Source organism: Podarcis muralis, chromosome 5, assembly GCF_964188315.1.
Source record: "Podarcis muralis chromosome 5, rPodMur119.hap1.1, whole genome shotgun sequence".
NCBI lineage: Eukaryota > Metazoa > Chordata > Lepidosauria > Squamata > Lacertidae > Podarcis > Podarcis muralis.
The window spans coordinates 100,612,124-100,683,175 of record NC_135659.1 but is presented as its reverse complement, the minus strand read 5'-3'; the positions used below and the strand labels follow the sequence as shown (position 1 = coordinate 100,683,175).

General features: G+C 48.3%; 2 protein-coding genes across 2 annotated transcripts in view; one reads left to right on the top strand and one right to left on the bottom strand.

Moving 5' to 3' along the window:
* LOC114599875 (WAP four-disulfide core domain protein 18-like) overlaps positions 1-2,894 on the bottom strand; it is a 13,309-nt gene extending 10,415 nt beyond the window's left edge. The window contains exons 1-2 of the mRNA XM_028735670.2: positions 2,793-2,894; positions 1,337-1,471 (exon numbers count right to left, since the gene is read on the bottom strand). Coding sequence (XP_028591503.2) covers positions 1,337-1,471; positions 2,793-2,886 — 229 coding nt within the window. The 5' untranslated portion in view covers positions 2,887-2,894. The remainder of the gene's footprint in view (positions 1-1,336; positions 1,472-2,792) is intronic.
* An 18,954-nt stretch (positions 2,895-21,848) lies between these two features.
* On the top strand, positions 21,849-42,631 carry LOC114599961 (uncharacterized). The gene is made up of 7 exons (XM_077929529.1): positions 21,849-21,942; positions 23,956-24,090; positions 38,834-38,968; positions 40,139-40,273; positions 40,707-40,856; positions 41,382-41,513; positions 42,624-42,631. Exons 1-7 carry the CDS (start codon positions 21,864-21,866, stop codon positions 42,629-42,631), a joined length of 774 nt encoding a protein of 257 aa, XP_077785655.1. The 5' UTR covers positions 21,849-21,863.
* Positions 42,632-71,052: the final 28,421 nt, after the last annotated feature.

The following is a 71,052-nucleotide window of genomic DNA, read 5'->3' as shown; positions in this document are numbered from 1 at the left end:
AATCATCCATGTCGCAGCCCTTCAGATATTTGAAGGGCTGTCTCACTTGAACAATTGTTTGACGTGTGTGTCAGGGGCTCAGGAGCAGAGGCACAGGGGAGAGAGAGGAAATGGAGAGCGAAGGGGAAGAATCTGAGGGCAGCGGAGGGGAGAATGACAGTGACCCGAGAGATTCCATGAGCCTCTCCAGTGAATCAGAAGATTCCCAGAAGGGGGCGCCGATGGCCAGGGCAAGGGGGGGTCCCAGGGGGGACACACCAGAAGCAGGGGGCCAGCGGAGACTCCCAAAGCAGTAGCTGGAAATCAGGACCAGCTTCCCCACCAGAGCGTAGTGGGGGGGAAGAGCCCCATAGGTCAGAGTCAGCGTCTCCTCCGGGAAGCAGGGAGGAGGAGTCAGGCCCAGCTAGCACCCCCGAAGAGGGAAGCAGCGACAGGAGCAGTATAACGGTCAGAAGGAAGGTGGCAGGCTGGGCGCGCACGCCAAGTTCAAATGTACAGGCGCGCGGGACAGCAGAAAGCCCGGATTGGGAACCAGGTCCTAAAGCCCGCCGGAGGGAGGGGGAAGACTCAGGGGACTCAGCGTCAGAAGAGTCTAGGAAGGGCAAGACTTTGGCGGACAAGCGGACCCAGAGGAGGAGGGAACAGAGGAAAAGGTGGAGCAAGGCTAGGGTCTTAAACTGGTGTCTGGGGGGAGGAGACTCAGACGGAGCTTCGGCGGTCTAGGGTTTAAGACGTAGAGCTGCGCGCCGTGGCTGTAAAAGAGAAACTGAACTTCAATAAAGACTATTTTATATAACAACGGACTGGCGTTGGTCCTCTGTGAGCTGGGACCTGAGGCAGCTCTGACAGTATGCAATTGCTTTGTGCCTTTTTTTAAGATACACTTGACCTTCTGATACAATTGTAATGATTGTAGCATTTGTTAATTTCCATTGTTAACTACTGTGAGCTTGTATGAGCTCAGCATTGTTGCCGGAATAGAAGTGGAATAGAAATATTACTGGTAAATAACTTGGTGATTAAAAAAGATCATTAGTGGGGAGTTTTCTCAGAGACGAGGGCTACACTTATCTCAGGAGCGCTTGAAAGCCTTTGTGCCAGAAGCACATTGAAGTCCTGGGGAATTTATAAAGCTAAGGATCTTAACAGCTGCTGAATGGCTGGATTCTGACCTCTCAGTTCTTGCTCAGCTCCTCAGGAAAGAGTGGACAAGCCAATAGGTCCCAGCTCTTTCCCATACACCGCACCTCCCTCTGATATAGGGGACATCCTACCGAAGGTGAGACTGTTGCACTCCAAAACCCCAGTCTGCTTCTGAAGGGAAAGGACTTCTTACCGTTTAGTGGAGTTTGGCAAGTGTGGCCACAGTTGTTGCTGCAGCACTTCTTGTCCCTAGGACATGAATCATCTCCAGAACATTCCTCCACACATGTTCCATCACCATCCGGTGTGGGGCAGTATCCTGGCTTCCCTGGAACAGAACAACCACATGACTTCCCAGCAGTGGAGTGGGGGTCTTTTAAGTCAGCTTACTCTGGGCTCCAGGCTCTCTTATAGATTTGTAGAGTTGGAAGGGATCTCCCAGGGTCATCAAGTCCAAGCCACAGCTCAAGAATCCCTGCAGGTGACCATCCAACCTCTGTCTAAAGCCCTCCAAGGAATGAGAGTCCACCACCTCATGAGGGAGCCTGTTCTACTATCAAACAGCTGTTATCATCAGAAAGGTCTTCCTGATGTTAAGTCATCATCTTCTTTCTTGTAATTGTAATTCATTGGCTTGGGTCCTACTCTCCGGAGCAGCAGAAAACAACCTGGCTCCATCTTCCATGTGACGGCCCTTCAGGCATTTGAAGAGGGCTGTCATGTCACCTCTTAGTCTTCTCTCCTCCAGTCAAAATATACCCAACTCCCTCAACTGTTCCTCACAAGGCTTGGCTCCCAGACCCTTGATCACCTCTGTTGCCCTCCTCTGCACACCTTCCAGCTTTTTAATATCCTTCTTAAACTGTGGCACCCAGAACTGGACATGGTTATATAATAATATAACACAAAGGGCTGGGCTGGGCAGGTGGGGGATGCAGCTGTCTTTTAGCAGCACACCAAGATCACAGCATTCCAGAATTGGAACCCCCAAGGGTCATCTAGTCCAACCCCCTGCGACACAGGAATCCCAGCTAAAGAATCCCTGACAGGTGGCCATCCATTACCGTATTTTTCGCCCTATAGGACGCACTTTTTCCCCTCCAAAAATGAAGGGGAAATGTGTGTGCGTCCTATGGGGCGAATGCAGGCTTTCGCTGAAGCCTGGAGAGCGAGAGGGGTCGGTGCGCACCGACCCCTCTCACTCTCCAGGCTTCAGGAGAGCCCCAGCGCCAGCCCCACAAGGTCGGGGGACAGAGGGAGGCGGAATGCCGCCATCCCACTGTCTCTCGAAGTGGTTTGGAGGCTGACGGCGGGAAGACCCCGCCGCCAGCCCCGCAAGCTCCGGGGACAGCTGGGAGACGCAGCGCGTCTTCCTGCTGTCCCCGGACCTGATCTGAAGGCGGGCTGCAGTGAGAAGAGCGCTTCTCCCCGCTGCTGGCCCCACAAGCGCCTGGGGGGAAAATAATTTTTTTTTCTTTATTTCCCCCCCAAGAAACTTGATGCGTCCTATGGGCCGGTGCGTTCTATGGGGCGAAAAATACGGTACTACGTATAAACCTCAAGTGAAGGAGAGTCCACCACCTTCCAAGGGAGCCCCTGCCTTTGATTAACCGGCAGTTTGAAGGCCCCTTCCTGGCAGTGCTGCTTACCTTCTGACTCACAGTCTGGTGTCTGAGAACCTGCCAGTGTCAGCTCAGCACAAAGGATGAGGACCCCCACAAAGACCACGAGGGCAGACTTCATGGTGCAGCTTGAAGAGAGGTGTGAGTGCCAAGACCCAGCCCCTTGGGGATATATAAGCCCTCCTTGAAGAAGAGGTTGGCTTTGGAACCAGAGCCAAAAATTAGCAGGTGATGCAACGATGAGACGACAGTTTGGGTGACCTTTTCACACAAAAAAAGGGGGTTTTGGCAGGAAATGAAGACATTGCCTCCGGAGATTGGTTCATACCTGTTTGGGACCATTTTTGGCAACTTTTTCCAGTCAAAACTGGATCTTCCTGGTTCTGCTGGCTTCTGGCAGGAGTCAACCCCGGGACATGGGAAAACCCCACAGCCCTGAACTGGCTTGGCAGAAGGGGGCTTGCGTACCAGGTGGAGGGGAGCGTTGCTGGTGATTCTCAATGGGCAGCCCTTTGTCCCCTGAGTAAAAAAAAATAAAACGGCAAATGTGTTACCGCTAGCAAAAGTGGAGCTGAGAGCTTTAAAATATTATTACAATCAATATCAATATCTGACTCCAGCCCGTCTGCTTGAAGTCCGGGGAGGGTTAACCACCAGTAGGGGGAGTCCTGCTGATGCACATCAACTAGGAACTCCCCCGGGGTCACCACTAGGGGGCGTGCCTTGGGCCCTAACCTCCTTAGGCTTCGGACAGGGCCCCTGGAATCCTTTATTGGACTACCCTTCAGTAAGTGGGGCAAGTGATGGCGCTACCTCCCCTCTTCCATCTACAGAACAATACTGAACAATATTGGCCTAACCACCAATACCCAGACAGTTGTGAGGATTTGCTACGAGGTAGGCAAAAACCAAGTGGCCGGTTCCAATTTGCCAAGTGGAAAAATTCAACGGCAACCAACGAAGGTCCATAGCAAGGTCCAAGAACAAAAACCTTATAGAGTGGGAGGGTGGGAAACAGGAACAGCTGGCGGACCGGCAAAGAGGGTGATCCCCTGCTGCGCCTGTGTTAAATAGGGCAGGCCACACCCTCAGAGCCAGCTGATTGGATGGCCAGGGGGTGAGGCAGCTGGGGATTCCTGCAACCCCACCTCCTCTGCAGGGCGGAAGTGGCTCTGTTGAACAGCTGCATGAAACTGTGGGGAGATCTGGAACATGGTATTGGCAGCCTGAGAACGAAAGCAGTCTTTCCCCCCTCCTCCTTCACATATCCCAAGAAGGCCACAGAGAGACAGAAGGTGTGCTGAGATAACTGAGATCACATGCAGAAGCATCACTGGTCATTCCCCAAGTTGATGAAGTTCATTTGACAGCAACAAGTAGACCAAGCTTTAGGGTTATTGGCCAAGTCCTGTGGAACTCTCTGCCACTAGAGATTCAACAGGCGCCTTCTTTTTTTTTTAAGCATTTATTAATTTTCCAATAAAAACATCCAATTAACATATCAAATCAGATCCAATAAAAATAAAAAACTAAAATAAAAAAAGGTCCAATTGTCTTCCAAATTGTAATAATTTTGTTTTGACTTCCCACGGTCTGAATTTCGAAGCGCATTCAACATCACAGTCCTGCCTCTCATCATCCGCAATGTTATTCATAATTCCATGTCCGATTTTTCCCTTCCACATTTTGACTCTGGTTCTACGATCCTCATTCATGTCAGAAAAGCAATACTTTTTTTTCTTCCTATGGAGTGCAGATTTGTCCGTATATTGTACTCCTTCAGCTGTTTTTTCATCGCACCACTTCATTTAATTGCATCCAATTTCAAAGTTCTGTCCAGCTCTTTGAGAGTTGTTATTTTGGCAGCTCCCAGATCGTTAATCTTTCCCGTCCAGGTGTTATCAAAGAAACAGAGAGAAATTTCCTTCTGTAACCTCCTTGTTGATTTATCTTAAACAGACTGTTTGCAATGTAGCCATATCTCAGACAGTTAGCAATTGGCCTTTGGAATCCTCCCAGTCCCCCCTCCGGGCCCTAGAGGGGGGCTGCCAGACATCCATTTAGCCCTCTCTCTCGCAATAAAAACAAACATCTTTTTGCAAACAGTTGTATATGTAATATTGTTTCCAGTCTTTATAACCAACCATCCGTTAGCTCCTGTTTCTCTTAATCAGGGAAGTATTTCAGATATTCAATAACGACGTGGTGGGAGACGCCATTTTGTCCTTTGTCCTTTGTTTTCGTCTTTAACAGACATTTCCGGTCTTAGAAGAGAAGTGGCTGCGAGTAGATCCCAATTATATATGAAAGTCCATCTGAACTCACTTTTTGAAGAGCAATTTAAGTTCTTAATGAGACTTGGCATGCATTACGGATTGTTGATGTTAAGGATAAAAGAATGTTTTTTTTTACATACCAAGCCCCTCCACATTCCAAATGTCATGATGAGGATCTCTTTGAAGTTTGATCTTTTGCACCAGAGACTGTACATAGGTAAAGGTAAAGGTAAAGGTACCCCTACCCGTACGGGCCAGTCTTGACAGACTCTAGGGTTGTGCGCCCATCTCACTTAAGAGGCCGGGGGCCAGCGCTGTCCAGAGACACTTCCGGGTCACGTGGCCAGCGTGACAAGCTGCATCTGGCGAGCCAGAGCAGCACACGGAAACGCCGTTTACCTTCCCGCCAGTAAGCGGTCCCTATTTATCTACTTGCACCCAGGGATGCTTTCGAACTGCTAGGTTGGCAGGCGCTGGGACCGAACAACGGGAGCGCACCCCGACGCGGGGATTCGAACCGCCAACCTTTCGATCGGCAAGCCCTAGGCGCTGAGGCTTTTACCCACAGCGCCACCCGTGTCCCTGAGACTGTACATACTGCAGTTTTTTTCCAGCTTCTTCAATTCAGAGCGTGTCTGTTTGTTTTCCAAATCTTTATATTTTCCCAAACAGATGCGTCCGGCTATGGGGTGGCGTCGCAGGAGTGTCAGCCGTCCCTAGCTCCGTGACCCAGTGCCCCTGCCGTCTGCCACATCGGCAATCTGGGGCAGACTGCAGGTCGTTGAGACAGTCCTCCCCTGCCCTGGGGAGGCTGCCAGGGCTAATTACCCCCATATCAGCCCTGAATTATCGGAACGGCTGAAGTCCGATTGTGTGGGATCAGCCATTTTCCACCGCCGGAAACAGGAAGTCAACAGGCGCCTTCTGTGCCAGTTTGCCTGCTGAAAATTTTGCTATTCCACCAGGCCTATGCAAGCAATTAAGAATAAATTGTTCCACAATGTTAATCAATGTCTGCTTTTAACTTTTTTATTGTATGGGTTTGTGTTTTTATTGCTGTAAACCACACACACACACACACACACACACACACACAAACACACCTGTGGTGTACAAATATCTAAATGAATGAATGAATAACCGTTGCTTGAAAGCAGCCAAGGACCAGATCACAGAGGCTGCCAAACTGGAAATGGATCTAGGCAATAAGGCGGACACTTTGTCAGAGAATTAGCCAATCTGAGGCTAAATTTACAACCAGTCTTGGGTGGAGCTGCATTTTGTCATCTGAGTCCGACCTGAGCCTTGGAAGTGATGCTGGATGTGGGTGCTCAGCTGGGAACTGCGGCCAGAAGTCTTATCGCAGAACATCTGCTGCTGTGCCAGCTGCTGTAAGCTGTTCCTGGAAAAGGCAAGCTGGCAAGCTGGCACATGCCTCAGCCACATCCAGAGGAGGTTCTGGCTACTACTATAATTATTAGGACGCAGGTGGTGCTGTGGGTTAAACCACAGAGCCTAGGGCTTGCCAATCAGAAGGTTGGCGGTTCGAATCCCTGCGACGGGGTGAGCTCCCGTTGCTCAGTCCCAGCTCCTGCCCACCTAGCAGTTCAAAAGCACATCAAAGTGCAAGTAGATAAATAGGTACCGCTCCGGCAGGAAGGTAAACGGCGTTTCCATGCACTGCTCTGGTTCGCCAGAAGCGGCTTAGTCATGCTGGCCACAAGACCCGGAAGCTGTACACCGGCTCCCTCGGCCAATAAAGCAAGATGATCACCACAACGCCAGAGTCGGTCACGGTCAGGGGTACTTTTACCATTATTATTATTATTATTATTATTATTATTATTATTATTATTATTATTTACCCTCCCTTTCTCCCTGATGGGACTCAAGGCAGCTTAAAGATAATAATAATAACCACTAAAAGCATAGAATAAAACACAAATTAAAAACAACAATTAAACATTGTGTGCATGTGTGTATCTCAACCGTGTTGTTTGGAAGGGCGGCCCTGAGCTGTCTCTCCCGCTGCTCTGGGGAAACAGCACCTAGACAGACTAGGAGGGAATGGTCTGGACAGACAATGCTTGGCTGCCTTCTCAGCACAATATCCTTCCCGGTATCATCATTATCTTCCTACTTGCTCTTGTGCAAACACGGTTCCCCGCCCTGCAAGTATTTCTTTCTTTCATTCTTGGAAAGACCACGTCATGCAAGCTCATCCCAGAAGCAGACATTAGTTGATGCTCAGAGCCCTGGGTCTCTGGGGTATCTATATTCCTTTTGAATTAGCCCCACGCCAAGCTCAGCTTACCAATTAAAACAGAAAGCAAGAGAAACTCTTAAAGGTATTGTTCCACCTGCAGTTCTGGTTCCATCAATGTGACCACTGGAACACGCTCCATCAGGACTTGGGCTGCTGCGCTTTGCATCCATTGAACTGGCTCCCTTCTTGTCCTGCGGGCAGGTGAAGACTTTCCAACTGGCTTTCGGGAAGTGCTGTTTTAATGAAAGGGCTGGTGTGGTGCTGTTTTTATTGTAATTATTTGTTTGGCCTTAATAAATGACACACACACACACACACACACACACACACAGTTTAATTGTTGTTTTAAATTTGTGTTTTATTCTATGCTTTTAGTGGTTATTATTATTATCTTTAAGCTGCCTGGAGTCCCATCAGGGAGAAAGAGGTGGTAAGGTAATAGTAGTAGTAGTAGTAGTAGTAGTAGTAGTAGTAGTAGTAGTCGTAGTAAAGGTAAAGGTACCCCTGACCATTAGGTCCAGTCACGGATTACTCTGGGGTTGTGGCACTCATCTTGCTTTGTTGGCCGAGGGAGCCGGCGTTTGTCCACAGACTGCTTTTCTGGGTCATGTGGCCAGCATGACTAAGCCGCTTCTGGCGAACCAGAGCAGTGCATGGAAATGCCGTTTACCTTCCTGCCAGAGTGGTACCTATTTATCTACTTGTACTTTGAGGTGCTTTCGAACTGCTAGGTTGGCAGGAGCAGGGACCAAGCAACGGGAGCTCACCCCGTCGCGGGGATTCGAACCGCCGACCTTCTGATTGGCAAGCCCTAGGCTCTGTGGTTTAACCCACAGCGCCACCTGCATCCCTCCATGTGGTTAGGACTCCTCATATTCACACTGCTCCCACCTGAGTCTTCCACCTCAGGGCCCCACAATGCTGTCACTTTGGACTCTGTGTGGAACAGGAATCAGCTCTTGGCTGCTGAACAACCAGAGGAAGAGGCCCCAGGAGTTCTGGTCACCCTCCCTGCCCAGAACTGCAGGGGGGTCCTGCGCACACAGCTGCTGCTGTCCTGTGTCCAGTTGATTTCAAAAGAGGAAGGTGGGCACGAAAGCAGCAACGCACTCCAGGAGAGAGACCACAAAGGACCTAGGTCCCAGAGGCGAGACACAGCAAGCCCTGCTTCGTTAGTCAAATATTTGGGAACTAGGGATGGAAGTCAAGAGAGGGGTGCATTATTTGACTTACAAGATCCCGTTACACCCAGCCTGCTTTAAATCAATGGCCTTAGTTCTCCTGCTTCTACCCCCCAACGGACAGTGACCCTTCGCCCTTCACCCAGTGCATTTCTCCTCCTAACTCTGCCCCATTGCGAAGCTGTCCTCTGGTTGTATGTGTGATCCGTTGGGTTTCCACAGCCCTCAGCCAGAGGCTCTTCCTCCCTCCCTCCTGCCAACACCCTTTTGGAAAGATATAAGCAAGCAAGACTCAAGAACAAGACACTCTGGTATGCAGGCACAGGGATCATTTTATTGCAGGCAGGGAAGAAAGCTGGATCGGGCCCATTGGGTCAAGAGGGAGCTGTGTCTATCGTTGCCTTGACTCCTTGGGTGCTGGGTTCACCTCTCCAAAACTGTAGAAGTTGCAGGGATTTCAGGCTGTGCATCACTGTCGTCAGTTTGCTGCGGGAGTAAAAGAGTGTTCAGGCATCCAAGAACCCTAGAGAGATCGGTACTCATCACCCTAGCTAAGCAGACGACAAGGGTTTCCCTTACCTGGAGATGGAGCCTGGGACCAAGGTGCTATGGCCCCATCCCCCTGTTCCCATGTCATAATTACGGACCATCTCTTAGCTGTCAGTTCAGAGGCAACAGGCATCCCTCCTTGAGCAAAACTTGGACAATTTGTGCAGAACTGCTGTCTTCAGCCCACCTAGTTCCTTTCCTGACTCCATTCAAGGTGCCTTCATTAATGTCAAAAGCCCTAAATAGCTTAGGCACCAACTATCTGAGAGAGCCAGTGTGGTGTAGTGGTTAAGAGCGACCGGGTTCGCGTCTCCGCTCCTGCACATGCAGCTGCTGGGTGACCTTGGGCCAGTCACACTTCTCTGAAGTCTCTCAGCCCCACTCACCTCACAGAGTCTTTGTTGTGGGGGAGGACTCCTTCGGGTAGTGATAAAGCGGGATATCAAATCCAAATCCAAATCCAAGCTTCTCCATACTTGCAGACTCTCTTGGGAGTAAACATCAGCGGGCAGTTCCTCCACCCTGACAAAGTCATCTGTGGGGCAGCCCCTAGGTTGGGGAACTCCCTTCCCACAGAGGTGTGTCTGACACCCTCATTATGTTGTTCCCACCTGATAGATATCTACATCTTTGGGGGACCAACTCTATTCCTGAGACTGCAATTTGTTTTAACTGCAGTTTCAAACTGCAACACACACTGGGAGCCCATAGTGAAGGGAAAGGGGGGGGGCAATAAATAACAATAAATTATCCACAATTTAGCATCTTACTTGGGTTTTCGCAGACCATGGAGCAAAATTTTGAGCAGCATTTCTGGATGGAAGGACAATCATAATCTGTATCACACCACTTAATGCAAGGTGGCTTCACTACTGCAGCATAGAAAGGGCAATTCCCAGGCTTCCCTGAAACAAAGAACATCATTATGGCTCAGAGACAACATTTGAAAAGCCTTTATTCATCCCAGCCTTTATAGGATGAGCACAGCCCAGATGAATAAGTTTCCTCCTGTTTTTCTCCTCCCTCTAAGCACAGAGTTGAACATCTGGGTTGCAACTGGATCAGTCTTTGCTGGGGCTGGCTAACTTATCCCACAGTGGCCATGCCCATCCCTTGATGGGGATGTGTAGTGTGGTGGAGTGGTTAAGAGTGGTAGACTCGTAATCTGGGGAACCGGGTTCGCGTCTCCGCTCCTCCACATGCAGCTGCTGGGTGACCTTGGACCAGTCACACTTCTCTGAAGTCTCTCAGCCCCACACACCTCACAGAGTGTTTGTTGTGGGGGAGGAAGGGAAAGGAGAATGTTAGCTGCTTTGAGACTCCTTTGGGTAGTGATAAAGCAGGATATCAAATCCAAACTCCTCCTCCTCCTCTTCTTCTTCTTCTTCTTCTTCTTCTTCTTCTTCTTCTTCTTCTTCTTGATGCCAAGTTCTTTCCAGCTATGGACTGGGCACCAGAGACCTCTTTTCTGCACCTGCTTAACTCCTGGGCTGCAGCTTTAAGGGCCACCTTTAGTTGCTTGTGTGTGTTGGGGAGGGGCCTCCATCTCCATCCTCCCCTCCCCTCCTCAGCTGTCACCCCACGTCTCTTCCTTCCTCCCATCCATAAGAACTCTCTGGTTTCCTACAGGAGATGGCAACGCATTGAAGGATTCACTGTGGAGCCACCTACAACATTCCCAGGTATAGCGGTGCCTCTGCTCCTCTGAAGAGTCTGGACTCTACACTTGGAAGGGTTTGGGGGTGTGGGATGAAGGGGGTCCCACTTGGAGGCCCACACAAAGCAGCATCAGAAGGATTGGTCCCTATGGGGTCACATACCTTGGGCTGAGGCAGAGGGCATCATGGCACAGAGAGCGAAGAGCCCCACGAGGAAGAAGACGAGGCCACCAGACTTCATGGTGAGGCAGAGCAGAGTGCTCTCTAGCCTGTAGCCGGGTGCTTTATAAGGCCACATCCTCAGGGGAGTCCTGCCCAGATTTAATTGGCTGTAGGAAGGTGAGGCCATCATTGCACAAGAAATGATGAGAAGCATGTATTGCACAGGTTGTGGTCCCTGTACAAGGGAAGATCAAAGAGGTTGTTTTGCAATATATTCCCCATTCAGAGACACAACAGCACATGTCCCACTCAGAGGCTTCCCTGGTGCTTCTGGTTGGCCACAGTGAGGATGGAATGATGGTGCAGCAGCAGGGTCTTTGGGGGCTCCTCTTGCCTCCTCATGCTCTCTTCCAAGCGCAACCAGCAGACCACTTCACTGTGCACTCTTTCTGGGCCCTCCAACCACCTTCAGCCATGTTCTAAGAACCACAGGCTTGCAAAAAGAAAAACCAACCACCAACCCCTTAACCGTTTGAACTGGAAGATGGAGAAAGCATTTGGAATACCATGCGCAGTTCTGACCACCTTCCCTCGATAGGATATTTTTCCTGAAAAGGTTCAGAAAAGGGCAACCAAAACTAGGAAAGGGATGGAGCCCAAGCCCTACAAAGAAAAGTTAATAATAATAATAATAATAATAATAATAATAATAATAATAATAATAAATAAATAAATAAATAAATTAAGGTCTGTATAGTTAAAACTATGGTTTTCCCAGTAGTGATGTATGGAAGTGAGAGCTGGACCATAAAGAAGGCTGATCGCTGAAGAATTGATGCTTTTGAATTCTGGTGCTGGAGGAGACTCTTGAGAGTCCCATGGACTGCAAGAAGATCAAACGCATCCATTCTTAAGGAAATCAGCCCTGAGTGCTCACTGGAAGGACAGATCCTGAAGCTGAGGCTCCAAGACTTTGGCCACCTCATGAGAAGAGAAGACTCCCTGGAAAAGACCCTGATGTTGGGAAAGATGGAGGGCACAAGGAGAAGGGGAAGACAGAGGACGAGATGGTGGGACAGTGTTCTCGAAGCTACCAGCATGAGTTTGACCAAACTGCGGGAGGCAGTGGAAGACAGGAGTGCCTGGCCTGCTCTGGTCCAGGGGGAGACGAAGAGGCGGACACGACAAAACGACTAAACGACTAAACAACAACAACAACAATAATGAATTGTTATTTGTATCCCACCCTCCCCGGCCGAGGCTGGGCTCAGAGCAGCTAACATCATAAAAACAACGCAATAAGCATAAAAACAGACATCAGTTAATTAAAATACATCTTAAAATTAATTCAGACAAGTTAAAATCTGGGCAGGTGGCAATTATCAGGGTGGAACTGAGAGTGGTTAATACTCTCCAGGACCAACTGTTGGCGGACCACTGAGCATACAAAGACCTGTGAGAGAGTTGGGGGCCTCCTTTGGGCTTGTTTTATACAAAGGAAAGTAAGTCAAACTGCATCCTGCCCAAAGGCCTAGCGGAACAGCTCCATCTTGCAGGCCCTGTGGAAAGATGTCAAATCCCGCAGTGCCCTGGTCTCTTGGGGGGGAGTGTTCCTCCAGGCCAGGGCCAGGGCCGAAAAGGCCCTGGCTCTAGACGAGGCCAGTCTAATTTCCCTAGGGCCTGGGATGTTCAAGGTGTTGTTGTCAGCAGACTGTAAGCACTGGCGGATTAAGGGGGGGCAAGGGGAGTGCACCGCTTCTGGCAGCGTGATCCTGGGGGGTGCCATCAGGGCTGTTCCCCCGCAGGCAGCGCATCACAGCCCCAGGACGCGTGCCACACACCCCAGGACGCGCCCAAGCTCAGTCACTGACCATGAGGTCTTCTGTGGGACATACCAGGTTAGGCGATTCCGTAGGTACCAGGGTCCTAGGCTGTATAGGGCTTTAAAGGTCAAAAACGCCATCTTAAACCTGACCCTGTACTCCACCGGGAGCCAGTGCAGCTGGCAAGCAAAACTAGGAAAGGGATGGAGCCCAAGCCCTACAAAGAAAAGTTGCAACATTTGGGATTTCTTTAGTTTAGAGAAAATACAAGTAAGTTAACAGGATAGTTCATAAAATGATGTGTGGCATGGAGAAATACGGTAAAGTTTTTCTGGCAACACTCATAACATCATGGACCTCCATGGACATCCAATGTCTAACTGGAAATGGTTGGATTCGAAGATGGAAGGAAGTCCTTCTTGATGCAGCTTTATAAACTGTGGAATTTGCTGCTTCAGGAGACAGTTGGTGCCACTAACTTGGATGGTTTTAAAAGAGGGCTAGACCAATTCATGGAGGGCCACTGATGGCTTCTAGCCAGGATGGCTATGCTTTGCCTGCATAGTTGGGCACAGAAATGCTTCTGAATCCCAGTTCCTGGAAACCAGGAGCAGGCAGAGGACTCCTGTGCTTCTATTCTGCTTGAGGGCTTCCCACCGTGCTTGGAATGCATGCCATTGTTTTTACCACAGCCACATTGTTTTTGCATTTTTAGTAAGTTTTTATTGTGTTTTTATCATTGATGTTCTGCCCTGGGATCTCTGATAAAGTATGCTATAATCATCATCATCATCAGCTATCTCAAAGGTGGGGGCTCAGGGTGACCACAACCATCAACTCTGACTGGTACAATTGCAGTTCCTCCTCTGTGAAGCCACCATGTTTCCTGGTCCAGACAGGCTCCCTCCCATCACTTTGCAAGCCCTATATGATTGAGTGTTATGTCAACGGTGAAGACAGACCTGGCGTCAAGATGCAACTATGAGGAACAGCACAGCTGCTGGCCTAGCTGTCATGGAACTGCAAAGGCACAGGAGCCCAAGTAGAACTAGGATCTTGGCCACCCCATCAGGTGACTCTTTGGGCTTCCCACTGGGACTTCTGCTTGGCCACTGTGAGAACAGGCTGCTGGACTAGATGGGCCAAGCCTTGGGTCTGATCCAGCCACAGGACTCTTCATGTGTTCTCACATTTTGTGCTGGGGCAAAATAGATAAATCTCATTTTTTTGACCCTAAAATATGCAGTGCAGCCCTGAAAAGGTGCCTTCTGCCAAGTCTTGCTGGCCAATTGAAGAAACAGCTGAGACCACAGCCTTTGAAACAAACAACGTAGAAAAAATAATTAAATCTCAGAAGGATCTTTTAGCAGTGCCTACACGTTGTAACGCGGGGATGCAGGTGGCGCTGTGGGTAAAAGCCTCAGCGCCTAGGGCTTGCCGATCGAAAGGTCGGAGGTCCCCCCTGCCAACCTAGCAGTTCGAAAGCACCCCCGGGTGCAGGTAGATAAATAGGGACCGCTTACTGGCGGGAAGGTAAACGGCGTTCCGTGTGCTGTGCTGGCTCGCCAGATGCAGCTTTGTCATGCTGGCCACGTGACCCGGAAGTGTCTCCGGACAGCGCTGGCTCCCGGCCTCTTGAGTGAGATGGGCGCACAACCCCAGAGTCTGTCAAGACTGGCCTGTACGGGCAGGGGTACCTTTACCTTTACCTTACACCTTGTAACTCCCACCTATTGATTCAAAGGTGGCACCTTCACTATACGCTTTTTGGTGACTGCTAAAAACATTATTGTTTAGGCACTCCTGTCCACATGTTTACAGAGCTGATGTGAGTTTTAATCTGTTTCCAGCCTATTATTATTTTAACTTTTAGAAAGTCCTCTTATTTCTTATGGATGATTGTATCATTCTTTCTCCTTTGGAAACGACTTTGAGCTTCTTCTTTTTACAATCAAGCAGTGTATAAATCCCATGCATTAAATACAACTTTGATGGCTGTGCCACTGGGAAGCACAGCTGAAAAGGCTTCTCCATCCAACAGCATTTGGGATGACCCAGATGGGGACTGTTTTCACAAGAGCATGAAGAGGAGGAAGATAATGGTGCTACCGGGAAGGATATTGGGCTGGGAGCAGCAGCCAAGCCTTGTTTGTCCAGGACAATGTCCTCTCCCAGTCTGCCTAGGCGCTGTTTCCCCAAAGTATCAGGAAAGACAGGTTTGGGCTGGCAGATTTAATGTATTTTTAATCTCTTGTTGGAAGCCGCCCAGAGTGGCTAGGGAAACCCAGTCAGATGTATGGGGGTATAAGTAATAAATTATTATTATTATTAAAAACAACACAGTTCCCAATCCAGTGAGCCTGCCTTTCTGTTATCCACCGGACTCCATCCCAGAAGCAGGAGAAGTTAGGTGATGCTTGAAGTCAAAGGTCTCTGGGGTATTACTCCACTTGTATTAGCCCCATCCCTAGGTCAGCTTAAAGGGACGCGGGTGGCACTGTGGGTTAAACCACAGAGCCTAGGGCTTGCCAATCAGAAGGTCGGCCAGTAAAGTCAGATGAGCGCTGCAACCCCAGAATCGTCCATGACTGGACCTTACGGTCAGGGGTCCCTTTACCTTTACCTTAGGATCAGCTTACTTACCAATTAAAAGAGAAAGCAGGAGACACTCTTGTCCCACCTGCAATCTCATACCCTCCAACATTTCTCCAATGAAAATAGGGACGTCCCATTCCATAATGATAATTTTTCTATTTATACCCCACACATCTGACTGGGTTGCCCCAGCCGCTCTGGGAGGCTTCCAACATATATCAATACACAATAAAAAATTAAACATTTTTTTAAAATAAAAAACCCACTTCCCTGTACAGGATTGCCTTCAGACGGCTTGGGGGGGTCAGATGACTCCATACCCTCCAACATTTCTCCAATGAAAAGAGGGACATTTTGGTATCAGATCAGAAATGGGACAGCTTGTCTAAATCAGGGACGTCCCTGCAGAATAGACTCAGTATATTATAAAATGATACTTTGTAATGGGTATGTATTTTTGTACATCTTTGAATAAATACCTGTAGCAGTATTTTTTTAAGGCATCGATTAACATTGTGGAAGGATTTATTTTTAACTGCCTGCATAGGCCTGGTGGAATAGCAAAGTTTTCAGCAGGCGTTTGATCAGCACTCCTTCAGTCTCTCTGTAGCCTTCTTGGAGAGGAAAGAGACCGCTCTCGCTCTCAGGCTGCCCATACCAATTCCCAGCAGTCTGAAGCAGCTGTTCAACAGCTGGAGAAGGAGCAGTGGGGAACCTGTCAATGGGAAACCCCCTCCTTGCATTGCAGGCCGTTGTACTAGATGACCCTGGAGGTCACTTCCAACTCTACAAATCTATTATTCTATGTAAATGCATGCAGAAGACCTTTCTTCCTCATTCATTCTGATCACAGCTCCTACACAGCCCTCCAAGAGAAATGCCCAAAGTGAATGGTTTGGCTTTAAAAGTAGTATGTTCTATAATTCTGCTGTGTTGGAAATAATATACAGTTGTACCTTGGGTTACAGTTGCTTCAGGTTGCGTTTTTTCGGGTTACGGATGAGCCGAAACCCAGAAGTACCGGAACGGGTTACTTCCAGGTTTCAGCAGTCACGCATGCGCAGAAGCGCTAAATTGAGCTTTGCACATGTGCAGAAGCGCAGAATTTGCACATTCGCAACCCAAGCGTCCACTATATATGCAGCATCAACAGAAGCCTAGTGTCCAGATCAAGGGAAGTCATAATCCCTCTCTATTCTGCCTTGGTCAGACCACACCTGGAATACTGTGTCCAGTTCTGGGCATCACAGTTTCAGAAGCCGGTTGACAAGCTAGAAGGTGTGCAGGGGAGGGCGACCAAGATGATCCAGGGTCATCTTGCCTTGTGAGGAACAGTTATGGTTATGTTTAGCCTGGAAAAGAGGAGACTGAGAGCCATCTTCAAATATTTCAAGGGCTGTCAAATGTGAGAAGGAACAAGCTTGTTTTCTCCTTCTCTTGGGGGTCTGGCTTCAAGTTACAAAAAGGGGGGTTCCAATTGTGCATCAAGAAAAACCTTCTGACCGTAAGAGCTGTTCAATAGTGGAACTGTCTCCATCAGGATGTTGTGGAGGTTTTTAAACAGAGGTTGGATGGCCAGCCATCATGGCTGATTTAGTTGAGATTCCTGCACTGCAGAGGGTTGTGGACTAGATGACATTTGGGGTCTTTTCCAACTCTACAATTCTATGATTCTCTTCAGCGTCTGACACCTCCTCTTCCTAGTCTTCTCCCTCTGACTACTCATCATCGTCCCACCACCAATCCCTGGGCCCTGGGCCTTCCTTCCTTGGGGGGGTTCTCCAGTTGATAATTCCCACCGTTCCTCTGTCTCCAACCAGTCTATGGCAGTGGGGGTAGAAGGTATAAGAGCAAGCTTGCCAAATCAGTCCCTTTTTCTAGGTCAGAGCTTTCCAAACTCTGTTGAGACACATCAGTGTGCCGGCCGCAGTGTAGGTGTGTCGCATGAATGCTCCCTGCACTCCTCCTGGGGCACTGCAGTCCTGAAAAGATGCCCCCTGCCCAGTCATGCTGGCCAACCCAAGAACAGCTGAGACCACAGCCTTTGAGAAAAGAAACTTAGACGAAATGATTAAATCTCAGAATGATCTTTGAGAGTGACAGCACCTACCCTGGCCTTTGGCTTGGAATCATCTTGATCCCCTACCCCTCTTTCCTTTTTCCTTTCTCCTTCTGTTATGTAACTCCTATTTGGGGACTTCCCTGGCTTTTTCTGGTCCACGTAGGACCAGTCTGAACAGTTGGCCTTGGTGAAGATTTGACATTTTCATCCCCCAAAAGTTTTTGATTTGAGTTTCTATTGAAATGAGGCTGCATTTTAATGTTGTCTTTTAATCTTGTTTTTAAGTTGTATCTTAATCAATTGTTTTATATCTGGTGTCAGCTGTCCTGAGCCCGCTCTTGGCTGAGGAGGGTGGGGTATAAATAAAATTTATTGTTATTATTATTATTATTGTTATTATTATTATTATTATTACCCTTTGGAACTCACCACCTATTGATCCAAGGCAGGCGCCTTCATGGTACGCTTTTCAGCACCTAAAACCATCGCATTGTAGAGTTGGAAGTTACTCCTGAGGCTCATCTGGTACAACTCCCTTCAATGCCGAAATCTTGACTAAAGACAGATGGCCCCCCCAACCTTCAAGGAAGGAGAGTCCACCATCTTCCAAGGGAGACTCTTCCACTGTCAAAACAGCTCTTACTGTCAGAATATCCTTTCTCGTAACCTGAAGCCATTGGTTTGAGTCCTACCATTCCACCTGCTAGAAACAATATCTTATAGACAAGTCTGCCCAGATTTTTAGAAAGCTGGTGCAGGTTTTAATCGTCTTTTAGCCTATTGTTATTTTAATTTTCTGAAAGTCCTTATATTTCTTATTGATAATTTTATTGTTTTATAAACCACTTTGTTAAAGCAATGACAAACCTAGAGAGCATCTTAAAAAGCAGAGACAAGCATCCCCTAACTTCTCCTGCTTCTGGGATGTGTTTCATGACATGGGAGCCTGGTGGATGACAGAAAGGCAGGCTCACTGGATTGGGAACTGTGTTGTTTTTAATAATAATAATAATTTATTACTTATACCCCCATACATCTGACTGGGTTTCCCTAGCCACTCTGGGCGGCTTCCAACAAGAAATTAAAAATACATTAAATCTGCCAGCCCAAACCTGTCTTTCCTGATACTTTGGGGAAACAGTGCCTCGGCAGACTGGGAGAGGACATTGTCCTGGACAAACAAGGCTTGGCTGCTGCTCCCAGCCCAATATCCTTCCCGGTAGCACCATTATCTTCCTCCTCTTCATGCTCTTGTGAAAACAGTCCCCATCTGGGTCATCCCAAATGCTGTTGGATGGAGAAGCATTTTCAGCTGTGCTTCCCAGTGGCACAGCCATCAAAGTTGTATTTAATGCATGGGATTTATACACTGCTTGATTGTAAAAAGAAGAAGCTCAAAGCCGTTTCCAAAGGAGAAAGAATGATACAATCATCCATAAGAAATATAAGGACTTTCAAAAAGTTAAAATAATATTAGGCTGGAAACAGATTAAAACTCACATCAGCTTTGTAAACATGTGGACAGGAGTGCCTAAACAAAAACACATTGCAGAACATCAATGATACAAACACAATCAAAACATACCAAAAATGCAAAAGCCTTTGACTGTGTCGACCACAGCAAACTATGGCAAGTTCTTAAAGAAATGGGAGTGCCTGATCACCTCCTCTGTCTCCTGAGAAATTTCTATGTGGGACAAGAAGCTACAGTTAGAACTGGATATGGAACAACTGATTGGTTCAAAATTGGGAAAGGAGTACGACAAGGCTGTATACTGTATCCCTGCTTATTTAACATATGCAGAATTCATCATGCGAAAGGCTGGGCTGGATGAATCCCAAGCCGGAATTAAGATTGCCGGAAGAAATATCAACAACCTCAGATATGCAGATGACACAACATTGATGGCAGAAAGTGAGGAGGAATTAAAGAACCTTTTAATGAGGGTGAAAGAGGAGAGCGCAAAATATGGTCTGAAGCTCAACATCAAAAAAACAAAGATCATGGCCACTGGTCCCATCACCTCCTGGCAAATAGAAGGGGAAGAAATGGAGGCAGTGAGAGATTTTACTTTCTTGGGCTCCATGATCACTGCAGATGGTGACAGTAGTCAGGAAATTAAAATATGCCTCCTTCTTGGGAGAAAAGCAATGACAAATCTAGACAGCAGTGGGAGCTGGACCATAAAGAAGGCTGATCACCGAAGAATTGATGCTTTTGAATTCTGGTGCTGGAGGAGACTCTTGAGAGTCCCATGGACAGCAAGAAGATCAAACCTCTCCATTCTTAAGGAAATCAGCCCTGAGTGCTCACTGGAAGGACAGATCCTGAAGCTGAGGCTCCAAGACTTTGGCCACTTTGGCCACCTCAGGAGAAGAGAAGACTCCCTGGAAAAGACCCTGATGTTGGGAAAGATGGAGGGCACAAGGAGAAGGGGACGACAGAGGATGAGATGGTTGGATAGTGTTCTCGAAGCTACCAGCATGAGTTTGACTAAACTGCAGGAGGCAGTGGAAGACAGGAGTGCCTGGCGTGCTCTGGTCCAGAGGGTCACAAAGAGTCGGACACGACTAAACAACCACAACAACAAAAACATAGATAGAGATATGTGAAAAGGATCCAGGCATGTTAGTAGACCACAGCCTTAACATGAGTCATTGGATGATGTGACTCCTCAAACATATTCTTTGCCTCATCTTCAAGCAGAGCCTCTAGCTCTCTTTCGTGAGAAGAACTCAGATAGATGTTGGCCCAATTGCTCCCTAAATACACTTACTCTCCCCCTTCTAGCATGGGTTGCCACTGCCCATAATAAATTACTATTTCTGCAGCAACGCTACCCTTAAACACATAGACCCAAAAGCATTTCATCCCCATCCCAGCCGGTTGGGCAGCTGTCGTAAGGCACAAAGGACAGCTGCACTGAAGAGTCCCACTTTCAAACAGCCATATCCTGACTAAGCTGTTCTACTAAACCTTGACCATGCTTAAGCAAGCAGAGGGAAGCTCCAGGATGTGGTAAGAAGCATTTTTGACTTAACTAGCTGCACCTTTTTAGTGGCCCATATATGCAAAACTCTCTGGTGGCCAAAACAATGACATGCATTCCAAGCACGGTGGGAAGCCCTCAAGCAGAATAGAAGCACAGGAGTCCTCTGCCTGCTCCTGGTTTCCAGGAACTGGGATTCAGAAGCATTTCTGTGCCCAACTATGCAGGCAAAGCATAGCCATCCTGGCTAGAAGCCATCAGTGGCCCTCCATGAATTGGTCTAGCCCTCTTTTAAAACCATCCAAGGTAGTGGAACCAACTGCCTCCTGAAGCAGCAGATTCCACAGTTTATAAAGCTGCATCAAGAAGGACTTCCTTTTATCCACCCTGAATCCAAACATTTCCAGTTTAATTGGATGTCCATGGATGTCCATGATGTTATGAGCGTTGCCAGAAAAACTTTATCGTATTTCTCCATGCCACACATCATTTTATGAACCTCTATCCTGTTACCTGGGACACGGGTGGCGCTGTGGGTAAAAGCCTCAGCGCCTAGGGCTTGCCGATCAACAGGTCGGTAGTTCGAATCCCCGCGGCGGGGTGCGCTCCCGTCGCTCGGTCCCAGCGCCTGCCAACCTAGCAATTCGAAAGCACCCCCGGGTGCAAGTAGATAAATAGGGACCGCTTACCAGCAGGAAGGTAAACAGCATTTCCGTGTGCTGCGCTGGCTCGCCAGATGCAGCTTTGTCACGCTGGCCACGTGACCCGGAAGTGTCTGCGGACAGCGCTGGCTCCCGGCCTATAGAGTGAGATGAGCGCACAACCCTAGAGTCTGTCAAGACTGGCCCGTACGGGCAGGGGTACCTTTACCTTTACCAACCTGTTACCTTACTTGTATTTTCTCTAAGCTAAAGAAATCCCAAATGTTGCAACTTTACTTTGTAGGGCTTGGGCTCCATCCCTTTCCCAGTTTTGGTTGCCCTTTTCTGAACCTTTTCAAAAAAAATACACTATCGAGGGAAGGTGGTCAGAACTTCACATGGTATTCCAAATGCTTTCTCCATCTTCCAGTTCAAACGGTTAAGGGGTTGGTGATTGGTTTGTTTTTTGCAAGCCCGTGGTTCTTAGAACATGGCTGAAGGTGCTTGGTGGGCCCAGAAAGACTGCACAGTGGAGTGGTCTGCTAGTTGTGCTTGGAAGAGAGCATGAGGAGGCAAGAGGAGCCCCCAAAGACCCTGCTGCTGTGCCATCATTCCATCCTCACTGTGGCCAACCAGAAGCATCAGGGAAGCCTCTGAGTGGGACATGTGCTGTTGTGTCTCTGAATGGGGAAATGGGGAATATATTGCAAAACAACCTCTTTGATCTTCCCTTGTACAGGGACCACAACCTGTGCAATACATGCTTCTCATCATTTCTTGTGCAATGATGGCCTCACCTTCCTACAGCCAATTAAATCTGGGCAGGACTCCCCTGAGGATGTGGCCTTATAAAGCACCTGGCTACAGGCTAGAAAGCACTCTGCTCTGCCTCACCATGAAGTCTGGTGGCCTCGTCTTCTTCCTTGTGGGGCTCTTCGCTCTCTGTGCCATGATGCCCTCTGCCTCAGCCCAAGGTATGTGATTCCATTGGGGCCAATCCTTCTGATGCTGCTTTGTGTGGGCCTCCAAGTGGGAACCCCTTCATCCCACACCCCCAAACCCTTCCAAGTGTAGAGTCCAGATTCTTCAGAGGAGCAGAGGCACCGCTATACCTGGGAATGTTGTAGGTGGCTCCACAGTGAATCCTTCAATGCGTTGCCATCTCCTGTAGGAAACCAGAGAGTTCTTATGGATGGGAGGAAGGAAGAGAAGTGGGGTGACAGCTGAGGAGGGGAGGGGAGGATGGAGATGGAGGCCCCTCCCCAACACACACAAGCAACTAAAGGTGGCCCTTAAAGCTGCAGCCCAGGAGTTAAGCAGGTGCAGAAAAGAGGTCTCTGGTGCCCAGTCCATAGCTGGAAAGAACTTGGCATCAAGAAGAAGAAGAAGAAGAAGAAGAAGAAGAAGAAGAAGAAGAGGAGGAGGAGTTTGGATTTGATATCCTGCTTTATCACTACCCAAAGGAGTCTCAAAGCAGCTAACATTCTCCTTTCCCTTCCTCCCCCACAACAAAGACTCTGTGAGGTGTGTGGGGCTGAGAGACTTCAGAGAAGTGTGACTGGTCCAAGGTCACCCAGCAGCTGCATGTGGAGGAGCAGGGAAGCGAACCCGGTCTCTGGTGCCCAGTCCATAGCTGGAAAGAATTTGGCATCAAGAAGAAGAAGAGTTTGGATTTGATATCCCGCTTTATCACTACCCAAAGGAGTCTCAAAGCGGGTAACATTCTCCTTTCCCTTCCTCCCCCACAACAAAGACTCTGTGAAGTGAGTGGGGCTGAGAGACTTCAGAGAAGTGTGACTGGTCCAAGGTCGTCCAGCAGCTGCATGTGGAGGAGCAGGGAAGCGAACCCGGTTCCCCAGATTACGAGTCTAATAATAATAATAATAATAATAATAATAATAATAATAATATATCATTTATACCCCGCCCATCTGGCTGGGCTTCCCCAGCCACTCTGGGCGGCTTCCAAAAGAATATTAAAATACTATAATACATCAAACATTAAAAGCTTCCCGAAACAGGGCTGCCTTCAGATGTCTTCTAAAAGCCTGGTAGTTGTTGTTCTCTTTGACATCTGGTGGGGGGGGGGTGTTCCACAGGGAAGGCGCCACTACCGAGAAGGCCCTCTGCCTGGTTCCCTGTAACTTGGCTTCTCGCAGTGAGGGAACCGCCAGAAGGCCCTCGGAGCTGGACCTCAGTTTCCAGGTAGAACGATGGGGGTGGAGACGCTCCTTCGGATATACTGGACCAAGGCCGTTTAGGGCTTCAAAGGTCAGCACCAACACTTTGAATTGTGCTCGGAAACGTACTGGGAGCCAATGTAGGTCTTTCAAGACCGGTGTTATGTGGTCTCAGTGGCTGCTCCCAGTCACCAGTCTAGCTGCCGCGTTCTGGATTAGTTGTAGTTTCCGGGTCACCTTCAAAGGTAGCCCCACGTAGAGCGCATTGCAGTAATCCAAGCGGGAGATAACCAGAGCATGCACCACTCAGGTGAGACAGTCCGCAGGCACATAGGGTCTCAGCCTACGTACCAGATGGAGCTGGGAGACAGCCGCCCTGGATACAGATTTGACCTGTGCCTCCATGGACAGCTGTGAGTCCAAAATGACTCCCAGGCTGCGCACCTGGTCCTTCAGGGGCACAGTTACCCCATTCAGGACCAGGGAATCCTCCACACCTGCCCGCCTCCTGTCCCCCAAAAACAGTACTTCTGTCTTGTCAGGATTCAACTTCAATCTACCACTCTTAACCACTCCACCACACTACACATCCCCATCAAGGTATGGGGGTGGCTATTGTGGGAGAAGTTAGCCAGCCCCAGCAAAGACTGATCCAGTTGCAACCCAGATGTTCAACTCTGTGCTTAGAGGGAGGAGAAAAACAGGAGGAAACTTATTCATCTGGGCTGTGCTCATCCTATAAAGGCTGGGGTAAATAAAGGCTTTTCAAATGTTGTCTCTGAGCCATAATGATGTTCTTTGTTTCAGGGAAGCCTGGGAATTGCCCTTTCTATGCTGCAGTAGTGAAGCCACCTTGCATTAATTTATGTGCTACAGATTATGATTGTCCTTCCATCCAAAAATGCTGCCCAAAATTTTGCTCCATGGTCTGCGAAAACCCAAGTAAGATGCTGAGCCCCTTGTGGGTGATTTATTGTTATTTATTGCCCCCCCCCCTTTCCTTCACTATGGGCTCCCAGTTTGAAACTGCAGTTAAAACAAATTGCAGTCTCAGGAATAGAGTTGGTCCCCCAAAATGTAGATATCTATCAGGTAGGAACAACATAATGAGGGTGCCAGACACACCTCTGTGGGAAGGGAGTTCCCCCAATTTAGGGACTGCCCCAGAGATGACTTTGTCAGGGTGGAGGAACTGCCAAGAGAGCCCGCCTGCTGATGTTTACTCCCAAGAGAGTCTGCAAGTATGGAGAAGCTCTCTCAGATAGTTGGTGCCTACGTTATTTAGGGCTTTTGACATTAATGTAGGCACCTTGAATGGAGTCAGGAAAGGAACTAGGTGGGCTGAAGACAGCAGTTCTGCACAAATTGTCCAAGTTTTGCTCAAGGAGGGATGCCTGTTGCCTCTGAACTGACAGCTAAGAGATGGTCCATAATCATGACATGGGAACAGGGGGATGGGGCCAAGGCTCTGTCAATGAGCACCTTGGTCCCAGGCTCCATCTGGGCATCTCCAGGTAAGGGAACCCTTGTTGTCTGCTTAGCTAGGGTGATGAGCACCGATCTCTGTAGGGTTCTTGGATGCCTGAACACTCTTTTACTCCCGCAGCAAACTGATGACAGTGATGCACAGCCTGAAATCCCTGCAACTTCTACAGTTTTGGAGAGGTGAACCCAGCACCCAAGAAGTGAAGGCAACAATAAATCCAGCTCCCTCTTGACCCAATGGGCCCGATCCAGCTTTCTTCCCTGCCTGCAATAAAATGATCCCTGTGCCTGCATACCAGAGTGTCTTGTTCTTGAGTCTTGCTTGCTTATATCTTTCCAAAAGGGTGTTGGCAGGAGGGAGGGAGGGAGGAAGAGCCTCTGGCTGAGGGCTGTGGAAACCCAACAGATCACACATACAGGGCGAAGGGTCACTGGCCATTGGAGATAGAAGCAGGAGAATTAAGGCCATTGATTTAAAGCAGGCTGGGTGTAACGGGATCTTGTAGGTCGAATAATGCACCCCTGTCTTGACTTCCATCCCTAGTTCCCAAATATTTGACTAACGAAGCAGGGCTTGCTGTGTCTCGCCTCTGGGACCCAGGTCCTTTGTGGTCTCTCTCCTGGAGTGTGTTGCTGCTTTTGTGCCCACTTTCCGCTTTTGAAATCAACTGGACACAGGACCGCCTGCCAACCTAGCAGTTCGAAAGCACCCCCGGGTGCAAGTAGATAAATAGGGACCGCTTACTAGCCTGGCGTGCTCTGGTCCATGGGGTCACGAAGAGTCGGACACGACTAAACGACTAAACAACAACTAGCGGGAAGGTAAACGGCGTTCCGTGTGCTGCGCTGGCTTGCCAGATGCAGCTTGTCACGCTGGCCACATGACCCGGAAGTGTCTCTGGACAGCGCTGGCCCCCAGCCTATAGAGTGAGATGGGCGCACAACCCTAGAGTCTGTCAAGACTGGCCCGTATGGGCAGGGGTACCTTTACCTGGACACAGGACAGCAGCAGCTGTGTGCACAGGACCCTCCTGCAGTTCTGGGCAGGGAGGGTGACCAGAACTCCTGGGGCCTCTTCCTCTGGTTGTTCAGCAGCCAAGAGCTGATTCCTGTTCCACACAGAGTCCAAAGTGGCAGCATTGTGTGACCCTCAGGTTGAAGACTCAGGTGGGAGCAGTGTGAATATGAGGAGTCCTAACCACATGGAGGGATGCAGGTGGCACTGTGAGTTAAACCACAGAGCCTTGGGCTTGCCAATCAGAAGGCTGGCGGTTCGAATCCACACAACGGGGTGAGCTCCCGTTGCTCAGTCCCTGCTCCTGCCCACCTAGCAGTTTGAAAGCACCTGAAAGTGCAAGTAGATAAATAGGTACCACTCTGGCGGGAAGGTAAACAGCATTTCCGTGCGCTGCTCTGGTTGGCCAGAAGCGGCTTAGTCATGCTGGCCAGATGACCCGGAAGCTGTACGCCGGCTCCCTCGGCCAGTAAAGCGAGATGAGCCTGAGAGTTGGTCATGACTGGACCTAATGGTTAGGGGTCCCAATAATAATAATAATAATAATAATAATAATAATAATAATAATAATAAATTTTATTTATATCCCGCCCTCCCCAGCCGAAGCTGGGCTCAGGGCGGCTAACAACAATAAAACAGTACAAAAATACAACATAAACAACATTCTAAAATCATTCATTATAAAAATTAATTAATTCAAGCCACTAGCAACCATTGGGCCAGAGCTCCGCGAAGATTGCCGAGGGAGGGAGTCAGGCTGTGCCCTGGCCAAAGGCCTGGTGGAACAGCTCTGTCTTGCAGGCCCTACGGAAAGATGTCAAGCCCCGCAGGGCCCTGGTCTCTTGTGACAGAGTGTTCCACCAGATCGGAGCCACAGCCGAAAAAGCCCTGGCTCTCGTTGAGGCCAGCCTAACTTCTCTGTGGCCTGGGACCTTCAAGATGTTTTTATTTGAAGACCGTAAGTTTATCTGTGGGGCATACCAGGAGAGGCGGTCCCGTAGGTACAAGGGTCCTAGGCCATATAGGGCTTTAAAGGTTAAAACCAGCACCTTAAACCTGATCCTGTACACCACCAGGAGCCAGTGCAGCTGGTATAGCACCGGGTGAATGTGATCTCGCAGCGAAGACCTCGTAAGGAGTCTCGCTGCAGCATTCTGCACCCGCTGGAGTTTCTGGGTCAGTCTCAAGGGCAGCCCCACGTAGAGCGAGTTACAATAATCCAGTCTGGAGGTGACCGTCGCGTGGATCACAGTGTCTAGGTCAGGGCGAGAGAGGTAAGGAGCCAACTGCTTAGCTTGGCGGAGATGGAAAAATGCCGCCTTTGTTGTAGCTGCAATCTGCGCCTCCGTGGAAAGGGAGGTGTCGAATATTACACCCAAACTCTTAACGGACGGTGCTGGCACTAATTGCGCCCCCGCAAGAGATGGGAGTTGCCCCCCCAATCCCATATCGCCCCATCCCAGCCACAGGACCTCTGTCTTCGAAGGATTTAGCTTCAACCGGCTCCCACGTAACCATCCAGCCACAGCTTCCAAACATCTGGTCAGTGTGTCTGGGGCCGAGTCAGGATGGCCATCCATCAACAGATAGAGTTGGGTGTCATTGGCATACTGATGACAACCCAGCCCAAAACTCCGAACAAGCTGGGCGAGGGGGCGCATAAAGATGTTGAAAAGCATCGGGTAGAGTATCACACCCTGAGGTACTCCACACACCAAGGAGTGGCGCGATGACAATTCCCCCCCAAGCGCCACCCTCTGTCCCCGACCAGAGAGAAACGAGCGCAGCCATTGAAGGACTGTGCCCTGGATCCCCACGTCGGCAAGGCGGTGGTCCAGAAGTTCGTGATCGACCATGTCGAAAGCTGCTGACAGATCTAGAAGAATCAGCAGCCCCGACCCGCCTCGATCCAGCTGTCTACGAAGATCATCTGTTAGGGCAACCAGAGCCGTCTCGGTCCCATGACCAGCGCGGAAGCCGGACTGGAATGGATCCAGAGCTGATGTTTCATCCAGAAACCCACCAAGCTGTTCAGCAACCGCTCTCTCAATCACCTTACCCAGGAACAGAAGATTCGAAACCGGGCGGTAATTGGATAGATCTAAAGGATCTAATGATGTTTTCTTTAAGAGCGGGCGCACCACTGCCTCCTTCAGTTCCCCTGGGAATGTCCCCGTGCCAAGGGACAAATTGATGATATCCCCCAGGAGGGCCCGCACCTCGTCTGGACACGCTCTAATCAGCCAAGACGGGCACGGGTCGAGAGGACAGGTGGTGGGCTTTCCAGCTCGGAGGAGTCTGTCCACATCGGCTGGGGATATCCGGTCGAAGTGGTCCAATACTGGACCCGAGGACAGTCGAGGGGCCTCCAGTTCCTTTATTGTATCCAAATTGGCAGGGAGGTCATGGCGGAGCGACAAGACCTTCTCCGCAAAAAAGCTCGCAAATGCCTCACAGCTGTGTGTCAAATTGTTATTTAAACCATCTCGTAGGTTTTCATAAAAGCCCTATAAGATGTTCTTGAGGCTCCGTCACGGGCACCCCGCCATACTCGCTCTAGCCGTCTGAGGTCCCGCTTCATTTTCCGGAGCTCCTCGGTAAACCAGGGAGCCCGGTTTCTGCGGGGTCGCAGAGGGCGCTTAGGTGCGATCTCATCGATGGCTGCCAGGAGCTGGGTATTCCAGCCCTCAACAAGCTCAGTCAATGAGTCGCCAGGGGGAGCAAGGTCCCGCAAGGCTTGGCGGAATCTCTCAGGGTCCATCAGCCTCTGCGGGTGAGCCCAAATCGGCTCGCCACCTAAGCAGGGTGGGGGTGGAAAGTCAATCCTGGCTTTCAGAGCGTAGTGATCAGACCATGGCACCTTCATCGAAGGAGACATGATCACATCTATACCGATGCCAAAGATCAAATCCAGCGTGTGGCCTGCTTGATGTGTGGGGCCCGAAACAAACTGGGAGAGCCCTAGTGTCGCCATGGAAGACACCAGGTCCAGAGCCTGTGAGGAGGGAGTGGCATCAGCATGGATGTTAAAGTCCCCCAATACCAATAGGTTAGGGAACTCCAAGGCCCAGCCGGCCACCGCCTCCAATAGGCCTGACAGGGTGGCTGCTGGTGCGCTAGGTGGCCGGTACACCAGCCAGACAGCCAAGCTCTCCTCGGAGCCCCACACTAGGCCAACACATTCAATGCTGGGGATCGATGGCGATGGTAGAGCCCTGAAAGGACAATCTTCCCAGATTTATAATGCCACCCCTCCCCCCCGGCCCACAGTCCGCGACTGGTGGAGGACGGAGAAACCCGGGGGCGCCATCTCTCGTAAGGTAACTGTTGCCCCTTCGTGCACCCAGGTCTCCGTCACACAAGCCAGGTTGACCCCCTGCGAGATAAAGAAATCTCGCAGGGTGGCGGTTTTATTGCCTATAGACCTGGCATTGCACAGCACCAGTGATGGAGGTGAGTAATCCTTGCTCACCCTACCCTCGTCCCTCGGGATGGGGCGCAGATTGGAAAGGGTACGAGCGTATCCATATCTCGATCCCCTTCGCCTATAACATCTGCCCCCACCGCCATACCTCCCTCGCCCCTCCACGGTAGCAATCCCAGGCCTCATAGTGGCCTCCATTGATGGCAATTAATATTATTCTTTCGCAGCCTAAAACAATAAAACCTTAAAACAATAAAAACAAAAAACAAAAACAACCCAGAAAACAATAAAACAATACAAATAAAAACTGCAAAAATTACAAATTCATCAAAACCTAACAAATTCCCAAGCCCACCCAAACATCCATCCCACCCCCATATATAAAATCGAAAGGGAAGGGAAATATTAAAAAACAAAACAAAACATGTTAAAAAGAGCTCTGCACTCCTCCGGGTCCTCCTTTTTAACCACATGGAGCCTGGCCTTTCAGGCTGGGAGTCCTGTTCCTTGGAGGCAGCATCCTGAGCTGGACCCCATTTCCATAGGATAGCGAGGCGTCCTCTTCATGCCACCCCAAAACACCCATTTCACAGAGACTCATATTCCCAACCAAGTCAAATATACTCAGTCCTCCCAAGCCCTCTTTCTGGGTCTCGAAAAAGGAGAGGGGAGGACCCACACCAATGGGATGAAGTCAAAACAAAGGGGGTCTCAACTAAACATTAGGAAGGACTTTCTGACAGTAACAGTTGTTTGACAGTAGAACAGACTCTCTCCTTCATTGGAGGTTTTTAAGCCAAAGTTGGCTGGCCAGGGATGCTGTCATGGCCTTCCATCTTCCAGTCCCCAGCGCCTTTCCAGTTAAGCCAAGCAGCCCAATAGCATTATGATGTCAGCCATAACAGTGACAGAGAAACATCCCAGCTTATTAAAGAGTCAGAAGTGTCTGGCAGAGAGGAAGGTGAGCCGGACATTTTGAAAGTGGAGTCAAACTGGACCCAGATTGAGCCCAAAGGCGAGGCTGCCTAGGAAGGAAGTCCTCAAGGGATGCTCCATCTTTGCATGTATTGGTGAATGGGGGGGGGGAGTAGAATGGAATATGTTGCCCATTGTGTTTTTCTTGCAATACAATCTGCGAAAGCTAGTCCCTTCTATAACTTTTCATGTCCCAGCTAATTGCTTCCTCACAACGTTCTTCTGGATCTGTGATTCCCAATGTGGGCTAATTTGAATTTTTTTTGGGGGGGGGGCAATTTGAAGATGAGTTAGATGAAGTTAATGGCCTTTTAGGCTTCCTCCACTTGAATAGGAGCTCACTTTTTGAATAATAAGAATTACCGGTATATGTTGGGGGTGGGGGCATCAAGATTTTAGAGATGCTTAGGTGGGGCATAGCCAAAAAAAAAGGTTGACCTTTTTCCTACTGCTCATCCAATATCACTCCCCCCCCCAAATTAATTTTAGATCCAGTAAGCAAATAAAGACATCTATTGACAAATGCTCATAGGATAAGAGCAGGTTGAAAGCAGCATAAGGTCACTAAACTTCCCCCTTCATTTTGACAGCTCAGGGGAGGCTTGGGAGGTGAGGGGCATGCCAAATGTCCACCAAGCTCACTCCACCCCCGATGCTCCGGCCCCCGAGCAGCTAGCTCCGCCAGAGACCCCCAGGGTCTGTGCACACCTTTGGCGGATAGGCACATTCAGGATTCTTGGAAGTCATTTGTTATAGGGCGGCTGCCGGTCTGAGCATCTGGAACAAAGGAATAAAGGAACAATAAGGAATTGTGCTGGAGAGATTTTGTCTTTGTACAAAAAGAGCCTTAAGTGCCTCAGTGCTTACGTTTTAGCCCCTATAATGCTCTTTCTTGCTGCAGTACATTGCAAAAACAGTGATTGTTAGAATTACTATTGTCATTTTATCTGGTTTGGGCACCAATCCTTGCAAATTCCCCCCAGAGAATGGAATGTGGGGGGCAGAGAGGCACTGAGTGCAAAAGCACTTTGCCTGTTGAAAACCCTCCAACGCTGCCATTAAGAAGCGGAGGTTCTCTTGTTAATTAGAGCTTAATTGGGCTAAAGTACAGGCACGTGCTGGAAGAGATGAGATCACAAACTGTGGAACAAAACCAACTGCCAGGACTTTAAGGTTTGAACTTGAGATAAGACTTCATTACCGGTATATGTCGGGGGTGGGAGCATCAAGATTTTAAAGATGCTTAGGTGGGGCATGGCCAAAAAAAAAGGTTGGGAACCACTGCTCTAGATGCCTTTTTCCTACTGCTCATCCAATATCACTCCCCCCCCCCCCCAAAAATTAATTTTAGATCCAGTAAGCAAATAAAGACATCTATTGACAAATGCTCATAGGATAAGAGCAGGTTGAAAGCAGCATAATGTCACTAAACTTCCCCCTTCATTTTGACAGCTCAGGGGAGGCTTGGGAGGTGGGGGGGCGCCAAATGTCCGTCAAGGGCGGCTCATTCCACCCCCAACGCTCTGGCCCCCCAAGCAGCTAGCTCCGCCAGAGACCCCCAGGGTCTGTGCACACCTTTGGCTGATAGGCACATTCAGGATTCTTGGAAGTCATTTGTTATTGGGGCAGCTGCCAGTCTGAGCATCTGAATCATAGAATCATAGAGTTGGAAGAGACCACAAGGGCCATCGAGTCCAACCCCCTGCCAAGCAGGAAACACCATCAGAGCACTCCTGACATCTGGTTGTCAAGCCTCTGCTTAAAGACCTCCAAAGAAGGAGACTCCACCACACTCCTTGGCAGCAAATTCCACTGTCAAACAGCTCTTACTGTCAGGAAGTTCTTCCTAATGTTTAGGTGGAATCTTCTTTCTTGTAGTTTGGATCCATTGCTCCGTGTCCGCTTCTCTGGAGCAGCAGAAAACAACCTTTCTCCCTCCTCTATGTGACATCCTTCTATATATTTGAACATGGCTATCATATCACCCCTTAACCTCCTCTTCTCCAGGCTAAACATGCCCAGCTCCCTTAGCCGTTCCTCATAAGGCATCATTTCCAGGCCTTTGACCATTTTGGTTGCCCTCTTCTGGACACGTTCCAGTTTGTCAGTGTCCTTCTTGAACTGTGGTGCCCAGAACTGGACACAGTACTCCAGGTGAGGTCTGACCAGAGCTGGAACAAAGGAATAAAGGAACAATAAGGAATTGTGCTGGAGAGATTTTGTCTTTGTACAAACAGAGCCTTAAGTGCCTCGGTGCTTACGTTTTAGCCCCTGCAGTACATTGCAAAAACAGTGATTGTTAAAATTACTGTGGTCATTTTATCTGGTTTGGGCATCAGTCCTTGCAAATTCCCCCCAGAGAATGGAATGTGGGGGGCAGAGAGGCACTGAGTGCAAAAGCACTTTGCCTGTTGAAAACCCTCCAACGCCGCCATTAAAAAGCGGAGGTTCTCTTGTTAATTAGAGCTTAATTGGGCTAAAGTACAGGCACGTGCTGGAAGAGATGAGATCACAAACTGTGGAACAAAACCAACTGCCAGGACTTTAAGGTTTGAACTTGAGATAAGACTTCATTCATTGCAAAAGAAGGGGGGAGGAGCCTAAAGTTTCTATATTAAAAGTTTTCTTCTCTACATTTATGATTCGGCCACCCTCCTCTGAATATTAGTTCAAAGTATATTTGAACAAGTGAGGGTGGAATAAATGGGATTATAAATATGCGATAGAACATCAAACAGAACTCTGTGTGTAAAAAGAAAAAGAAAAAGAGAGGTAAGCTCTGTTTTGCAAAAGGTTTACGATGGAAACTTAGAGCTGACTCTTCCCCATCCTTTATTATATATGGAGTGAACTGAAAAATGCTAAGAGGACTTGAAATTTAATTTAATTGGAAGTATAATTGGTCGTTTGTCTTCAGCTGGAAGGAAGGATGAAAGGAATCTGTGAACTGCCAAGAAACTGATAAGGTTCATTACTGAGTTATCTGCAATTTGACAGACAGCTCTTCCTCTCAGGCTGAGAGGAAAAATGGTGAAAAAAGGTTATTTATTGGGACAGAGCGACTTTTGCAGCTGTTGTTAGAGTTGCAAAACAACGAAGCATGGGACAGAGTGAGGGAGAAATTTCTGGAACCACAATGGGATATCAGCTCTGCCCAAGGCATGACGGATAACAGCAACAACCAGGGGAAAGAAAGACAAAATATCTTACAAGGACAGGAAGAAACACCATGGACGGAATAAATGCCACACACAGGAAGAACAAGGATATAGTTTGAGTTCCTCACTTGTAGATTTATAAATAATTTAATGTGTCAACACAAAAGTTATTAATATTGCAGTTGCTGTATAAGGGATTATTATTATGAAATCAAAGTAGATAAGATTTTGGAACGCAGAAATAAAGCAAATAACCAATTCATCAAATTATATAATTAGGTATTTGAACGATTGGTATTAATAATTGTATTATAAATTGATATTGTTATAATGAGGCTATTACTGGATTGTAATTGAAAACTAATAAAAATTATTAATAAAAAAAAGATTCATTTTGCATTTCATTGTGTTCCCTGCCTTGGATTTATTTTTGAATTTATACCTGTATGTAATCTTGCATCACCGAGTTACAAAATTTCAAAAAGAATTCTGTGTCTTTGTATAGTTAAAGAAATCCTAAGGGAAATTGGCTGGAAACCAATGAATGAAGTAATGGTTGTGATGATACCTGGAAGGAAGGATGGAGCGTCTTTGAGGTCTCTCTGCAACCCAAGACAACCCCAAGGCTCTGACTCCCTCCCAAGATAGTGGGGCACAGCTCTGGCGTGTTCCAGAAGTCAGAGAACCAAGACGTCTTTCCGGCAGTAAGAGCTCTTGAACAGTGGAATGGACTCACTTGGAAGATGGTGGTCTCTCTCCTTCATGGAAGGCTTTTAAACAGGGGTTGGATGGCCTCCTGCCAGGGATTCTTCAGCGGCAATCCCTGCATCGTAGGGGAGTGGCCTAGATGACCTTGGGGGGGGCCCTTCCCACTCAGCAGTTCTCTGATTCTTGTGGGAATGTTGCGTGATCAGCGGGCATATTTTCATGACAACGACCGCAGCAATCACAAAAAATCTGCCTGCTGGAGGTGTGTGCTGTGGGAATGTTCAGGGATGCAGGAGAGGATATATTGTCTGATTATAGCCTTTCCAACTTGTGTAAACAAGTTCACAATTTAGCAGAGTAACATTCCCCTTTTTAAACTCACAGCGGATGCGTTGCTAAGGCTCGCTAAAGCCTCTATAATAACTGTTCTGGTATTTCCCCCTTTTCCCCTCATAAAAGATAAGACACGACACAGTCTTCTATAAAAGTGTAAAAAGGCTTACTCACACATCATTCTGTTCGCAGTAGGATCCCAGAAGGCGGACTTAGCTTAGAAAAGTAACATATACCTAGAAACTATCTCATAAGAAGACAGTCCCTTTGTCCTTCCTGGTCTGGAAGCCAAGAGAACATCTTTGGCTAATCAGATGTTGCTTCTTCGATGCATGTAGTCAGAGAGAGAGAGATGGCTGCCCTGCCCTGTGCTTTTGTTGTTACCTGCACAGGTGAGGCCACACCCACCTCTAGTCACATGCAGAGGAAGTCTGCCCCAGCCCAGAAGGAAAAAGGAAGTTGACCTGCTGGCTGGACAAACATTCCTCCCCATGTGTAAACATTTTCACTCTAGGAATGTTGTACTTGACTGCTCTTGTGTTTCACATCCCACAATTCTGTGAATCTTCATTCCTGGGGTGGACACAATGAGATGTGGGATGGAGGCATAGGAGCCAACTCCTAGGGGCCAAGGTCCCTTTGCCCCCCCCCAAAAAAAATATATCAGTGGACCAGCCCGCCACCCAGTTGATGGGGATTGCCATTCAAATGGTGTCTGTGCACCATGTCTTGTGATTGATTATGCAGGGTGGGGCTTACCTAGGCCCCTCCAATATTTTGGCACCCTGTAGCTGGATGGGGAAGAGTGGTAGAAGCCTTGTTTTCTTCCTTTCCAGAGGAATGGGTTATCTGTACTGGTGTTATGTACCATCTATACATTATTTTCATGTAGTTTTCTTTCAGTAAAGATCAGTCTGTGAATTTTAAATCAGTTTTCCACAATCTTTCCCAATCTTCAAATATTATATTATGACCTATGTCTTGTGCCCATTTAATCATGACTGATTTCACCTCCTCATCTTTTGTTTCCCATTCTAGTAGAATACTACATGCACCTTTCAGCAACTTTACTTTCCCTTCCACAACTTTTGTGTACTTTCCCTTTCCCATACCATAGATATGTGTGCCATCCAAATCTATTGTCATGTCCTTCCAATTCTAATGCTTCTTGCTTTTCCAACTTTATCCAGTCCCTAATCCATACCAGTAGTGCAGATTCATAATATAATTAAAGGTCTGGGAGGGCAAAACTGTCTCTGTCTTCTATATCTGTAAGTATCTTATGTTTTATCCTTGGCCTTTTGCAGAGGAATGGCATGTCAAGGGGAAAGGGGTGGAAGAGGAGAAGGCTGAGACTGGCTCCTTTTTTCTCCAAGGCCCCAGCCTTTGACTTGATGCTGGGCTTTCCGAAACTGAGGCCTGTCCCTCAGAGACGTCCTCCTCCCCCTGCATGTTACCGCTTCTGCCCTGGTGCTGGACTGCAACCACAGCTCCTACTCTCAACACAGAATCCTCTAGATTGCTTCAGCAGGAAAGAAAGATTCTCATGTTCATGTCCATAGGGGTAAATGCATGCTGCAAACATAGGACCTTCAATGGAGCTGCATGGTAGATGTCAGGGACTGGCTGGATGAGGAAGAGTGGCGTTGCTACCTGTCCAGGAGGACATGGAAGAAGAGGACCTGGACAGAGAGGAATCAGAGGTTGCCTCTGCTACTGGCTCTCCTCCTCCATGGAATGGGAGGGATCCAGTGTGAGAGGCTAGAAGGCAAGGTTTCCAGCAACGTCTCAAGCTTAGTCGAGCCAGTGTGACTCGGTTGTGTTGTTGCTTTCTGTGAATAAAAGCTAATTGTATTTCATGCCTCACCTTCTTTCCAGCCCTGTGGATGACCTGAGCTCACCTGACAACTCCTTGACAATAGGATAGCATCATAGAAAAGTAGAGCTTGATGGTAACCCCAAGGCTCATCTAATCCAACCTCCACCAATGCAGGAATCACCGCTAAAGCCACTGTTTAAACACTCTTGGGGAAGTCACTTGCCAGACTTCCATGACAAAAACCCTCCTGTTCTTCTCTCTCCTGAACTTCTCGGTGGTGTTGGAGCACCAGAAGGTCCAGAAGAACCACCGCCCATGTGGGAACCAGAACTGTCCAGATAGTCTTGCCCTTGGAGGAAAGGGAAGGGTCCAAAAGGGATGACCTATCTTGGCCAGAGGCAGAGGGAACCAAGGCACAGAGAGAGAAGAGCCCAAGGAGGAGGAAGACATTTGTTACACAAAAGGAGCATTGACCCCTGAGACACTTTCTTGGAAATTGGATTGCAAATGGAGAACGCAATGTGAAGTGGCCCCTTTGATCTTAGCTTGCCAAGGGACAGCGACCTTTACATTCTCCTCATAGTTTCTTGTGCAATACAGGAACATTTGCCAGCACCACCTTTCCTCATTGTCTTCTCTCTGGTCTGGGTGGGGCTCCTGCTGCATTGGAGAATTATAAAAACCACCTGGCTGGAGGCTGGAGGGCACAGTGACCTGCCTAGCCATGGGGCCTGGTGCTCTCATCTTCCTCCTCGCGGGGCTCCTCTCTCTCTGTGCCGTGGTGTCCTCTGCCTCTGGCCAAGGTACATGACCCCCTTTGGACCCTCCCTGAAAGATGGAGCCCTTTCTACCTGAGCAAGGCTCTCTCTACACGTCTTTTCTTCTGCTGCTGCTGCTCTGTGTGCAGAGTTCAGATCCTCCAGAGGAGCAGGCATTTCTGAGCCAGGGAGGGCCACCTGTCTGGGACCGGTTAAGGGGGCTCTACCATGGACCCCCCCCCCACTTTATGGCTCTTGTTTTGATTGACATCAGCTGCAACAAACCTCTCTTGAGCTCTCTTGAAATGAGAGGAAGCAGAGCTAGAACACTAGAGCTCTCTTGAAATGAGAGGAAGCAGGCATCAGGGTTGGACAGAGGCTTCCAACACCTGTGTCCCATTCAGAAGGCAGCTACCCCCTCCATGAGATGCGGGTGGCGCTGTGGGTTAAACCACAGAGCCTAGGACTTGCCGATCAGAAGGTCGGCAGTTCGAATCCTCACAACAGGGTGAGCTCCCATTGCTCGGTCCCTGCTCCTGCCAACCTAGCAGTTTGAAAGGACATCAAAGTGCAAGTAGATAAATACCTCCAGCGGGAAGGTAAACGGCGTTTCCGTGCGCTGCTCTGGTTCTCCAGAAGCAGCTTAGTCCTGCTGGCCACATGACCCGGAAGCTGTACGCCGGCTCCCTTGGCCAATAAAGCGAGATGAGTGCCGCAACCCCAGAGTCGGCCACGACCTGGACCTAATAGTCAGGGGTCCCTTTACCTGTACCTTTTACCCCCACCACACCCAATCTCTGGTGTGGCAGCTTTGGCAAGCTCCTCAAGGGGTGCCCAGGTTGGGGAAAGGACACTTTCCCCTCAAAGTCCTTTCTCCAGCCTCTGTCTTCTCCTCCACCAGTCGCTTTACAATCCCACAGCTGGGCTTGCTTTTGTAGGAAACTCTTCCACTAAATTGTGCAGGGAACTCTTCCAAAATTTATCATCAAAATTGGAGGCTTTTTAGCAGAAGACATCTTTCAGGGATTCGTTAGTTCTGATTTCTGCATTGGAGGCAGTTGGACTAGATGCCCCTTGGGGGTCCCTTCCAACTCTACTGTGCTGGTCCCGTGGGTTACCCAAAAGGCAAGGTCCAAGTCCGGCCCGTGGTCAAAGGTGCAACATGGAGGCAGTCCATAGTAGCTGGAGCTGGGTGCAGGGCAGGGAGTCGGGTGAAGTCAGGAACAGGCTTGCAAGCCGGGAGCCAGGGTGGGCCAGGAGCTCAGGCAGGAAAGCAGCACAGGGTTCAGGCAGGAACTAGCAACCAACAATGTTGCTCCCGCAACTTGGGACTGGGGCTGGCCGGCTTTTATCTGTCCCAAGGCATAGGGTGGCCCCGATCCTCAGGTGACTCACCTCTCCTGGCCTGGAGGCAAGCACTCCTCCTGAGAGAACTTAGTTCCCTCCGCCTCTCTGCCCTGAGCCTCTGCAGCTCAGGAGAGGCTGGAGGGTTCCTGGACCCAGAGGCAACCTCAGCTTCCTCTGACGGGGCTGAGAGTGGAGCACCTGCAGGGAATGGGTCCTCCATCACCTCAGGAGCCAGAGCAGACTCAGCTGGTGCCTGCACCTGAGGATCCAGCACAGGTGAGGACCCTTCAGGCTCAGGCCCCAGCCGCGGGTCAGCTGGTTCTGGAGGCGGGGAATCCTGTGCAGGCTGGGATCCCTCAGGTTCAGCATCCGAGTCTGAATCCCAGGCCATCACATCTACAGTTCTAGGATTCTGTGAATGACAGCTGGGGAGGAGGGGGAAGGGATGGAGATGCCTCTCCAAAACCCACCCACAGCCCTTAAGCTGCAGCCCAAGAGTAAAGCAGATGTCTCCAAGAGGTTCTTGAGCTGTGGTTCCTACATTGCCGAGGCTTGGACTTGGGGATCCCTTCCAATTCTATAAGGGAGCCTGGAGCCCAGAGTGGGCTGACTTAAAAGACCCCCACTCCACTGCCGGGCAGTCATGCGGTTGTTCTGTTCCAGGGAAGCCAGGATACTGCCCCCCACGAAAAGGCTTTGGACTATGTGTGGAGGAATGTTCTGGAGATTTTTCATGTCCTGGAAAGAAGAAGTGCTGCAGCAACAACTGTGGCCACACTTGCCAAACTCCACTAAAAGGTAAGAAGTCATTTCCCCTCAGAAGCAGACTGGGGTCTTGGAGTGCAACAGTCTCACCTTCAGTAGCATGTCCCCTATATTAGAGGGAGGTGGGGTGTATGGGAAAGAGCTAGGACCTGTGAGCTTGTCCACTCTTTACTGAGGAGCTGAGCAAGAACTGAGAGGTCAGAATCCAGCCATTCAGCAGCTGTTAAGATTCTTAGCTTTATCAGTTCCCCAGGACTTCACTGTGCTTCTGGCACAAAGGCTTTCAAGCGCTCTTGAGAAATACTCAAAGGGACAAGAGTAGCCCTCATCTCTGAGAAAACTCCCCACTAAACAACGGGAGGAAGTCCTTTCCCCTCAGAAGCAGACTGATAAATAATAATAATAATAAATTTTATTTATACCCCGCCCTCCCTGGCCAGAGCCAGGCTCAGGGCGGCTAACACCAGTAAAATCACAGTAAAAACATAATAGGAGGGAAAAGAGAAGGGGGGGGGAACCCAATTTAAAATACAGGTTAAAATGCAATTTAAAATGCAGCCTCATTTTAAAGTAGCTGATAAATCAAGGCCATAGGGGGAGGGAAACATAAGGGTCAGACCGAGTCCAAACCAAAGGCCAGGCGGAACAGGCCCTTGCAGGCTCTGCGGAAAGATGTCAAGTCCCGCAGGGCTCTGGTCTCTTGTGACAGAGCATTCCACCACATTGGGGCCAGTGCTGAAAAGGCCCCGGCCCTAGTTGAAACCAATCTAACCTCTTTGAGGCTTGGGACCTCCAAAGTGTTGTTATTTGTGGACCTTAAGGTCATCCGCGGGGCAGACCAGGAGAGGCGGTCCCATAGGTACGTGGGTCCTAGGCTGCATAGGGCTTTAAAGCTAAAGCAGATGCAGGAAGGAAATCTCTGGTGCCCACTTCATAGCTGGAAAGAACACCATGGGATAGGAGTGGCCAGTGGGGAAACTTGGCCAGCCCCAGCAAAGACTGATCCAGCTTCAGCACAGATGTCCATCCCTCTGCTAGGAGGGAGGGAGGGGAAAACTTGGAGCCTCTTCATCTGAGCTGTGCTCCTCCTAGAAATACACAATCTTTGGTTACTGGGATGCGAAAAGCCACAACTAATTCTACACCACTGTTGTCCTCCTTTGAAAAGATGTCTCTGAGCCATAATATTGTTCTGTCTTGCAGAAAGACCTGGAAGCTGCCCTTTCTTTCCTGCAGTAGTGAGGCCACCTTGCATAAATGCATGCCGTAAAGATTATGATTGTCCTTTTCCCAAGAAATGCTGTTCAAGCATGTGCTCCAGGGTCTGCATAAATCCAGGTAAGAGGCTGAGCCCCTTGTGTGAGGACACAGCACAATTAGGCAGATGCTGCTGCTGATTTATTGTTTTTTATTGGGTCTGCTTAGCCTGGACAAGAGACGACTAAGAGTAAGTAGGAGAACTATCTTTGAATACTTGAAGTTCCACCACATAGAAGATGGAGCAATTTTCTTTCCTGCTGCTCCGAAAGGCAGGACTTGTTCTGCTCCTGAGCTGCTGAGAGTGCAGGGACCATCCTACAGCAGGGGTGTGGTGTCATTGGGAAGTCTAGTTTTGTGTGACACCTCAGACCCCTGAGCAGAACAGAGGCCACCTTAGGAATCCCGGGCTCCTCTGAATACTGGATGCAAAGGAGCCCCATCCCACATGAAGAGAGAGAGAGCTTCTCTGGCCAAAGACATCTCTCAACCTTGGAATTCTGCTCTGTTGCAGACTCTGTTGCAGAGAAGCCTGGGCAATGTCCTGGGGGTCAGCCAGGTATGGTCGGACCCTGCGTGGTTTGGTGTGAGAATGACTGGTCATGCCCTGGAGCTCAGAAGTGCTGCGGGAGTTGCCCACGAGCTTGTGCTTATCCTGTCAGAGGTGAGTCTGTTTATTCTGCGGAGGGTGGGATGGGATAGGAAGCTCTTCTTCTTCATGAATCAAGGCCATTGTGACTTATGAAGAATTGCAGAATCTCTATACTCAGAAGTGCTTACCTGGATTCTGGCTGGAGGCAGGAGTCAGTTGAGGCAAGGAGCCCCACAAGGAGGAGAAGGCCACCACAACACATGATGGACAGGCTTTGTCTGCTGCCCAGACCATCAGTTGACTAGAGCTTTCAGGTTGGAAAGGGAGCCCAAGAGTCAATGAGGGTTTTGCTCTTTTGCAGAGAAGCCTGGACGATCCCCTCCGAATTGAGGTGTGGGAATCTGCATTGCAAAGAGTGGATTTCTGAAACCCACTTGAGGATTTCTGGGATCCTCTGGGTTCCAGACAAAAGTGAACTCCATTGCAGCTGCACAGGGAGGGTCTCTCTGGCCAAAAGGCATCTCTCGGCCACAGAACCCTAGAACTGTCAGGTTGGAAAGGAGCCCAAGGGTCACTGAGGGCTTTGCTCTTTTGCAGGGAAGCCTGGACGATGCCCCCCGAATCGAGGTGTGGGAAACTGCATTGCACGGTGTAGAAATGACTGGTCCTGCCCTGGTGTTCAGAAGTGCTGCGGTGGATGCCCACGAGATTGCCGTAATCCTGTCAAAGGTGAGATGGTTTTGAATTTGGTGGAGGGTGGGGTGCAGTGGGATAGAGACTCCGTCTGTGGTTTGTGGGAGATTTTGGAGACTCATAGATCAAAATATCTGGTAGCCTTTATGTATCTGGAGAGAAAGAAGGAGAAAGAGAAAGAGAAGCAGAAATACCTCTTCACCCCTGTTGTGAGAATGAACCAAGCATTTTTAGTAAGATGAATGAAAAAGGGGATTTACTTACATTGCTCAAGTGCAGTTTTGCTCGAGGAGGGATGCCTGTTGCCTCTGAACTGACAGCTAAGAGATGGTCCATAATTATGACATGGGAACAAGGGGATGGGGCTCTGTCATTGAGTACCTTGGTCCAAGGCTCCATCTGGGCATCTCCAGGTAAGGACATCTCCCTTGTCATCTGCTTAGCTAGGGTGATGAGCACCAATCTCTCTAGGGTTCTTTGTCCTGCATTTCCTGTGGGAATGTTCAGGGATGCAGGAGAGGATATATTGTCTGATTACAGCCTTTCCAACTTGTGTTAACAAGTTCACAATTTAGCAGAGTAACATCCCCCTTTTTAAACTCACAGTGGATGCGTTGCTAAGGCTTGCTAAAGCCTCTGTAATAACTGTTCTGGTATTTCCTCCTTATTCCCCATAAAAGATAAGACACAATAAGACACAGTCTTCTATAAAAGTATAAAAAGGTTTACTCACACATCATTCTGTTCACAATAGGATCCCAGAAGGCAGACTTAGCTTAGAAAAGTAATATATACCTGGAAACTATCTCATAAGGGGACAGTCCCTTTTGTCCTCTCTGGAAGCCCAGAGAGCATCTTTGGCTAAGCAGATGTTGCTTCTTCGATGCATGTAGTCAAAAAGAGAGAGATGGCTGCCCTGCCCTGTGCTTTTGTTGTTACCTGCACAGGTGAGGCCACGCCCACCTCTAGTCACATGCAGAGGAAGTCTGTCCCAACCCAGAAGGAAACATGAAGTTTACCTGCTAGCTGGACAAAGATTCCTCCCCATGTGTAAACATGTTCACTCTAGGAATGTTGAACTTGACTGCTCTTGTGTTTCACATCCCACATTTTCATGGGTGCCTGAACACTCTTTTATTCCTGCAGCAAAGTGATGACAGTGATGCGCAGCCTGAAATCCCTGCAACTCCTACAGTTTTGGAGAGGTGAACCCAGCACCCAAGGAGTGAAGGCAACGATAGGCCCAGCTCCCTCTTGACCCAATAGACCCGATCCAGCATCCTTCCCTGCCTGCAATAAAATGATCCCTGTGCCTGCATACCAGAGTGTCTTGTTCTTGAGTCTTGCTTGCTTATATCTTTCCAAAAGGGTGTTGGCAGGAGGGAGGGAGGAAGAGCCTCTGGCTGAGGGCTGTGGAAACCCAACAGAGCACACATACAGCCAGGGAAGGGCAGCTTCACAATGGGGCAGAGTTAGCAGGGGAAATGCTCTGAGTGAAGGGCAGATCCACCCCTCTTGAGTTCTATGGTCCCTACTTCCCAAATATCTGACCATCTTACCAGGCAGGGGTTTGGTGGGCAAAACGTGTGAGTCTAATGTGTTACTTCTCGGATCCAGGTCCTTTGTAGATTCTCTCTTGGAGCGTGTCCCTGCACTGCCTGTTTACTTGCCCACCTTCCTCTTTTGAAAGGAACAGGGCAGAAGGTGGCACCATCTGGGTGCGCAGAACTACCCTGCAATGATGGACAGAAAGGGTGACCAGAACTCCTGGGGCCTCCCCCTTCCCTACAGATTTTTGTGAGTTGGCTGATGCTGAGCTGCCTTCTTCTCTCTCAGTCCTGCCTAACAGCCTGAAGAGAGACTCTGGCTCAGATCAGTGTGGTGCCAGCAACTGATCTCATGGTTGCCATACTTCCTCATTTGTCAGCAGCGTCTTGGCGGAAATAGGCCAAATACCCATGAAAATCTGGCACATAGCTGTCCGTGCATTATTTATATTTTTTTAAAAAATGCAATCTTGCTCAAAAATGTTTAACAACTTTGCTCACCCCCCAAAACCTGGATTTTCACTGTTTGAAATATGGCAACCCTGTTCCAAACAGAGTGAAGGAACAGGTTACCCAAACCTGACTGTGCAATCACCTGAACCGGGCCCCAAGCCTCCCAAATTCCTTCTTCCAAGATCCATTAGCTAAAATGCATTAGCCTGAGCTGTCTAGCCAAACCCAGCTGTATAAACAAAGCCCTCTCCTTTTTTTTTTTTTTAATTCTTTTTATTGGTTGATTCCATAAGAGAATAGAAACTAACACAAAAATAAACATAGAAAGCAAAAAGAAAATAATACACAGACAAACAAAGAACAAAAAGGAGGAAAAAAATACACAAATTTATAATTTTCACATCAGTCCGATTACTTCGCTATCCCTTTCAAAACTTCCTTCAGCTTGTCCGTAAATCATTCGAAGTAGTCAATAAAGTTACGCATTTCCCGGCTTCTATTGCCATTATACCTTTCTCTGTCTCCTATTTTCTTTGTACAATAGCTCATAGTCTTTCACAGTACATCTCTGAATCCCTTTAGCGTTGTTTGTCCCTCACTAATATGTTCCAGGTAATCTACGTACTTTCCCCAATCCTTGATGAACTTTTGGTCTCTTATATACCTAATTTTTCCTGTCAATTTATCCAATTCCGCGTAGTCTAATAGCTTTAATCTCCACTCCTCCACCGTTGGTATTTCCTGCCGTTTCCACCTCTGGGCTAAGACTACCCTTGCTGCTGTAACTGCATAATATACTAGTCTACAATCTTCCTTTTTTATCTCATGCCCCAGTACCCCTAATAGGAAGATTTCCGGTTTCTTTGTGAACGTGTATTTTAAAATCTTCTTTAGTTCAATGTAAATTTTTCCCCAAAACTGTTTCACTTTTCCACACTCCCACCACATATGGTAGAAGGAGCCCTCTTTATCTTTACATTTCCAACACTTGTTGTCCACTTTATACATTTTCGATAGTTTCATAGGTGTTAAATACCACCTGTAGAACATCTTCATGACATTTTCCTTTATCGTTATGCACGCCGTAAAATTTAGCCCATCCTTCCAAAGTTTCTCCCAATCCTCGAATTGTATATTGTGACCTACATCCCTTGCCCAATGAATCATCACCGATTTGACTTCCTCATCTCCTAAATTCCAATCTAGCAACATCCTGTACATTTTAGATATGATTTTCGCTTCATTGTTTATAATCTCCATCTGAAATTTAGAATCTTTATCTACATAACCTCTTTCTTTGATATCTTTTCTAAACATCTCATTCACCTGAAAATAATGTAACCAGTCATAAACATGCTCCTTGACTTGCTCGTACGGTTTTAATTTCCATTTCCCGTCTTCCTTAGTTAATAACTGACTGTATGTTGCCCAATTACTTCTCATATTAATAGTCTTCACACTCATTTCTTCAAGAGGTGATAGCCAATGTGGTGTTTTGAATTCTAACACATTTTTATACCTTTCCCATGTTTCGATTAGTGGCCCTCTAAAGATATGGTTTTCAAATCCCTTATGTACTTTCCTTTTATTCCGCCATAAGTAGGCGTGCCAGCCGAATCTGTTGTCGAAGCCCTCCAGATCGAGTAGCTCCTTATTCACCAACTTTACCCAGTCTTTTATCCAGCAAAGGCATGAAGCCTCGTAGTATAGTTTCAGGTCTGGCAGGGCGAAGCCCCCCCCCCCCTTTCCTTTATATCCGTTAGTAGTTTAAACTGAATTCTAGGTTTTCCGCCCTGCCAGATGTATCTTGAAAGTACTCTTTGCCATTCTTTAAAGATTCGACTCCCCTTAATTATAGGGATGGTTTGGAATAGGAACATCAACCTTGGTAAAACATTCATCTTAATTGTATTGATTCTTCCCCAGAATGACAGTTTCAACCCTCCCCATATTTCCAAGTCCTTTCTTATTTCCCTCCACGTCGGCTCATAGTTATTTTTAAATAGGTCTATATTTTTAGGTGTTATCCAGATACCAAGGTATTTCACTTTCTTGACCACTTCTATCTGTGATTGATGTTGAATTGTTTCTATTATCTTTTGGTCCACATTTTTGCCTATCATTTTCGTTTTTGTCTTATTTAATTTAAAGCCTGCGACCTCTCCAAACTGGTCTATTTCCTTTAATATATGTTCTATTGCAGTTGTTGGATCTTCTGACATTATTACTACGTCATCGGCAAAAGCTTTAATCTTATACACATTCTGTTCAATTAGCACCCCCTTTATATTTCCATTTTGTCTTATTGAATTCAAAAGGACTTCTAGTACTATTATAAATAATAACGGGGAGAGTGGACAACCCTGTCTTGTTCCTTTCTGAATCTTTATCTCTTCTGTCACAGTATTATTTATTATCAGTTTGGCTTTCTGCTCGGTGTATATTGCTTTTACCCCGTTGAAGAAATCGTTTCCCACATCCATATATTCTAAGTTTTTCAACATAAAGTCCCATACCACGTTGTTGAAAGCCTTCTCGGCATCCACGAACATCATTATCACTTGTTTATCAATCCTAACAGATAAGTATTCTAACATATTAATTATGTTTGTTGTATTGTCTCTTATCTGCCGACCTGGCAGAAATCCCGCCTGGTCCTTATGAATAATTTCTGATAACAACTTCTTCAACCTCCTTGCAAGGATTCCTGCAAATATTTTATAATCTGTGTTTAATAGTGAGATCGGTCTGTAATTTTTAACTTGGGTTCGGTCTGCATCTTGTTTAGGGATGAATGTGATGTATGCCTCTTTCCAAGTCTCTGGGATTTCTCCTTTCCTTAAAATATTGTTCATCGTCTCTTTCAGAGGACCCATCAAAATGGATTTCATCTCTTTATAATAGCCTGCAGTAAATCCGTCAGGGCCTGGCGCTTTTCCCCTCTTTAAATCTTTAATTGCTTCCTCTATCTCCTCATTTCCAATTGGGGTGTTCAATCGTTGTTTTTCCTCTTTTGAGATTTTCTGCACCCTCTTATCTTTCAAAAATCTCTCTATCCTCCTTAACTTGTTTCTCTCTTTATTGTTGTACAAACTCCTATAATAATTGAGGAACTCCCTCCTAATTCCTTTTGGGTCAAAGCCCTCTCCTTTATCAGTCCGTGAAGGCTTAATGGATGACCTTGTCAGTTCCGAGTGGAGACGGGATGGCAGAGCTGGGACTTATCTTATCTCACACTGACGCACAGACCTTGCAACACAGGCCTGTCAGCCCCCACAGCCAGAGATGGCACCAGGAGAAACTCCTATAGCCAGGTGACCGGGTGACCTTCTTACCCCAAGATAAGAGTACCGTAACAGGAACATCTGTATATGGTCAAGGAGGAACAGGAACATCTATATATGGTCAAGGATATTAACTTACATGTACAAACTCATGAGGTTGGATTCCTGGGGAGGGGGCAAGGAGACCAGAAAAGGGATATAAGCTGTGTGTAACCGCTCTTTAAGTGCTCTTGCTGTGGCTGACCACGCATAAACTCTCTCTGAACCAACCTCGGTGTCTCTTGACTCCCTCCCTCCCGAGAGCAACGCAGACCCGACCAAGGGAAAGGTCTGAAAGGCTACAAGAGTCTAAAAAGTGGCAGCTTTATGTATCATTATGACGTTAGCCATAACATTGACGGAGAAACATCCCAGCCCCTTACTGAGTCAGAAGTGCCTGGCAGAGAGGAAGGTGAGCAGGACACGTTGAAAGTGGAGTCAAACAGGACCCAGATTGAGCCCAAAGGTGAGGCTGCCTAGGAAGGAAGTCCTCAAGGGATGCTCTATCTTTGTGAAGGACCCATCCACCAGCACATAGGTGTGTCAATGAACAAAACTGAGCACTGCTGTAAAAGGAAAATGGCACCAGCAAGCCCCCTGACTGGACTCCTCCTTGCCAGGGTGGGGAGGGGAGAATATGGACATCCATTCAGACTCTCATGATGCCTGGTTTCTAACAGAAGTGCACTTTTTAGAATAAGGACATTCAATCTGGAGGTCACTGCACACCACAGAAGGAATTGCACTCCAAGCAGTCTTGATAGAACTCCCAGAGTCTGCTGATTGACTGGTGTCAATTCAACCTTGTTTACTTTGAGGAATTAGCACATCTCACAGTCAGTGGTGGTGGTAGGCAATGCATTCCTTAGAGGATGGATCTGCTCAATATTGTGTCTAATTCTGGGCGCCACAATTTATGGAAGATATTGACAAGTTGGGGTGTGTGCAGAGGAGGCTGACCAAGACATTCCAGGGTCTGGAAACCAAGCCCTATGATTGAGGGAGTTGGAGACGTTTACCTCAGGAAAGAGATTGACAGGAGATATGAGAGCCATCTTCAAATCTCTAAAGTGCTGTCACAAGCTTGGATGAAGTTTGTTTCCTCCTGTTCTTGGGGGTAGATCTAATGGATTCAAGTTACTTGCTCCTTCTGCTGCATGTTCAGTGCGCACTGTGTGGGTCTGATGGGCCCAAATCCTGGGACTCCTTCCAAAAGCTAGCCTTTAAGCCATTGTTTACCTTCTCAGAGTCCCTGCCTGCTTTCTTCCTGTCTCTTACATCCTGCTCGCAGTTATAGCAACAATCTTTCTTTAATTTAGCATTAGAATTTTGAGGGAGCATTTATCATTTGCACGCCTCCAAACCCCACCTGCTAAGTGCTTGGGGGTGACTCTTTGTTGTTGTTTAGTCGTTTAGTCGTGTCCGACTCTTTGTGACCCCCTGGACCAGAGCACGCCAGGCACTCCTGTCTTCCACTGCCTCCCACAGTTTGGTCAGACTCATGTTTGTAGCTTCAAGAGCACTATCCAACCATCTCATCCTCTGTCGTCCCCTTCTCCTTGTGCCCTCCATCTTTCCCAACATCAGGGTCTTTTCCAGGGAGTCTTCTCTTCTCATGAGGTGGCCAAAGCATTTGAGCCTCAGCTTCAGGATCTGTCCTTCCAGTGAGCACTCAGGGCTGATTTCCTTAAGAATGGAGAGGTTGGATCTTCTTGCAGTCCATGGGACTCTCAAGAGTCTTCTCCAGCACCATAATTCAAAAGTATCAATTCTTCAAGCCTTCTTTATGGTCCATAAAGGTGACTCTAAAGGGGTGACTCTATTTCTGCCTAAAAGGGGGTCTGAGGGAAGCCTTGTGGGGGCAGGAGGGAGCTGGCCAGCCAGCCAGTTCCTCTTCCAGCTCAAAGCTCTGGTCTCCTCCTTGGCCAAGTGTTAGAGGAAAAAGGGAGTTGGTGGCTTGGACATATACAAGCAAGCACAGCTGCCCTACCTCCCAAGGCCATTGTAGACGCTGTGATAATTACCCTCCCTGTTCCTATTTCTGTTCATTTATCTATTGTGTATTCATTGCCACCTTCTCCTCCAAGGAAATCAAGGGGGCATACAATGGTTCTCCCTTTCCTCATTTAAACCCCACAATGACCCTGTGAGATAAGTTAAATGGAGGTAGTGGACACACATTTTCAAAAGCAGAATTGAATATATTTCCCCTCAGGTTCAGTGCTTGCAAGCATGTGAAAAAGGAGGGAAGGATGGAAGGAAAGAAGGGTTCACAGATTCACAGAAATGCAGAGTTGGCAGGCGCCCCAGAGGCCACCAATCCAACCCACTGCAGTGCAGGAATCGCACCTAAAGAATCCCTCGGTTCCTTACGATTAAGAGAGGAGGGGGTTCTGCCTCCGGGCTGGGCTAGCCTGCTGTACGTGTCACAACAATGAGAACCACCAGGAAACATTCTCTCCTCGTGACATTATTGAGAGTGGAGAGATTAGAACAGATTATTTTCTGGATAGTACTTACAACAATGTAATCTGAAGCATGACCAATTTGTACACCATATTTCCCTGGACAAATTTACCACTCCTGAAAAAAAAGCCTTCGTGCTCATTCTCTTAGACAATTTGGCCTCGCCACTGTTTGCTTTCATAAGCTTTGTGGACACAGATGGACTTTAAAACTGACGAAAAACAAAACCAAAGCAATTTTCCCATGGGAAAGAAGAATAAAGCATGTGCGGCGCCTTCAACTCTCACACCAACCAGGTATAAAGTTAATTTTGAGGCTGATCTTTTGAATGTCTGCTGTCAAAGAAAGTCAGTGGAGAACTTAGTAACTCAGAGCCTGGTGTTGGGGGTGTCATTGCTAACAGAGACATCAATCCTGGGGTGGGTGGGGTGGGGTTCTCTTCCCCAAGATACAATGATGGTCCCCCACCTGACCACGGTTGTTTTTGTTCAAACCAGTGGTTCTCAAAGTGGGTGGTACCAGTCCATGGCAGGGTGGGATTCCCTAGGGAGGTGCAACAGAACCTGAAGTGCTCTCCTGGATCATGCCCTGCAGAGGGACCTTCCCCTTTACATTCTCCTTGCGGTTCTTTGCACATTGCAGGGGTATTTGCCAACCCCTCCTCTTCCCATTGTTTAAATGTTTAGTCTGGGTGGGGCTCTTGGTGGGATGGGGCATTATAAAGCCACCTGGCTGGCGGCTGGAGGGCACCCCATCCGACCCGGCCATGAAGTCTGGCGGCCTCGTCTTCCTCCTTGTGGGGCTCCTTGCTTTCTGTGCCATGATGCCTCCTGCCTCCGGCAATTGTACGTGACGCCTTTTGGATCCTGACTCAAAAACGGACCCTTTTCTTCCTGGGCAAAGCTCTCTGGACAGGTCTATTCTTCTAGCGCTGGTGCTACTCTGTGGGCAGCTCTGAGTGGGACCCCCTTTGCCCCTCACCCCCAAGACCCTTCAGAGGAACACAGATATTTCTGTGCCACAGAAGGTTGTCAAGTGGTCTGCCTGGGAATGTTTTAGGGCGGTGGGTCCCAATTAGCTAATTACTGAGGACCCTCTATTTTTCAAAAGCCAGGCCATGGACCCCCAATTTTGAGAATTTTGATAACTCTATGGTAGTTACCTCTGCAAAGCATTTTTTTTTTAAAATGGGGGGTAGCCTCTAATAAGCAAAGGTATACTAAAAAAGAAACAGACTAGGGCTAAGAAATATCTGGTTTTTAACAGCATGATATATCAGCTAAGGGACACGGGTGGTGCTGTGGGTTAAGCCACAGAGCCTAGGACTTGCCGATCAGAAGGTCAGTGGTTTGAATCCCTGCGACGGGGTGAGCTCCCGTTGCTCGGTCCCTGCGCCTGCCAACCTAGCAGTTTGAAAGCACGTCAAAGTGCAAGTAGATAAATAGGTCTCACTCTGGCTGGAAGGTAAACGGTGTTTCTGTGCGCTGCTCTGGTTCGCCAGAAGCGGCTTGGTCATGCTGGGTGCATGACCCGGAAGCTCTACGCCGGCTCCCTCAGCCAATAAAGCGAGATGAGCGCCGCAACCCCAGAGTCGGCCAGGACTGGACTTAATGGTCAGGGGTCCCTTTATCTTTATATCAGCAGCTAACCATCGCGATATATCCAAATGTCTGAAATTGGAGATTAGGTGTGGGGATGAGGGAAGGAGCAGCCATGGAGATGGGGTGGGGGGAGGAGAGGAAGCGGAGTCACCCCCCACTGCATGGTTTGAGTGAGGGGAGATGGGGATGGGGGGGTGCGTCAAGCGCCGTCAGCTGGGCAGCCAGCAGTGGCAGCCAGTGAAGAGGCACATCCACTCTGGCTGCTACTGCTTTCCTTCTGACTGAGAAAAGCTGCTCCGTCTCAGTGCCAGGGGAAGGTAGTGCCAGGGTCCCTTGAAGGGAAGGCGATCAGCTCCCTTGTTCTCTCTCAGCGTGAAAGAAGACTGCTCAGGTCAGCAGTGTTTTCGGCTGAGATCATTGTGAGATATCAGCGATGCCTTGAAATTGGCTGCCCTGCTCTCCCTCATGCGAGGAGAGATGTGTTGCTGTGTATTGCCGGGTCAAAATCGCGGTGTGATTTCAAAACTGATTTGGGCCAATATATTGAAAAATCTCAGGGTGCTAAATGGACCATAAAATTTGTGGTATTGCCATGGAAAAATGACAACCAGGCAGAGGGCCTTCTCTGTAGTCGCGCCCGCCCTGTGGAACGCCCTCCTGACAGATATCAAGGAAATAAACAACTATCTGACGTTTAGAAGACATCTGAAGGCAGCCCTGTTTAGGGAAGCTTTTAATGTTTGATGCATTACTGTATTTCAATATTTTGTTGGAAGCCGTCCAGAGTGGCTGGGGGGGCCCGGCCAGATGGACAGGGTATAAACAAACAAACAAACAAAATTTACTGCGGGGGGGGGAGCAAGGGATGGGGGATGCCGACTCCCAAGGTGTGTTCAGTGAACCCCCAGGGGTCCCTGGACCCCCTAATTTGTTTTAGGGGGCTCCAAAGGGAATTCTTCCCTTCTCTTGTTTGGGTTGCCATCTTCTGCAGCAAACGTGGGAGCTCAGTTTGGATAGGAGGAAGGAAGAGAAGTGGGCTGATAGCTGGGGAGGGAGGGGGAGATGATGGAGACACCTCCCCAACACACACACACAACTGAAGCTGGTCCTAATAGCTTCAGCCCAAGAGCAGAGCAGGCTGAGAAAGGAAATATCAGCCGCACATCCCATAAATGAAAGGAAATGGAGGGACATGAAGGGAAAAGGGTGGCGGCTCTGGGGGAAGTTGGCCAGCCCCAGCGAACACTGATCCAGCTTCAACCCAGATGTCCATCCCTCTACTGGGATGGAGACAGCCAAAAGCTAGGGCCCTCTTCATCCAAGCTGTGCTCATCCTAGGAAGGCAAGGATTATTATTTTGGTTAGGGATATGCAAGAAGAGTCACAACCCTGTTCTGCCCCAAAGTTGCCTTATTTTCAAAAGATGTCTCTAAGCGAGGACGTTGGTCTGTGTCACAGGGCCTTGGAGGTCGAGGGCTGGAATCTGCCCTTTCAACTTGAGAAGAGTGAAGCGACCTTGCCAGCAGAAATGTACGCTTGATCTTCACTGCCCTAGCCCCAAGAAATGCTGTCCAAACATGTGCTCCATGGACTGCGTATATCCAAGTAAGATGCCGATCCCTTTGTGGAAGAACACAGCACTATTATGTGGATGTGGATGATTTCTTCTTGTTTATTGGGTTACAATTTGGAACTGCAATATTAAAGCCAGTTAAAACAAATCAGTTTTATATAATTACAAATTATTTAATTTTATTATCTGTTTTTAGGCACCAGGCGAAAAGCTTCCTCTTCAACCAGGCCTTTGGCTGATTAATATTCCACAGCCTTTTAAATGTCTCCATGGAAAGGGGTGGGGTACTGTTTTGCTGTTTTGTTTTTCATTATTTACTTGTTTTTATTCTGTATTTTGTTCTGCAAACCACACTGAGTTTTTATGATGAAGGATGGTATATAACTCTAATAAATAAATGATAGAATCAATTGCAAACAAGCAAATGTTTCTGGCTTTTACTGCATGACTATTTTTAATTACATTTTGAGAGGCCTGCTTGTATCTGAAGAGAGGTATGCAAATGTTTGCAATGGATAACTACAATTATTATTTCAAAAGATCCAAGAGGCCAAAGCATTTAGTTCTATGGAAATTCCTGAAACTCGTCACCTGAATTTTGCTCCATTTTGTGTGAGAAGCAGATAATAGGATGGGAAATGCATAAAATGTTTGTCCGAGGGAAAGTGATGGTAAGTATTGTCAAAGACAAAATAATTAGGCACAAGCCTCAACACTTCTCTCTTCTCTCATCAGGGCCATGACAGTGAGCCCAAGCCTGAAATCCCAGCAGCTTCTGTAGTCTTGGTTTTGGAGATTTGAACTCAGGACCAAGCATGCAAAGGGAACAATTGTTCCAGCTCCCTCCTGACCCTCGTGGGATCAACCCAGCCCCCTCCCCTCCCTGCAATAAAATGGCCCACATCACTGCACTCCAGAGTGTCTTGTTCTTGAGTCGCGTTTGCTTTTATCATCCGAAAATTGTTTTGGGAAGAAGGGAGAAAGAGCATGTTGCTGCCACAATAATGGCGTGTCAGTGTTGACTTTGTTCTGCTTTACTTTGTTCTGCCAGCGATGATTTAGCTGTGATTCCTGCATTGGACTAGATGAATAGCAAGAAAGGAGATTCCAACTAAGCATCAGGAAGAACTTTCTAGCGGTAAGAGCTGTTTGAAAGAGGAAGGGGCTCCCTTGGAAGCTGGTGGGTTGGGGGGCCGTCTGCCAGGGATACTTCAGCTGAGATTCCTGCATTGCAGGGGGCTGGACTAGATGACACTCAGGGTCCCTTCTAACTCTACAATTCTATGATTCTGCAATATTGTTTAATCAGAAAAAAATAGCATCCTGCTACTGTCAGATGTGAGGCATCCACACACACACAGAAAATTCCAAAGCCTCTGGCCTTTTTTGTAAATATTTTTTTTCTGGAAAAGAGATCACCAGTGGAAGCCCAAGAAGGCCTCTTCCTGCTTCCCAATGAGGAATAATGTCCTGGAAGTTCAGCAAGCAGAGCGCAGTCAGAAAAAGAGAGCCCTCTCCCTGCCAAACTCTCAGCCACCAACTCAGACACATCTCTAGGATTCAGGTGCAAATATCCAGGTTTATTTATTGCAAATAGCAAAGGGGAACTTGAGTTAAATGGGCTCCAGGAGGAGGAAGAAGGAGCAGGGAGACGGCTGGCTCCAGGAGGAGGTCTTCAGTTCCCAGGGTCCAGCTCAGAGACCCTTCTGGAAAAGTCAGGACTGGGTGCTGTCCTTGGTGCTGGACTTCTTTCAGGGCTCTGCTGAGGATAGAAAACAGAGTCAGACAAGAGCAGGAGAAGGAGGCAGAAGAACCCAAAGATAGGATGAAGTTCCACTCTCAAGGACCCTCTTCAGAGCTGTAGCTCAGCGGCAGAACATCTGCCTTGCATGCAGAAGGGCCCAAGTTCCCTGGCCTCTCTGGGTAGGACTGGGAAAGGAGACTTGCTGGAAATCCTGGGGTGCTTCTGCCGGCCAGTATAGGCGTCTGCTGAGCTTGATGACCCTATGGTGCAACACAGTTAAAGGCATCTCCTTGACTTCTTCCTTCTTCCTTATAATTCTTTATCTGTATATTATTCCTTGATTCATGTCCCCAATGCCTTGTGCAAAGCCTTCTCCCTTGCTTTAATGAGACAAGGAAGACAAGCACCCCAGAGGGAGCCTCCACTGCTTTTTTGGGGTGATGACAGGCATCCATGCTGACACATTATCAGTAAGGCCTGTGTCGCATGCGCAAGAGTGCAGCCTGAGCACAAAGTGGTAAGAACCAGTTTAGGAGGAACTTAACAATGACAATTAAAGTGAAGACCGACTCCATATAAGGTACAATGGGGGTTCTGCTGGTGAAAATGGGTTGAGTAAAGTTGCATTTTGAGGACTGTGGTTGGATGAAGCAATGGTGGGGCAGTGGGGGTGTCATAAATTGTTGACCAGAGGATGAACAGCTAAGATGGTGTATATTTTTCCTATACAGAGGGAGTCATAATAGAAAGCTCTTGTTGACCAGCGGGGAGTTTGGTGTGACCCTCAGTACTGGAACTCCCAAGGGAAATTTCTCTGACAACTGCCTCCAGGGTAACCCAAGGATGATTTGGATTAACTCACCTTAGACGGGGTAGAAGCAGTCTGTCTTGCACCCATATTTGCAGCACTTCTTGGGCCAGGGGCATTCATAGTCATTCATACACCGTAATTCACAGGTTGTCACAGTACCTTGAGGTGGTATAGGGCATCTTCCAGACCTCTCTGCAACACAAAAGAACCCCAAGGCTCTCAGACCCTCCCCAAATGGTGGGCTGCAGCTCAAGCATATTCCCACAGCCAGAGAACCAAAATGTCCTTTGGAGGGTGGGGTGAAAATGTTTGGTGTGGAGACCTTTTATTCTAGTCCAGCATTCTGTTCTTACAGTGGCCAAACAGTTGCCCATTGGGAACAAGCAGGGATAATTCAAGCACGAGAGCAGCTCTCCTCTCCTGCAGTTTCCAGCAACTGCTATTCATAAGCACTGCTGCCTTCGACTGTGAAGGAGCCCTCAATATAACCTGTTCCTTGGATTTTTCTTATCCTCTTTTAAAGCCATCCAGGTTGGTGGCCCTCACTGCCTCCTGTATAAGACGTGTTTTTCTAATTACAAAAGAATGTTAAAAATTGGGGGTCATCTTATACACGGATAGTGCAGAGGGGAGGATGGGCGATTGCTTGCAGCCACAAGCAGGAGATTGCCAGAGGTGATTGGGTGGGTGATTGGTGGCTGTGGCAAGGCTTGCTGTTGATTGGCTCCTGCTGTGGCAATTGGGCAGGTGATTGGTGGCTGCTGGTGGCAAGTGGGCAGATGGTTGGTGGATTCAGCGACGCCGACGCATCTTATACACAGGAGGGAGATTGCCCAGAGTTGTTGAGCTTTTTTCGGGGGGGGGGGTGCCATAAATAGCTCACCCGCCTGACTGACGCTGCTAATTACCACAGCAGCAGCCAATCAACCAATCGGGTTCTCAATGACTTCTCGCAGGATGGCACTGTTTGCCTCCATGGTTGGAGACAGCGATGCTTCTGAATGCCAGCTGGTGGAAAAAAACACATCTTATACACAGAAAAGTATGGTAGTTTAACAGGAGGCAGTGAGGGCCACCACCCTGGATAGCTCTCCTCCTCCATGAATCTTCAGAGTTTAGAGATTCTGCAATTCTTCATAAGTCACAATGGCCTTGATTCATGAAGAAGAGGAGCTTCCTATCCCACCCCTCCCTCCGCAGAATAAATGGTCTCACCTCTGACAGGATAAGCACAATCTCGTGGGCAACTCCCGCAGCACTTCTGAGCTCCAGGGCATGACCAGTCATCCTCACAGTTCACCACGCAGGGTCCGACCATACCTGGCTGAGCCCCAGGACATTGCCCAGGCTTCCCTGCAGCAGAGCAGAATTCCAAGGTTGAGAGATGTCTTTGGCCAGAGAGGCTGTCTCCATAGCTGTCAACTTTTCCCTTTTCTTGCGAGGAATCCTATTCGGAATAAGGGAATTTCCCTTTTAAAAAAGGGAAACGTTGACAGCTATGGCTCTTTCTCTTCATGTGGGATGGAGCTCCTTTGCATCCAGTATTCAGAGGAGCCCAGGATTCCTAAGGTGGGCTCTGTTCTGCTCAGGGGTCTGAGGTGTCACACAAAACTTTGTTGTTGTTGTTGTTTAGTCATTTAATCGTGTCTGACTCTTCATGACCCCCTGGACCAGAGCACGCCAGGCACTCCTGTCTTCCACTGCCTCCCGCAGTTTGGTCAAACTCATGCTGGTAGCTTCGAGGACACTGTCCAACCACACACAAAACTAGACTTCCCAATAGCTCCCCACCCCTGCTGTAGGATGGTCCCTGCACTCTCAGCAGCTCAGGAGCAGAACAAGTCCTGCCTTTTGGAGCAACAGGAAACAAGATTGCTCCTTCTTCCATGTGGTGGCCCTTCAAGTATTTGAAGATAGCTCTCCTACCTCCTCTCGGCCATCTCTTCTCCAGGCTAAGCAGACCCAACTCCCTCCACCATTCCTCATAATGTTTTGTTTCCAGACCCTTTACCTCTTGGTCCTCCCTCCCCTGCAAGAGCCCTTTACTCTAGTGTAATGACATCGGGCTCTCAGGGGTGCCCTCCTTGGCTGACCAGCTGCCTCAGCCTGTAACATTTGCCTCCAACCCCCTTGAGGGCTGAGGATTCCCTCAGACTCACCGCCCAGCAGCACCCCTACCTAAGGCAGGACCTCCTCTGCCTCAAGTAAGTCAGGAACACACGCCAAGGCTATCTCCCGTGGGAGGCCTAGTGTAGTGTCTCCATGGACACCAGATCTGTGATGTAACTGGGAGAAGGGCTCTTCCTGATCTCCCAGGGGCTCCTGTCTCATGAGGTATGAGGCACCGGGGCCAGGTCAAGTCTCATTAGGACTCCTGCACTGGATGCTCTCAGGTAGGAGGAATGCAGGTGTGTGGATGAAGGGGGAGCAGAAGAACAGCTGCCTTGAAGAAACCCACCTTTGCTCACTGGGCACTTTTTGCACTTGCCCCAGCAGGTCTTTCACTTGCCACACCCTGGTAGGGGTGTTGGATTACCTCCACAGGTGCCAGGTGCACAGCATGCACATGTCCTGGTGGCTGAGTTGAAGAAGCACAGCTGCTTTATTGTTTTGCAGGGGGTGGTCCCCTTGGGGAGTCTGCCTACTTGACCTCAAGCAGAGATCTGCAAAACCATCCCCTCCTGTGGTCATTGGCACTTGCTTCCAAGGGACTTTGCAGCTTTGGGCAGAACACACTTTGAATCCTTGCAGAACACATCTGCTCTGTGTGCTGCTGCAACAGTAATGGAATGGACAACTCTGTGTTTGTCAGTTGCTTTACCTAGATCTATCTGTTTTGGAGGTGGGTGTCAGCTCAATCCAGAGGGCAAGGAGCCCCACAAGAAGCACCAAACCACCATAAGTCATGGTGGGGCAGGCTAAGTGGAGAGTCCACCTCCCAGCCTGGCTTCTCTCTCTTTATATCTCCCAAAAGCATCAGGGGGATTACAGAACCTGAAGGAGTACACCTGAAGGAACGTCTCTAACCCTATCGTTCTGCCCGGACACTGAGGTCCAGCTCCAAGGGGCTTCTGCCGGCTCCCTCACTGTGAGAAGCAAAGCTACAAAGGGAACCAGGCAGAGGGCTTCTCGGTAGTGGCACCCGCCCTGTCGAACACCCTCCCATCAGATGTCACCTGACATTTAGAAGACATCTGAAGGCAGCCCGGTTCAGGGAAGTTTTTAATGTGTGACATTTTAATGTATTTTTAAACTTTGTTGGAAGCTGCCCAGAGTGGCTGGGGAAACCCAGCCAGATGGGTGGGGTACAAATAATAAATTAGTATTATTACAGAACCACAACATGCCCAGGAAGGTGGTGAGCACGACAGAGTGGAACTTCTTTTCCCCCTCACCAGTTTTTGCAACAAACAGTCCCATCAGCTGAAAAGCTGTGGGCAGCCTTTCCACAGCAGTGCCAGAGTGAGGAGGGTGGTTTGGAACCACACCTGCCACCTCCCAAGGGAGAAGGGGATTTGGGGCTGCTATTCTGCAAGCCAGGATGCCCTTCCATGCTATTCCGAGTTGCACTGGCAGCAGAGAGGGAGGCAAGGGGATCCCTGCATTGCAGTGTCTTGGACAGGATGACCCTCGAGATCCCTTCTGCCTCTACAATTCTGTGATTCTAAGGTGGAGCTCCAGTGAGGGAGGTTCTTCTGCCCTCCCAAAGCCCCCTGAAAGGCTCAGCCTGGGTCCCTGAAGGCTGCTGGGACCATGGCAAAATTCAGGGGCAAACTGAAGATGCTCCTCTGCCCCAAAGGAGTGGGCGGCAGGAGCTTAGGGGTGCCAGCCAAGGATCAGCTAGCTGCTCATCACTGCTATAATATTTTAAAAGCCCCAAGCAGTGTAAATGAGCATAAATAGCACAAAAATGCATCATAAAAACATGTGGAAAGAGAACAATACAGCTTCGCTGCTAAAAAGTGACCAGTGATATCTATATTTGACCAACAACTAATTTGAAATGGTTTGGCAGAACATAAAGTTCTTTTTGTAAATGATGAAAACATAAAATAATTGACCCACCAATTTTTCCTCAAAGGGTGAGGGTGTTCCCGCTTGACCCAAGCAGGAGGGTCTGTAGTGGAGGCAGAGCTATAGAAGGGGAGATGGAGAGATGTTGGAGATGAGGACTCTTTCAGCTACCCATAGGCAGTTTGCTAATCTATGGCTGACCTAGAGAGTGTTTCTTCTGGGGGCTTAGCAATATGGAGGGGATGGAGAAAAAGGAATTCAATGGGTCACTCACCTGGACGTTTCTGACCAAAGACAGGTGCCAGCTCACCCCAGAAGGCTAGGAGCACAACAAGGTAGAGGTTGATGGAGTTCATGGCAAAGCAGGTTTGAGTCCCTAGCCTGCACCCAGGAGGCTTTATAGCACATCCAGAAAGAACTGACTGGCCAGTTCTTGAGCTCCACCCAGATGAAGCAAAAAGCAAAAATTGGCAGGGAAAGGCTGGAGGTCCTGGGTGCCTGGAAGTGAAGCATTTCCAAGCCAACAACACCTTAGTAGGCAGAAGAGGAACCGGCTGAGTCTAGGCAGGGGTGTGCCTTTCTCATGATCAAAATGCAAACAATTGCAGAGGTGAAGAGCTGCCTTCAGGCACTTCCAAGCACCAGGAGAAGTGCAGCTGAAACCCAGAGGCTCAGTGCCAGCACTGAGTCTGGGTGGCCTCAAGAATTCTCTTGCGTATTCTCTTAAATTCTCTTCATATATCAATTTATTGGAGATGCAACATTAAAAGAAAATGCCATATTAAGTGCTTGGTTGGCAGTTGCAGTTTTATTTAATCTGAATTCTCCTTCCTCACTTGTTCCTGTGCTGCACATGGCAGTATAACCCTCTGTGATGCAGTAATAATGCACACTCATGGGGTGAAACAGCACAGAACGCAGGCTGAGAATGTGGGGTCCAGTGTGCAACCCCATGAAAATGCACCTGGACAAGTCACTTTTCAGCCTTCCATGGCACACTTGCAGTCCCCTAGCCTGAACAGCGTAAAAAGCAGAGACATCACCTTGCCAACAAAGGTCCGTATAGTTAAAGCTATGGTTTTCCCAGTAGTGGTGTATGGAAGTGAGAGCTGGACCATAAAGAAGGCTGATTGCCAAAGAATTGATGCTTTTGAATTCTGGTGCTGGAGGAGACTCTTGAGAGTCCCATGGACTGCAAGAAGATCAAACCTATCCATTCTGAAGGAAATCAGCCCTGAGTGCTCACTGGAAGGACAGATCCTGAAGCTGAGGCTCCAAGACTTTGGCCACCTCATGAGAAGAGAAGACTCCCAGGAAAAGTCCCTGATGTTGGGAAAGATGGAGGGCACAAGGAGAAGGGGACGACAGAGGACGAGATGGTGGGACAGTGTTCTTGAAGCCACCAGCATGAGTTTGACCAAACTGTGGGAGGCCGTGGAAGACAGGAGTGACTGGCGTGCTCTGGTCCAGGGGGTCACGAAGAGGCAGACGCGACTAAATGACTAAACAGCAACAACAGCCTGAAAATCTGGAAGGTGGTAGAGCTCAGAAGGGGGCCCCACTAGGACCCCCACTCATATGGAAAATGGACCCATCCAGATAGCAGGGGCAGATTTAGGGCTGCGTGAGTGGTACGCATGCACTGGGTGCTGAGCTGCGGGAGCGCTGTCTCAAAGCCTGGTAAGAGAGGTGCTGGACTTTTGGAAGGAGCCATGAGGCTCTGAGAGTCTTCTTGCTTCCTTCCCAAAACCTAGTTATCTCTTTCTCCCCTTGGGAAAGCGGGTGGGAAGGCTCTAGAACCCTCCCAGAGCACTCTTGTCTCCTTCCCAAAGTGAGAAGGCTGGAGGGGCCCAGGGTATTTTGCCTCTCACAGGGCACCATAGTACCCAAGTCACCCACTACATGTGGTCTTGCCCATGTAGGAAAGCAATGCATTTCTGAGGCAGAAATACCTTCAGAAAGGTCACAAAAAGTGCCTTAGCTGTTTCATAATAGTTGGTTGCAAAATCACGTTAGAGAGAGAAGGATGTCCTCTCTGCCCTCCTCGGGTCTGCCAGCTTCCTTAAACCTCCTGCTTCAGAAATTCCCTGTTAAACCTGTTTTCTGAGATATAAAAGAGGCACTGCCCTGGCTAAAGCTAAATTTAAACTTCTGCTGCCTTGCTCTATACTCATTCATGAGAAAGGCTTTGGAAATAAACCCCAAGGAAAAACCCATACCCGCTGCCTTGTGGGACCCCTTTGGGAGAAGAAAAGACTAGGGAGGGAACCCTACACAAATCCAGAGTAGAGTCCCTAAGATGTTTGGATGGCACCTTGTAGTCCTCCCTCCAGCAACTCCTGCAGCCAAGCTGGTGCCAAATGCCTTCTTTTGCTTTCCTTTGGGTTAAATCAGTGAGGCTGAGAGGAAGGTTTCGTTGTCTGGGAAGCCCAGGACCTCCATACACACTGCCCAGGCATGTGTCCCAGGGAGGTCCCCCAGCAAAAATGACATAGGAGACAGCAGTGGCAAGTTAGCAGGAGCTGTGATTCTCTGGCAGTTTGGCTTCTTCCTCTGAGGCACACTCCACTGTCTCTCAAGACAGACAGATGCCAGCCATGCTGGGCAGTGGGCTCCTAAGCTTCTCCATTATGTGATCTAGTGGCCTTCTCCTCCTGGTGGGGGTCCTTGCTCTCTGGGCTCGGCTGCCACCTGCCTCCAGCCCCCCACCCCGCAGGCAAGCACTTTCTCCTTCTTCTCCCAGTGCCACCGAGCCCTTTTCATTTCATGGAAAGATAGTTTACCCATCTATGCATGCCTCTCCATTCAGAGAACTATTTATTCCCACTCTTGGCTTCCTGCAACTTAACCAATTGATGATCCACAAGAGGACCTCTCCTCTTACTCCTTGACTGCTCAGCTGACTCAGGAGTCTTTGGTGAAGGACTTTGTGGAAAGTTTTCTGAAAGTCCAAGTCCATTTGTCAATGTGGGTCACCTTTATCTTTGTGCTTGTTGACATTCTCAAGGAACCCCAGTGAGGCTTGAACCCAAAGATTGCTCACAAATGATTCCTCATCATCCTGGTAAAAATGACAAGTAGGGTGCCTCATGGTTTTTTCCCCTGGGCCTATTGCTGTCCAACATCTTTATAAACAACTTGGATAAAGGAATTGAGGGATGCTCCTCAAATTTGCAGATGATTATAAATATGCAGGTGACTGTGTGAAGTTGCACGTCAGCCATATTCCATTTGGGACTTGACCAGATCTGGTACACAGCCCTGCAGGTTGTCAAGTTCTGTCTCACAAACCCATTTGAGTTCTTTGAGAGGGTCAAGAAGCATAGAGGTGATCCAGTTGACCTAGCATACTTGGACTTCCAAAAAGCTTTCCACAAAGACCCTCACCAAAGACTCTTGAGAAAACCGAGCAGTCAAAGAGGAGAGGTCCACTTCTGGATCAGGAATTGGTTAAGTGGAGGATACTAAATTGTTCAGGGTCAATAAAACAAGATGAGATTGTGAAAAGCTCCAAAAGGACCTCTCCAAACTGAGCAGGTGAGCAGTAAAATGGCAAATGCAATTCATTGTAAAGGAATGTAAAGTGTTGCATGTTGGGGGAAAGAAATCTTAATTTCACATATATGGTAATGGGTTCTACACTGGTGGTGATGGACCCAGAGTGTGACCTTGGGCTCATAGTATGGAGCTTGATGAAACTGTTGAGTCATTGAGCTACCCACTATGACCCCAAGGCCAGTCCATGCCAGTTCAGCCCCACTGAGCATGTATATCCACAATTAAGATGTGTGCCAATATGCATCACTTTATACTTTTTTTAGATTGAATTGCGTTTGACATTTTACTCCCTGTCCACTCAGTTTGCACATGTCCTTTTGGAACTCCTCAAAATCAAAGCTTGTTTGAATGATCCTGAACAGTTTCGTGTCTTCAGCAAACTTGGCCACCTCACTGCTCAACCCTAACTCTAGATTGTGTTTGAACCGGCTAAAAAGCAAAGACAGGTCCCCATAGTGACCCTTGGGGGACTTCACTTTCTTCACTGTGCTAGAAGGCAAATGGATGGAGCTCCCTCCCTCCCCTGCCTGATAGTGAGAAAGGCAAAAGCCAGAGTGGTGAGCGAGATCTGAGAGGAGGCTGGCAGAAGCTGGGAGAAAGCAATGCTTGGATTCTGCTAAGATTCTAAGGACATTGGCCTGTTCCAGCAGGATCTTCTTAGGTTCTTCAGCAGGTGCATTTTGTGTTAAAAACATGAGACAAGACCTGCTGGTTCAGGCTATTGGCTTGATAACCTGGGTATCATTACCTGGGTCCCAAGTGTCATGACCTGAGATCCACTGGGGTCAACACAGCAGGCAGGCATTTTCGATCATACATCACTCTTATACATTGCTTACACAATACTAATATTTCTGCTTTGAGTCAGTTTCTAAGGACAATAGCTTACAGTCTGCTAGCAGCAGCTAGAAGGAAACTGAAGAGAGCTTGGGCCCATTAGGAATGCAGAGAAGCTGCCAAGTTCCTTCAGGCTAGTTGGAAAAGGAACTATGCGCTGGTAGAAAGGCAGAGTACAGTATCCCTAGGCTGTGATGCTGCTTACACAGAACATGTTTCAGATACTTGAGAGATATAACTCAGGAGTACCATACCTGAGCGTTATGCCTGAGTGTTATACGGTACCTGAGTTTTATAATTCAGAGGTGCCAAGGCTCTGCATCGATCACATCACATACACAGCTGCCTTCAACCTGCTAAGTGCTGTGTCTGCAGAAACACCTTCCCACAGCCCAACTGCAAGGCGCATCCATGATTGCTTAGGCCACAGGACATATCCAGAGTTGCAGCTCCAAGGCCAGTTATGCTTAGCAGGCCCAAAATTGAGATAAAGGGCCCGTGGAGGGGGCAGGTATCGATTCCGGGAAAAGCCAATCAATTGCCAAATGATTGCTGAATGTAAAAGTGAAAATATCCTATTCTCTTGACTTTCTAAATAAGACCTTGACAGCATAAGTAAATGACTGATAGCTCACAGCGTCATTATCATTAATTGGAGCAGGCTTGGACAACAGCCCAGATCTTCGAGGGAGCAGAGTTGAGATGGATAAAAGCAAGAAGAAAACTGTGTTCCGGCAGGCGAATTGGACATATGGATTCATTTTAATACGGTTGGAGATTTGCACCAGTGACTGGTGACTTTGAGAGGTTGATATCTGAATTTGGAAATAGGATAACAACAGGTAAAGAAGGCAGAAAAAACAATGTGTGAGAAGATTACTCTGGACATCCAGAACATGGGAAGCGCCCCCCCCCCCAATCTTTTTAATTTGGAATGTAATTTGGAATGTAATGCATTGTGAGTTCATTAATTGTGGTGTTTTTAATTGAAAATTAATTAAAATTATTTACAAGAGAAAGAGAGAGAGAGCATGATAAATGTCAGTGGATAACTGTCCTGAAGCCAGGTGGAAGAACCTGACTCAAGCATGCCTGGATCACGCGATTTCCTAGCCAATGGTGATGCTGGAGATCATGTGTTTGTGGGGTTTGTGCTACAGTTGTATAAAAGTTTTGGGCCTGGGACCTTTGGGTTCATCCAGACCGGGACTATGGGCTGCAGCCAGAATAAGCTCTCTTCTTACCTTTCCAGCCACTGTCCCTTTGTTTTTATTGACTGGGAAGGACAACGATTTTGGACCTTTGCTCCGAGTCAACAGGCCCATCTAGTCCAGCATCCTGTTCTCACAGGGGCCAAACAGTTGCCTGTGGGAAACCCACAAGGAGATCCCGAGCACAAGAGCAACTCTCCCCTCCTGCAGTTTCCACCAGCTCTTATTCAGAAGTTTTGCTGCCTCTAACTGTGGAGGCAGAGCCGAATCATCGTGAGATCTCTTCTCCATCTAGGATGGTGGCCATCACTGCCCTCTTTGGGAGTTCCATCACTTGACTATGTGCTGCATGTTCCATTGCTCATATGACTCACAAACCCTTGGATACTCACTCATTTTTGCCCCACTTATGGAGCACGAAAACAGCACAGAAAGGAGAGGTTGGGAAATGCTGGTGAGCCTGCCAAAAACCAAGTTTAGTAACTCAAGAACCCGTTGGAGTTCATAGTCTATGTGCAGCTTGGGCAAGTGAGCAATTAGTGTTTTGACTACAGGCTAGGGAGACAGAGCACGGGAGAAATTTGCCTGGAGATAAGAGGACCTAGTAACAGGGTGATTGGCTGAGGTCTCTCATATAGGCAGCATGACCTATGACATTGTTTGGCTAGTTAGGAGTATTCTGGTGTGCTTGGAGAGTGATGAAGTTCGTGTCTGTATATAGTAACTTGTATATAGCTTGTGAGTTTAGTGCTGTATATAAAGGTAAAGGTACCCCTGCCCGTACGGGCCAGTCTTGACAGACTCTAGGGTTGTGCGCTCATCTCACTCTATAGGCCGGGAGCCAGCGCTGTCCGGAGACACTTCCAGGTCACGCGGCCAGCGTGACAAGCTGCATCTGGCGAGCCAGCGCAGCACACGGAACGCCGTTTACCTTCCCGCTGGTAAGCGGTCCCTATTTATCTACTTGCACCCGGGGGTGCTTTCGAACTGCTAGGTTGGCAGGCGCTGGGACCGAATGACGGGAGCTCACCCCGCCGCGGGGATTCGAACCGCCGACCATGTGATCGGTAAGTCCTAGGCACTGAGGTTTTACCCACAGCGCCACCCGCGTCTCACTGCTGTATATAATAAACTACAAAATCAAGTTACTAGTCTTCAGCTTTGTTCCTGATCGTCGTCCTGACTGATCAGTCTCAATCATTGCCTAAGAAAAGCTGCACTGCTCTGCTAAGTTGTGCATCATCAAAGGAGTTCAGAAGTGAAGAGACTGGTCCTAGTAGCATGCGAAAGGACATCAGAAAGTGCTTGCAGGCTTCGGACTTTTAACAGAACCTGCCTCAGGAGGACAGAGGTGGTGCACCACACTTCCAGATGCAGAAGAAGCAGAAGGGTCCAGGGGGTCAGGGACACACCTCTTTCCATGTGCTGGAGGAGAACAAGTTTCATGGCAGGAACAAGCATCCTCCAGCCGCTTCCAAGAAGCGAGGAAGAAGCCAAGGGCTTTGATATCATTGGGTTTAAAAGCACACTCTGAGGCATGTCTACCCTTAAGTAGGCCCATGGACTTTATTGAGACTTGCTCCCAAGCAGGATCGCAGCTTAAATAGCCCCTGTTAAATGCCACCAACTCCTCCAAGTGCTGAGAGGCTCCAGGGGTTCCAACCAGCTTTGGTTTCCTTGAAATGGTCAGTGGAGAAACGTGGTGTCAAGCACTTCTCTGTGTTTCCAGCCTCCAGCCTGCTTCCAGTTTGGCTCACATAACTATTTCTGGCTCTTGTTCTTCTATCTAGCAGGTAGATGAAGCCGGTGAACAAAAAGCCCACCCATTGAGCTGGAGGTAGTTCTTGTAGCCTGGCTCATTATTTTGGGATGCTGATGAGGACACTTAGGTGGCCAGCTAAAGTCATCATCTTAGGAAGAAACTTGTATGACCAGATCAGCAACCTCCTCTATGAGATTCTATTTCAAGGGAGGGGGGCCTGGAGGAGAGGCTTTTGCACCTCCAAAATCATCAGGGTCACTTAATAGGGCAGGAGGGACAGGAGTTAAGAGGGCACATGGTCAGATGTCAAGTGTCTTTGAGACAGTTTCTTTTTGGGTAAAGGGAACAATGAATGAAATAAATGAAAATAACAAGTAATGCTCCAACTTTGGCCCCCGCCCATTGGGCTGGATGACTAAAGGAACAGAAGCAGCTGCCACTGGGTATATCCATCACAATATTATTTCCCAGTGATAATTTCAGGAAGTTGGACTAGATGACGCTTTGGATCCCTTCCAACTCTGCAAGTCTATGATTCTGTGAAATGAATGTGCTTTGTTTTCCCAAGGAGGAGGAAGACCATTGATGGGAAGAGAGTTCTTCTGAGAAAAGCCACCTCCACTTCCCAGCTGGCAAGACCCATTTTGGGAAATGGCTCCCCAGGCAGAACAAGACAGGCAGGCCTGGGATCTGCTGACTGGTGGAATGAAGTCTGCTCCCACCAAATCCTTCTGCCACCCCGTCTGGCCTGCTCAGCTTCCCAGGACTCCCAGGGGGAGGCAACATAAGGCTGGGATGACAGGCCACTGGATCTCTCCACACTCCCAAATGATTCTCCAAGGCAGTGCTGGGGGCTGTGTCAGGCCAAGTCTTGAAGAAACACTGACAGCTCCAAGGCAGCAGCTTGTTTCAGTGAGCCAAACTGAGCCTTCTGAAGTCTCTGCCCCCTGGCAACTTCTCCCAAGCTCTGCCCCCTAAAAAAGGGCCAAGCCTCTCACCTGGATCCTCCATGACATCCCACCTGCTGCACCTCCTGTGCTGTAGGACCAGTGAGGGACTGTGGGAAACACTTGGTTCCTAAGGGGAAGGGGAAGACACCCATCCTGGCTGTGGCTTTGCCATGAGAAGTTGCTCCCTGGGATCCTGTCTGTCAGGGTCTGGCTCAGTGATCTCCCAGCCTTCAGAGACCAGCTCAGAGCCCTGTGCCTCATTGAACTCCATAGCAGGAGCCTCTGGAGACCCTAACTCAGATTCTGGGTCCTCACTGGGCTCTGGGACTCCTCTGCAGGGAGTTCTCTGGTGGGCCATCACTCAGCAGGATGACTTTCCATTGCCATCAGCTGATTGGGGAAGGAGGATAATTCTGCTTAGTACTGGGCTTGGGTGTACAGAGCTCTCTTGTGAATCCAGTGCTAAGCAGGATCACTCTCCCTTTGCATCAGTGCATCAGCTGATGGGAAGGGAGTGCAATTCTGCTTGGTGCTGTTCTCCACTTGGCAGTCTGTCAATGGTTCTGGACAATGGTTGCCGGGTGATTTGGGAGCTCTCCAGGGTGGGCTCTGTGATGGCCCCACCCTATTTCTCAAGGTTGCCAATACATGTATCACATCAGGTGTTGGACAGGTGGGTATGGCTTGCCCCAAATGGCCTTGAGGACCAAACGTGGAAGGCTGGTGGGGCAAGATTGGCAGGTGGGCTGAAGGTTCCTCAACCCTGCCCCATTGGGACATCAAAGTTGGGCACAACGCTGGAGAAGGAAGCAGTGAACACACACACACACACACACACACACACACACACACACACACACACAGTCTAGCATGCAGATGAGTCAATGCCTTTATTGTGCAAAAGAAAAAGAGGATGCCGGATGGAGCAAACTTTGCTCAACGACCAGAAACCTGACAAGTTGGTAGAAAGCCAAGGTCTCAGATCGTGGTGCCTTGATGGTCACATTCGGAGAGGTCAGCAGGTCTTCAGATGATACAGGCTAAGCTCCATTCCTTGTTTCTGGTCATCCGGTCCATCCAAGGTCTTCTGCGGCAGAGAAACTGAAGGGAAGAAGACCAAGAGGGTCACGATGGACAGCTGCAGCTTCCACACACAAGCTCAATACTGAAGTCCTTTTGGCCATTGCAAGAGCCCTTCACTGTGTGAGATAATAATAATAATAATAATAATAATAATAATAATAATAATAATAATAAAAAATTTTATTTATATCCCGCCCTCCCCAGCCGAAGCTGGGCTCAGGGCGGCTAACAGCAATCAAAATAGTCCGACATTCTAAAAACATTCATTATAAAATTAATTAAATCAAATTAAAATCAAATTAATGGCAACCATCAAGCAAATTCTGTGCAGAATGCCGATTGCCAGAGGAGGGGGTCAGGCTGCGCCCTGACCAAAGGCCTGGTGGAACAGCTCTGTCTTGCAGGCCCTGCGGAAAGATGTCAGGTCCTGCAGGGGCCTAGTCTCTTGTGACAGAGCGTTCCACCAGATTGGAGCCGCGGCCGAGAAGGCCCTGGCTCTAGTTGAGGCCAGCCTAACCTCTCTGAGGCATGGGACCTTGGGGATGTTGTTATTTGCAGACCGTAGGTTTCTCTGTGGGGCATACCAGGAGAGGCGGTCCCGTAGGTATGAGGGTCCTAGGCCGTATAGGGCTTTAAAGGTTAAAACCAGCACCTTAAACCTGATCCTGTACTCCACCGGGAGCCAGTGCAGCTGGTATAGCACCGGATGGATATGATCTCGCAGCGAAGACCCCATAAGGAGTCTCGCCGCGGCATTCTGCACCTGCTGGAGTTTCTGGGTCAGTCTCAAGGGCAGCCCCACGTAGAGCGAGTTACAATAATCCAGTCTGGAGGTGACCGTCGCGTGGATCACAGTGGCTAGGTCAGGGCGAGAGAGATAAGGAGCCAACTGCTTAGCTTGGCGGAGATGAAAAAATGCTGCCTTTGTTATAGCTGTAATCTGCACCTCCATACAGAGGGAGGTATTGAAGATTACACCCAAACTCTTAACGGATGATGCTGGCACTAATTGCACCCCCGCAAGAGATGGGAGTTGCCCCCTCAATCCCATATCGCTCCGTCCCAGCCAGAGGACCTCTGTCTTCGAAGGATTTAACTTCAACCGGCTCCCACGTAACCATCCAGCCACAGCTTCCAGACATCTGGTCAATGTATCTGGGGCCGAGTCAGGGTGGCCGTCCATCAACAGATAGAGTTGTAACATAAGCAGTCAAGTACACCATTTCCTGTTTGCCTAGAAGGGACATGCAGGAGAATGTTGGTCCAGCCAGGAGGACTTCCTGTCACACCTGGTCTGGAGTATCCTCCCCCTGCATGTGACCAGGTAGATGGGCATGATCCTGAGAGACCCCATAGAAAGGCTGGTCATGCAGCCATCTTTCTCTTGATGCTCTTATCTTGATATATTTTGCTGTCTACAGGCTCTCAGCCAGCAGCACATGGGGTCATCTTCACAAAGGATGTAAGCCACACTTTTTTCTGTAACCAGACGCTAAAGCCTTCCTTCAGGGAACTCACTGTGAACTGAATGTAAGTAAACTTATCGTTACTTTGAAAGAAGACTGTTGTGTCTTTATTCTTTTTAAGAGGGATTAAAGGGGACTTTACCAGGATCAAACCCAATCTGGACAAGCCAGATTGGATTGCTTAAGTAAAGAGATTCAAACGAATCTACCAACTAGCTTTCTGCTATATACCAGGGAATGTATTCTGCTCCTGACTCAGTAGCGTGATAATATTTAGTCAAGCTATCCTCTCCTACTATCCACAACATTCCCACTCACTGCTAGGGTTGCCACCCATCCTGTATAATAAAGGATCCTTCCATAATTTGATGTTAAATGTTACATCATATATTGATTACATAGGACACAGTTTGTCCTGTATTTTTGCTTCTCTCTCTCTCTCTCTCTCTCTCTCTCTCTCTCTCTCTCTGCCAAGTTAGGGATCCTCTCCAAAGGTATGTGTTTGAAAGGGTATGTGAAACGTCATGCATTTAGGTTGTGGGTAGCAAAGTATAGACAGATTTACAACATCAAGTGTGTGTGCATGTTTGTGTAACCAATTCAGAAGGGTTCGGCTGCAATAGATTGCAATGGATTGCTTTGAAATTATTATTATTACAGTGGTACCTCGGGTTAAGTACTTAATTCGTTCCGGAGGTCCGTACTTAACCTGAAACTGTTCTTAACGTGAAGCACCACTTTAGCTAATGGGGCCTCCTCCTGCTGCCGCACCACCGGAGCACAATTTCTGTTCTCATCCTGAAGCAAAGTTCTTAACCTGAAGCAATATTTCTGGGTTAGAGGAGTCTGTAACCTGAAGTGTATGTAACCAGAAGCATATGTAACCCGAGGTAGCACGGTATTTATTATTTATTATTTATTATTTATACCCCGCCCATCTGGCTGGGTTTCCCCAGCCACTCTGGGCTGCTCACAACAAAATATTAAAACTACAAGTCGTTTCTGCATAAGATGGCAGCAGAGGAGCCAGAGGAGCAAGCCAGCTGCTTCAGTCTGTTGCCAGGCCTGTCTGGGTTGCCCAACTGCCACAACTCAGCAACCTTCTGTAGTTTGCAACACCACCTGCCTGTGGACAAACTGCAGTGTGGCAACATTTCATCATTTTATATGCAATGG

Bases quoted from the DNA above. Each gene is read 5' to 3' on its own strand.
- LOC114599961 (XM_077929529.1), top strand. From the start codon at position 21,864: ATGAAGTCTGGTGGCCTCGTCTTCTTCCTTGTGGGGCTCTTCGCTCTC. The intron at 38,969-40,138 runs GTAAGAAGTCAT...TCTGTCTTGCAG, and splicing joins TTGCCAAACTCCACTAAAAG to AAAGACCTGGAAGCTGCCCT. The intron at 40,857-41,381 runs GTGAGTCTGTTT...GCTCTTTTGCAG, and splicing joins TTGTGCTTATCCTGTCAGAG to GGAAGCCTGGACGATGCCCC.